We start from the raw sequence: 72089 nt of genomic DNA, 5'->3' as shown, positions 1-72089 counted from the left end.
TGGCCCAGGACAAGAACCATTCCTGAAGACAACTCATCAGACATGGAAGGGACTGGACAATGGGTTGGAGAGAGATGCTGATGAAGAGCAAGCTACTTGTATCGGGTGGACACTTGAGACTGTGTTGGTGTCTTCTGTCTGGAGGGGAGATGGGAGGGTAGAGAGGGTTAGAAACTGGCAAAAAGGTCACAAAAGGAGAGACTGGAAGGAGGGAGCGGGCTGACTCATTCGGGGAGAGTAAATGGGAGTATGTAGTAAGGTGTATAAAGGCTTATGTGTGACAGACTGACTTGATTTGTAAACTTTCACTTAAAGCACAGTAAAAATTATTTTAAAAAATATTCCAACTACTGAGAAAGAAGGGCTTCCAGCTGAGCAAAGCCTGAAAATGATCTAATTTACACATAGAGAAAAAGAATCTGTCAGGCAGTAGGGATTCTTCAGCCATTGAAGCACAGCAAAAGGAGAGGCACAGAGGCAAATATTGACACTGTCTATGGAAGAGGAAGTCATATATGATGGACTTCAAATATTTCTGTTCCCATTTGAAAGATTATTCCTGTAGTTAGAAAGGTTATGTTGAAGTTAACTTAGTTAAGAAACAACTAACTTCCCCAGTTCTGATTCCCTACTTGCCAGTCTTCTGATTATGACTTGCCTTCCTATGTTAGAACCTATTGTATAGCAAGGGTTCTTAACCTGGGGTACATGGAATGCCAGTTAAGTAGGAATGGGGAAAAGGGGACCACGGATAGGCTTAAAGGAGTTGATGAGTTACCTGAAAATGTATGTTAAATATTAAGTGTATGTGCATAGGCATATATTTCTGGAGAAAGTACATATTCTCAAATAGCTCTGTTTTTCCTAATTTACTTAAAATATAGTTTCAGCTGCATGTGACAGAGACCCAAAATTTACAGTGCTTAAACAAGGGTGTTTATTTATCCTCCCATTTAAAAATTCAAGGTACTATGGTGGCTCTACTCCACAAACCCTCAATAACACATGCTCTTTCTACCTTTTTGTTCAGTCAGCTGTAGGGTATTTATTCTTCTGCAGAGTCCAAGATGGCTCTCCACCATGTCCAATTTCTAGTCAGCAGGAAGGTAAAAGGGAGAAGGGGATGACTTTCATCTTCTCTTTTAGGCAACACAAAGCTGCATATATCACTTCCACTTATTTAATGACTACACAGAATTTTAGTCTTTATCCTAGGAAGCAATATGATGACCTAATTACTAAAAATTAAGAGAAAGAGCGAACAGAAAATGGGGAGCAAATAATCTCTGCCTTGACCCCCATGCAGTGTCACAATATTAGTTTTCTGGTACTCTTGGTAGTTATATTTCTTGTAGTAAATCAATACACCTACTCCTCATTTATCAACTATCTTGTTATCTGACATTTTCATTTATAACAATAGTAAAAAATCTAGGCATAGGCATAAGGGGTCCACAGACTTTGAATGCCTTTCACCCCTGCATAGATGAGTGGGCCCATTTCAACAGCATAGGCCATCATTAGCACAGTAACCCATAAAAACCCATTGCCGCTGAGCTGATTCCAACACATAGTGACCCTATAGGACAGAGTAGAACTGCCCTATACAGTTTCCAAGGAGCACCTGGTGAATTTGAACTGCTGACCTTTTGGTTAGCAACTGTAGCACTTAACCACTACACCACCAGGGTTTTCCATTAGCACAGTACAACAGGGTATATAGCTGAAGCCTATTTTCAACTGCATCAGCTATAAGGGGGAGTGGCATTTCATGATATTTGACCTTGCCCTGCCCATTAAGCACAGTCCTTACCTACTGTCATCAGGGGTCTGACTGGTGTCTCCACCCACTCCATTGAGCCACCCACGACAGGGATTCAAGAATAAGTGGTGCCTCCCAGTCCTTACAGCCAACAGCATTGGGTGCCCATAGTCCAGCTGCAAAACCCACTCACCTATGCACCCTTGGGAACAGAGACACTCCTTCCACCCAGAAACTCAGGGGCAGACAGCAGCCCCCAGACTTGCTCAGCACATGACCCTCTAATACAGCCAGATAAATGTGCCTACTTCAATCACTCCTGCCCATCTAGGACTGTAGGTGAGAGCCTGCATCACAGACTCAGTGACCTACAACCTGGACACCTGAGCTGAATCAACAAAAGAAAAGAAAATGGACTCCTGGGCTCACATACCTACTAACAGCTTTAATGGCCTGATGGCAGGATGTGAGAGCTTCAAAGATGCCAATAACCGAGCTAGCTCACACAACCAGTCTATTTGGACATATCAAAACAAGAAGCTAAGACACAGCAAGCAAACATAAAATAAATTGATATAAAAACTTACTGATGGCTCAGAGACAACAGCCAATATCAAATCACATAAAGAGGCAGACCATGATGGCTTCAGCAAGACACCAAAACAAAGAACCAAGAAACTTTCCAGAAGAAGGTAACTTCTTGGAAGTACCGGGGGTGGGGGGGGGGTTGAATTCAAAAGATTAATATGTGGAACTCTTTTTTTTTTTTTTTAAGATATCAGGAAGGAGATCAGGCAAATTGCAGACCAAGCCAGGGAACAGACAGACAAAGCAACAGAGGAAATTAAGAAAGTTATACAAGAACATAATGACAAATTTAACAGGCTGCAAGAATCCATAGAGAGACAACAAACAAAAACCCAAAAGATTAACAACAAAATTTAAGAATTAGACAACTCAATAGAAAAGCATAGGAGCAGAATTGAGGCAATGGAAATCAGAGTTAGTGACATTGAAGATTAAGCACTTGACACCAACTTATTTGAGGAAAAATCAGATAAAATATTTTTTTTAAATGAAGAAACCCTAAGAATTATGTGGGACTCTATCAAGAGGAATAGCCTACAAGAGACTGGAGTACAGGACAGGGGAAGATAACAGAAAATACAGAGAGAATTGTTGAAGACTTGTTGGCAGACAATTTCCTTGATATCACAAAAGATGAGAAGATATCTATCCAAGAAGCTCATAGAACCCCACACAGAGTAGATCCCAAAAGAAAATCACCAAGACATACTATAATCAAACTTGCCAAAAACTAAGAGAGAATTTTAAGAGCAGCTAGGGATAAACAAAAAGTCATCTACAAAGGAAAGTCAGTAAGGCTAAGATCTGACTACTCATCAGAAACCATGCACGCAAGAAGGCAATGGGATAACATACATAAAGTCTTGAAGGAAAAAAATTGTCAGCTAAGAATTATATATCCAGCAAAACTGTCTCTCAAATATGAAGGTGAAATTAGGACATTATAAGATAAACAGAAATTTAGGGAATTTGCAAAAACCAAACCAAATTTCCAAGAAATACGAAAGGGAGTCCTCTGGTTAGAAAATCAATAACATCAAATAACAACCCAAAACTAGAACGCAGGACAGAACAACCAGATATCAATCCAGATTGGAAGTCACAAAACTAAAACACTGAAAATAGGGAAACAGAGACCACAATATATAAAAAATGACAACATTAAAACAAAAAAGAGGGACTAAATAATGTAGTCATAGAACTTTCATAAGGAAAGGAAGTCAAGGTGATATAAAGAAATAAAAGATTAATTTAAACTTAGAAAAACAGAGGTACATAGTAAGGTAAGCACAAAGGAAACTAACAATCCTACACATCAAAATAAGAAACAAGAAAAACATACAGACTCAGCAAATAAAAAATCAACAACAAAGAAAAAGATAAAAAGAAAATATGTGAAGAGAAATGGCTCAGCATAGAAAATTAAGTGTAACAAAGAAACTGTCAATAACACACACACACAAATACATCAAAATAACAGAACTAAACTCATAAAAGAAAAAAAAGATTTTTTTTAAAATAATTATGCTGAATGTAAAAGGACTAAGTGCACCAATAAAGAGACAGAGAGTAGCAGAATGGATAAAAAAACATGATCTGTCTATATACTGCCTACAAGAGACACACCTTACACTTAAAGAAGCAAACAAACTAAAACTCAAAGGATGGAAAAAAAATATATCAAGCAAACATCAAGAAAAGAGCAGGAGTGGCAATAGTAATGTCTGACAAAATAGACTTTAAAGCAAAATCTACCACAAAGGATGAAGGACACTATATAAGGATTAAAGGGTCAATACACCAGGAGGACATAATTATAATGAATATTTACATACCCAATTACAGGGCTCCAAAATACATAAAACAAACTCTAACACCATTGAAAAGAGAAATAGACAGCTCAACAATAATAGTAGGAAATTTCAACACACCACTTTCGGTGAAGGACAGAACATCCAGAAAGAAGCTCAAGCAAAGGAGAATGAAGAATACCAAAGACACAAGATAAATATGAGCCCAAGAGACAGAAAGGGTCACATAAACCAGAGATTCCATCAGCCTGAGACCAGAAGAACAAGATGGTGCCTGGCTACCACTGATCAGTGCCCTGACAGGGAACACAATGGAGAACTCCAGATGGAGCAGGAGACCAGTGGGATGCAGATCTTAAATTCTCATAAAAAGACCAGGCTTAAAGGTCTGACTGAGACCAGAGGGACCCTGACGGTCAATGTCCCTGGACACTTTGATAGCCCAAGATTGGAACCATTCCTGAAACCAACTCTACAGACAAGGATTGGCCTGGACTATATGATAGACAATGATGCTGATAAGGAGTGAACTTCGGGGCTCAAGTAGACACATGAGACTATGTGGGCAACTCCTCTCTGGTGGCAAGATGAGAAGGAAGAGGGGGACAGGAGATGGTAGAATGGACACGAGGAATACAGGGTGGAGAGGAACTATGTGCTGTCTCATTAAGGGGAGAGCAGGTGGGAGTGCACGGTGGGGTCTGTACAGCTTTTTGTATGAGAGACTGACTTGTTTTGTAAACTTTGACCTAACCCACAATAAATAAATTAATTAAAAAAAAGAAGCTCAATAACGACATGCAAGATCTAAATGCCACAATCAATAACTTGACCCCATAGGCTCATACAGAACACTCTACCAAACAGCAGCCAAGTATACTTTCTTTTCCAACTTACATGGAACTTTGTCCAGAATAGGTCACATATTAGGTCATAAAGCAAGCCTCAACAGAATCCAAAACATCCAAATATTACAAAGCATCTTCTCTGACCATAAGGTCATAAAAGTAGAAATCAATAACAGAAAAACTAGGGAAAAGAAATCCAATACTTGGAAACTGAACAATACCCTGCTCAAAAAAGCCTAGATTATAGAAGACATTAAGGATGGAATAAAGAAATTCATAGAATCCAATGAGAATGAAAACACTTCCTATCAGAACCTTTGAGACACAGTGAAAACAGTGTTCAGAGGTCATTTTATAATCAATAAATGCACACATCCAAAAAGAAGAAAGGGCCAAGATCAAAGAATTAACCCTACAACTCAAACAAATAGAAAAAGAACAGCAAAAGAAACCCTCAGGCACCAGAAGAAAGCAAATAATAAAAAATTAGAGCAGAATTAAATGAAATAGAGAATAGAAAAACAAATGAAAGAGTTAACAAGATCAAAAGGTGGTTCTTTGAAAAGATCAACAAAATCAACAAACCAGTGGCTAGACTGACAAACAAAAAACAGGAGAGGAAGCAAATAACCCGAATAATGAGATGGATGGTATAACAACAGCCCCAACTGAAATTAAAAGAAACGTCACAGAATACTATGAAAAATTGTACTCCTACAAATTTGAAAACCTAGAGGAAATAAAGTTCTAGAAACACACTACCTACCTAAACTAACACAAACAGAGGTAGAACAACTAAATAAACCTACAAAAAAAGATGGAAGAGGTAGTTTAAAAAAAAAAAACCCTGATCCTGACGGCTTCACTGGACAATTCTACCAAACTTTCAGAGAACAGTTAAAACCACTACTACTAACGGTATTTCAGAGCATAAAAAAGGAAGTAATACTTCCAAACTCATTCTATGAAGCCAGGATAACCCTGATAAAAAAAAAAAAAAAAAGGAAATTTACAGAGAAATATCCTTCATGAACACAGACACAAAAATCCTCAACAAAATTCTAGCCCATGGAATTCAACAACGTATCAAAAATATAATTCACGAAGGAGGGGGAGCCAAGATGCCTGACTAGGTAGACGCTACCTCGGATCCCTCTTGCAACAAAGACTCAGAAAAACAAGTGAATCGATCACATACATGACAATCTACGAACCCTGAACAACAAACACAGATTTAAAGAGTTGACCGGAATGACAGAGACAGAGAACGAACAATTACGGGGAAGCAGCGACCGTTTTTGAAGCCTGGAGCCAGCGTCCCAGTCAGGTAACCTTGGCGCCGGGCTTAGGACTGGGCGCAGGGGAGCTGAACACGACATCTGTGATGGTGCAAACACGGGGCGCAACCCTACCCCCCTGAACTGACCCCGGGAGGGGGCGCAGGCGGTCCGAGCAGGCGGCGTGGTGATGCGGCTGGTGGGAGGAGAAGTTCCCGGGAGGCAGTGACTGGTTTTGGAGCCAGGAGTGCAGTGTCCCAGCCAGGGAACCTTGGTGCCGGGCTTTGGACTGGGCACAGGGGAGCTCAACAGGGCATCCGGTCACGGCACAAACACAGGGCGCAGCCCTACTCCCCTGAACTAACCCCGGGAGGGGGCCCAGCTGGTCCGGAGGGGCGGGGCGGTGACGCGGCTGGCGGGAAGAGAAGTCCCCGGGAGGCAGCTACTGATTTTGGAGCTCGAAGTGCAGCGTCCCAGCAGGGGAACCTTGACGCTCGGCTTTGGACTAGCAGCAGAGGATCTGACCGCGACTTCAGTTGGCCAGACCCTCGGGGAAAATCTCCACACAGCCAGCACACATAGGCGACACGCCCCTCGGGAATCTCAGATAAAATAGTCATCCCAAGCAAGATAAGCAACTTTAGCTATATTCCGGGGTGCGACTCTCCTGTTTTTCTGAACCCCCCCTTCCCAGGCGGCTTCATTAACATTGGAATTTCCTGAGCCACAGGGAGAACGACTCTAGATCCGCGCCGGCTTTGCTTTCCCCCCCTTTTTTTTTTTTTTTTTGGTCTTTTCCTAACCCATTCTTCCGGCCTGAGAGAAGCAAACGCAAAAAAACCAGGGACCAAAAATCCTTCCCTAATTGGACTAAAAACACAGAACCAGCTCCAGCCAAGCATATATGATCCAAATCTCAGACTTTCATCCTTACAGGGAACAAGGTGGCTATTATAATGCAAAGGCAGTTCTGACAGGGATCTGACTGCATTTTTTTTAGCGGATTTACTGGAAAAACAAGTTTCCCAGGTCTGAAATCCCTGCTTATTCAACAGAGCCCTAACTGACCCACAACAGGGAACTGAGGGCTGAAGCTCCCCCCAGACCACCTAGCCTCTTGCCTTAGGGGTCGAAGGAGGGTGACACCTACCAATCAGTAGAGGTACTTGCATTGGGGGCCTAAGGTACAGCTGCAGAGCCCTCCCACCAAGGTGCTCTGGGAATACAGACACACCTACCTCACTGACACTTGGGGGAAGCCTGTCAGCATCCTGCTCCCCCTGGAGTGTGAACCCCAGCTGCTAATAGAATCTGGTGCACACAACTATCACCACTACTTCTCGAGGTGGATAGGTGTTAGGGTGCAGCACACACTTGATGACCCAAAATCAGATTCTACTCAAGAATAGTGAATAGACTCAGGCATATATATCTGGCAACAGCCCAAACCAGCTGGTAATAGGTCATAAGTAAGTCAAGGGCTACAACAAACAAGACAGCACAATCTAGTAGCCCATCCACGTAATTGAAAGAAAACAAAACAAGATAAGACTCAGTGAGCAATTATAGAATAAACCACTACTATATCTTAGTGATGGCTCGGAGACAGCAGTCGAAATCAAACCACATAAAGAAGCAGACCATGACAGCTTCTACAACCCCCCAAACAAAAGAATCAAAATCTTTCCCAAATGAAGATACAATCCTGGAATTATCAGATGCAGAATATAAAAAACTAATTTACAGAATGCTTCCAGACATCAGGGATGACCTCAGAAATAAAATAAGGCAAACTGCAGAAAAAGCCAAGGAACACACTGATAAAACAGTTGAAGAACTCAAAAAGATTATTCAAGAACATAGTGGAAAAATTAATAAGTTAAAGAATCCATAGAGAGACAGCATGCAGAAATCCAAAAGATTAACAATAAAATTACAGAATTAGACAACGCAATAGGAAGTCAGAGGAGCAGACTCGAGCAATTAGAATGCAGACTGGGACATCTGGAGGACCAGGGAATCAACACCAACATAGCTGAAAAAAAATCAGATAAAAGAATTAAAAAAAATGAAGAAACCCTAAGAATCATGTGGGACTCTATCAAGAAGGATAACTTGTGAGTGATTGGAGTCCCAGAACAGGCAGGGAGGACAGAAACACAGAGAAAATAGTTGAAGATCTCCTGACAGAAAACTTCCCTGACATCACGAAAGACGAAAGGATATTGATCCAAGATGCTCATCGAACCCCATTTAAGATTGATCCAAAAAGAAAAACACCAAGACATATTATCATCAAACTCACCAAAACCAAAGATAAAGAGAAAATTTTAAAAGGAGCCAGGGAGAAAAGAAAGGTCTCCTTCAAGGGAGAATCAGTAAGAATAAATTCAGACTACTCAGCAGAAACCATGCAGGCAAGAAGGCAATGGGATGACATATACAGAGCACTGAAGGAGAAAAACTGCCAGCCAAGGATCATATATCCAGCAAAACTCTCTCTGAAATATGAAGGCGAAATTAAAATATTTATGGATAAACACAAGTTTAGAGAATTTGCAAAAACCAAACCAAAGCTGCAAGAAATACTAAAGGAAATTGTTTGGTCAGAAAACCAATAATATCAGATACCAGCACAACACAAGGTCACAAAACAGAACATCCTGATATCAACTCAAATAGGGAAATCACAAAAACAAATTAAGATTAATTAAAAAAAGAAAATGCTCAAAACAGGGAATCATTGAAGTCAATATGTAAAATTTCACAATAATCAAAAAGAGGGACTAAATACAGGGGGCATAGAACTGCCATATGGAGAGGGATACAAGGCGATATAGGACAATACAAGTTAGGTTTTTACTTAGAAAAATAGGGGTAAATATTAAGGTCACAACAAAGAGGTATAACAACTCCATAACTCAAGATAAAAGCCAGGAAAAACGTAATGACTCAACAAACATAAAGTCAAACACTATGAAAATGAGGATCTCACAATTTACTAAGAAAAACGTCTCAGCACAAAACAGTAAGTGGAAAAATGAACTTGTCAACAACACACATAAAAAGGCATCAAAATGAGAGGCGGAGCCCAGATGGCGGACTAGGCAGACGCTACCTCGGATCCCTCTTACAACAAAGACACGGAAAAACAAGTGAATCAATCACATACATAACAATCTACGAACCTTGAACAACAAACACAGATTTAGAGACGGAGAACGAACTAATACGGGGAAGCAGCGATTGTTTTCAGAGCCTGGAGCCAGCGTACCAGTCAGGTACGGCACAAGCAGAGAGAGCTGCTCCACCCCCCTGAACTAACCCCGGGAGGGGGACCAGCCGGTTCCGCGGGCGGTGTGGGACACAGCCGGTAGGAGAAGTCCCCGGGAGGCAGTGACTGGTCTTGGAACGGGGAGAGCAGCGTCCCAGCCGGGGAACCGTCCCGCCGGGATTTGGACTGGACGCAGGTACAGCATAAACACGGAGAGCTGCTCCACCCCTCTGAACTAACCCCGGGAGGGGGCCCAACTGGTTCTCGGGGCGGCACGGCAACGCGGCTGGAGGGACGAGAAGTCCCCGGGAGGCAGCGACTGATTTTGGAGTCAAGACTGCACCGTCCCACCAGGGGAGCCTTGACGCTGGGCGTGGGGCTGGAAGTGGAGGATCTGACCATGACTCCAGCGGGGCAGACCCCCCGGGGGCAATTTCCACACAGCCAGCACACATAGGCGACGTGCCCCCTCGGCAATCTCAGATATAATAGTCATTGCAAGCAAGACAAGCACCTCTGGCTATATTCTGAGGTGCTACTCTCCTATCTCTCTATTCCCTCCCCTACCCTCCCCAGGCGGCTTCATTAACATCCGAATAGCCTGAGCCAGAGGGAGAAATCTAATAGGGATCTGACTGCATTTTTTTTAGCGGATTTTCTGGAAAAACAAGTTTCCCAGTGATGGCTCGGAGACAACAATCCATATCAAACCACTTAAAGAAGCAGACCATGACAGCTTCTCCAACCCCCCAAACAAAAGAATCAAAATCTTTCCCAAATGAAAATACAATCCTGGAATTATCAGATACAGAATATAAAAAACTAATTTACAGAATGCTTCAAGACATCACAAACGAAATAAGGCAAACTGCAGAAAAAGCCAAGGAACACACTGATAAAACTGTTGAAGAACTCAAAAAGATTATTCAAGAACATAATGGAAAAATTAAGAAGTTGCAAGAATCCATAGAGAGACAGCATGTAGAAATCCAAAAGATTAACAATAAAATTACAGAATTAGACAATGCAATAGGAAGTCAGAGGAGCAGACTCGAGCAATTAGAATGCAGACTGGGACATCTGGAGGACCAGAGAATCAACACCAACATAGCTGAAAAAAAATCAGATAAAAGAATTTAAAAAAATGAAGAAACCCTAAGAATCATGGGGGACTCTATCAAGAAGGATAACCTGCGGGTGATTGGAGTCCCAGAACAGGGAGAGGGGACACAAAACACAGAGAAAATAGTTGAAGAACTCCTGACAGAAAACTTCCCTGACATCATGAAAGACGAAAGGATATGAACCCAAGATGCTCACCGAACCCCACTTAAGATTGATCCAAAAAGAAAAACACCAAGACATATTATCATCAAACTCGCCAAAACCAAAGATAAAGAGAAAATTTTAAAAGCAGCCAGGGAGAAAAGAAAGGTTTCCTTCAAGGGAGAATCAATAAGAATAAGTTCAGACTACTCAGCAGAAACCATGCAGGCAAGAAGGGAATGGGACGACATATACAGAGCACTGAAGGAGAAAAACTGCCAGCCAAGGATCATATATCCAGCAAAACTCTCTCTGAAATATGAAGGCGAAATTAAGATATTTACAGATAAACACAAGTTTAGAGAATTTGCAAAAACCAAACCAAAGCAACAAGAAATACTAAAGGATATTGTTTGGTCAGAGAACCAATAATATCAGATATCAGCACAACACGAGGTCACAAAACAGAACGTCCTGATATCAACTCAAATAGGGAAATCAAAAAAACAAACAAATTAAGACTAATTAAAAAAAAATACACATAACAGGGAATCATGGAAGTCAACAGGTAAAAGATCACAATAATCAAAAAGAGGGACTAAATACAGGAGGCATTGAACTGCCATATGGAGAGGGATACAAGGCGATATAGAACAATACAAGTTAGGTTTTTACTTACAAAAATAGGGGTAAATAATAAGGTAACCACAAAAAGGTATAACAACTCTATAACTCAAAATAAAAGCCAAGAAAAACGTAACAACTCAACTAACATAAAGTCAAACACTATGAAAATGAGGATCTCACAATTTACTAAGAAAAACGCCTCAGCACAAAAAAGTATGTGGAAAAATGAAATTGTCAACAACACACATAAAAAGGCATCAAAATGACAGCACTAAAAACTTACTTATCTATAATTACACTAAATGTAAATGGACTAAATGCACCAATAAAGAGACACAGAGTCACAGACTGGAAAAAGAAACACGATCCATCTATATGCTGCCTACAAGAGACACACCTTAGACTTAGAGACACAAACAAACTAAAACTCAAAGGATGGAAAAAAATATATCAAGCAAACAATCAGCAAAAAAGAAGAGGAGTAGCAATATTAATTTCTGACAAAGTAGACTTTAGACTTAAATCCACCACAAAGGATAAAGAAGGACACTATAGAATGATAAAAGGGACAATTGATCAGGAAGACATAATCATATTAAATATTTATGCACACAATGACAGGGCTGCAAGATACATAAATCAAATTTTAACAGAACCGAAAAGTGAGATAGACACCTCCACAATTATAGTAGGAGACTTCAACACACCACTTTCGGAGAAGGACAGGACATCCAGTAAGAAGCTCAATAGACACACAGAAGATCTAATTACAACAATCAACCAACTTGACCTCATTGACTTATACAGAACTCTCCACCCAACTGCTGCAAAGTATAGTTTTTTTTCTAGCGCACATGGAACATTCTCTAGAATAGACCACATATTAGGTCATAAAACAAACCTTTGCAGAGTCCAAAACATCGAAATATTACAAAGCATCTTCTCAGACCACAAGGCAATAAAACTAGAAATCAATAACAGAAAAACTAGGGAAAAGAAATCAAATACTTGGAAAATGAACAATACCCTCCTGAAAAAAGACTGGGTTATAGAAGATATCAAGGAGGGAATAAGGAAATTCATAGAATGCAACGAGAATGAAAATACTTCCTATCAAAACCTCTGGGACACAGCAAAAGCAGTGCTCAGAGGCCAATTTATATCGATAAATGCACACATACAAAAAGAAGAAAGAGCCAAAATCAGAGAACTGTCCCTACAACTTGAACAAATAGAAAGTGAGCAACAAAAGAATCCATCAGGCACCAGAAGAAAACAAATAATAAAAATTAGAGCTGAACTAAATGAATTAGAGAACAGAAAAACATTTGAAAGAATTAACAAAGCCAAAAGCTGGCTTTTTGAAAAAATTAACAAAATTGATAAACCATTGGCTAGACTGACTAAAGAAATATAGGAAAGGAAACAAATAACCCAAATAAGAAATGAGAAGGGACACATCACAACAGACCCAACAGAAATTAAAAGAATCATATGAGACCATTACGAAAAATTGTACTCTAACAAATTTGCAAACCTAGAAGAAATGGATGAATTCCTGGAAAAACACTACCTACCTAAACTAACACATTCAGAAGTAGAACAACTAAATAGACCCATAACAAAAAAAGAGATTGAAACAGTAATCAAAAAACTCCCAACAAAAAAAAAGCCCTGGCCCGGACGGCTTCACTGCAGACTTCTACCAAACTTTCAGAGAAGAGTTAACACCACTACTACTAAAGGTACTTCAAAGCATAGAAAATGACCTAATACTACCCAACTCATTCTATGAAGCCACCATCTCCCTGGTACCAAAACCAGGAAAAGACATCGCAAAAAAGAAAATTACAGACCTATATCCCTCATGAACATAGATGCAAAAATCCTCAACAAAATTATAGCCAATAGAATTCAACAACATATCAAAAAAATAATTCACCACGATCAACTGAGATTTATACCAGGTATGCAAGACGGGTTTAATATCAGAAAAACCATTAATGTAATCCACCACATAAATAAAACAAAAGACAAAAACCACATGATCTTATCAATTGTTGCAGAAAAGGCATTTGACAAAGTCCAACACCCATTTATGATAAAAACTCTCAGCAAAATAGGAATTGAAGGAAAATTCCTCAACATAATAAAGGGCATCTATGCAAAGGCAACAGCCAATATCACTCTAAATGGAGAGAACCTGAAAGCATTTCCCTTGAGAACAGGAACCAGACAAGGATGCCCTTTATCACCGCTCTTATTCAACATCGTGCTAGAAGTCCTACCCAGGGCAATTAGGCTAGACAAAGAAATAAAGGGCATCCGGATAGGCAAGGAGGAAGTAAAATTATCTCTATTTGCAGATGACATGATCTTATACACAGAAAACCCTAAGGAATCCTCCAGAAAACTACTGAAACTAACAGAAGAGTTTGGCAGAGTTTCAGGTTATAAGGTAAACATACAAAAATAATTTGGATTCCTCTACATCAACAAAAAGAACACCGAAGAGGAAATAACCAAATCAATACCATTCACAGTAGCCCCCAAGAAGATAAAACACTTCGGAATAAATCTTACCAAGGATGTAAAAGACCTATACAAAGAAAACTACAAAGTACTAGTGCAAGACACTAAAAGGGGCCTACTTAAGTGGAAAAACATACCTTGCTCATGGATAGGAAGACTTAACATAGTAAAAATGTCTATTCTACCAAAAGCCATCTATACATACAATGCACTTCCGATCCAAATTCCAATGTCATTTTTTAAGGTGATAGAGAAACAAGTCACCAACTTCATATGGAAGGGAAAGAAGCTTCAGATAAGCAAAGCATTACTGAAAAAGAAGAAGAAAGTGGGAGGCCTCACTCTACCTGATTTCAGAACCTATTATACAGCCACAGTAGTCAAAACAGCCTGGTACTGGTACAACAACAGGCACATAGACCAGTGGAACAGAATTGAGAACCCAGATATAAATCCATCCACATATGAGCAGCTGATATTTGACAAAGGCCCAGTGTCAGTTAATTGGGGAAAAGATAGTCTTTTTAACAAATGGTGCTGGCATAATTGGATATCCATTTGCAAAAAAATGAAACAGGACCCATACCTCACACCAAGCACAAAAACTAACTCCAAGTGGATCAAAGACCTAAACATAAAGACTAAAACGATAAAGATCATGGAAGAAAAAATAGGGACAACCCTAGGAGCCCTAATACAAGGCATAAACAGAATACAAAACATTACCAAAAATGACGAAGAGAAACCAGATAACTGGGAGCTCCTAAAAATCAAACATCTATGCTCATCTAAAGACTTCACCCAAAGAGTAAAAAGACCACCTACAGACTGGGAAAGAATTTTCAGCTATGACATCTCCGACCAGCGCCTGATCTCTAAAATCTACATGATTCTGTCAAAACTCAACCACAAAAAGACAAACAACCCAATCAAGAAGTGGGCAAAGGATATGAACACACACTTCACTAAAGAAGATATTCAGGCAGCTAACAGATACATGAGAAAATGCTCTCGATCATTAGCCATTAGAGAAATGCAGATTAAAACTATGATGAGATTCCATCTCACTCCAACAAGGCTGGCATTAATCCAAACAACACAAAAGAATAAATGTTGGAGTGGCTGCGGAGAGATTGGAACTCTTATACACTGCTGGTGGGAATGTAAAATGGTACAACCACTTTGGAAATCTATCTGGCGATATCTTAAACAGTTAGAAATAGAACTACCATACAACCCAGAAATCCCACTCCTCGGAATATACCCTAGAGAAACAAGAGTCTTCACACAAACAGATATATGCACTCCCATGTTTATTGCAGTTCTATTTACAATAGCAAAAAGCTGGAAGCAACCAAGGTGTCCATCAACGGATGAATGGTTAAATAAATTGTGGTATATTCACACAATGGAATACTACGCATCGATAAAGAACAGTGACGAATCTCTGAAACATTTCATAACATGGAGGAACCTGGAAGGCATTATGCTGAGCGAAATCAGTCAGAGGCAAAAGGACAAATATTGTATAAGACCACCTTTATAAGATCTTGAGAAATAGTATAAACTGAGAAGAACACATACTTTTGTGGTTAGGAGGCGGGGAGGGAGGGAGGGAGGGAGAGGGCTTTTTACTGATTAATTAGTAGATAAGAACTGCTTTAGGTGAAGGGAAAGACAACACTCAATACATGGAAGGTCAGCTCAATTGGACTGGACCAAAAGCAAAGAAGTTTCCGGGATAAAATGAATGCTTCAAAGGTCAGCGGAGCAAGGGCGGGGGTCTGGGAACCATGGTTTGCGGGGACTTCTAAGTCAATTGGCAAAATAATTCTATTATGAAAACATTCTGCATCCCACTTTGAAATGTGGCATCTGGGGTCTTAAATGCTAAGAAGCGGCCATCTAAGATGCATCAATTGGTCTCAACCCACCTGGAGCAAAGGAGAATGAAGAACACCAAGGTCACACGACAACTAAGAGTCCAAGAGACAGAAAGGGCCACATGAACCAGAGACCTACATCATCCTGAGACCAGAAGAACTAGTTGGTGCCCGGCCACAATCGATGACTGCCCTGACAGGGAGCACAGCAGAGGACACCTGAGGGAGCAGGAGATCAGTGGGATGCAGACCCCAAATTCTCATAAAAAGACCAGACTTAATGGTCTGACTGAGACTAGAGGAATCCCGGCGGTCATGGTCCCCAAACCTTCTGTTGGCACAGGACAGGAACCATCCCCGAAGACAACTCATCAGACATGAAAGGGACTGGACAGTGGGTAGGAGATGCTGATGAAGAGTGAGCTAATTATATCAGGTGGACACTTGAGACTGTGTTGGCATCTCCTGTCTGGAGGGGGGATGGGAGGATAGAGAGAGTTGGAAGCTCGCAAAATTGTCACGAAAGGAGAGACTGGAAGGGCTGACTCATTAGGGGGAGAGCAAGTGGGAGTAAGGAGTAAGGTGTATATAAACTTATATGTGACAGACTGACTTGATTTGTAAACGTTCACTTGAAGCTCAATAAAATTAAAAAAAAAAAAACAGAAGTAATGTTCAAAATGTTACAATGGTACAGCCTGAACACTGACTTATCAGAACTGATGCCAGCTGTCAGAAATGACTACATAATCAGCAGGGCCCAGTAATCTTCAAAAATTATTAAGAATTTCAAAATTGCAGCAGCAGAGCATAGAACTATGCTTGGAACCCTCCTAAGTGTGGGCCTATGAAACTATCCCTGCTACCTGGAGGACTACTGCTGTGCCAGGAGTCATTCCTTTAGTTGCTGGATCATGGGAGGTCTCGGAGGAGGGTTTCAAAGTGAGGGCTTGGAGCAGCCCCAGGTGGCAGAAGACAGATGGACAGGGCATGAGAAGATTAAGTCAGGGCACTGTTTGTATGCCAAGTATTTGGAAAATTTTCAATACTTTAAAACTCTATCATAAAGCAAAAAAAAAAAGTTCAAAAAATTCAATTGCATAAAATTTGGTGTCACATTATTGTAAGATTAACAGACTTACACATCTAGCGGATAGGAGCTCTGGGGGTCCTTTGGCAAGTTCCAACTCTGTCCAGATTTGGTGCCACTTGGTTGTCGAATCTACTTTGATGGAGTGATTATGGCTGGGACGTCTAGGTTTATGGCAGCTGTTCCAGAATCATTTGATTTGTAAGGCTTGTTATGCATGTTTGGAACAGGGAAATTGAAATACTAGGTCTTCAAGGCCCATCTCAGCCTCCCAGGACAGAATTGACTGCCATTTCCCTCCCCAGCCTTGACCACTCCCCTCCATATTCCTTCTTCCTTTCCAAACCCCCTACCCCACACACACTAAGAACTTTAGCAAGGCTAGTTTGGAGAGCAATCTCCAATCGTATTATATCTTAATTTGTATTATCACAAGGGGTTTGATGTTTAACAAGGACAGTTCTACTTAGAGAATAGTGGTGCACCCAATCACTGATTCCAAGTGACAGTAAAGGATGGTGTTCTGGTTTGCAGCTCAGTTTTAGCTTTTCTTCCCTTTTTTAGAGACGATCTTGCCAGTAAGAGCCATAGCTGTAGTTACCTTGCTCCTAAGTTTGCCTCTCCAGTGTGTTATTATATCCTTTTTATTCTAAAACACTGCTCTAAATCAACACTTTTCAAACTGAATGCACAGATGAATCACCTAGGGGTGTTGTTAAAACGCAGGTTGTTAATTGAGTAGGGTCTGAACGGGGGCCTGAGATAGTGCATTTCTAACAATAATACCCACACACTCACACACACACACACACACACACTATTGGTCTGTGGAGCAAATAGTAGAGATGCTCTGAATAATATTAAGAGTTGGTCCAAACTAAGAGTTAGCTTTTGATTGCAATCTGTAGTCCATTATTTCCTAAATTTTAAAGCAACCGTCTATACCTACATGGCTACATTACATCTCAGAAGTCAACTGTCAATTAGCCTGAAGGTTGAATGTGCTTTTAAAAGGCTTACTAATTTAAGAAACTTGTTCTTTTTGTTTCCAAGCCACAGAACTCACACCATCAGAAAGCAGGAAATGTTGCCTGCCAACTAGTGGGGGGAAATCCCAAGCTTTTACAGTAGAGTTTGTGACTTCTGATTTTCAAATATGATCTCTAGTCAGTTCATTATTTTCAGCCTTTTAAACACTGCGTTCCTCCAACTTTTTTCTTTCATGAAATGTGAAAAACTCATTTAGGACTATGAATGTATTTAAAATTTCTTGCTTCCTTATCAATCCTCTCCATATAGGGTCACTAAGAGTCGGAATCGACTCAACGAAGTGGGTTTGGTTTTTGAATGGGTTACTTTTAATGCCAAGCAATCTTATTCCTGGTGAATGCACGCATCCTAAGTTCAATTTTAACAAACTAGAATCTCATCTTCCAACATTTGGCAATGTCTCTATGGCTTAGTACAAGTTACAAAATCACATTGTTTTATTAACACATCATTGAATCAATTCTGACCCATCCCTTGAATTTCCTACATGCAGCACTCTCACCAAGGATTTATGAGGGAAAAAAACCACTAACAGATTCTAGCAAATTTTCTACTAGCTGAGGGCTGAAGTGCTCTAAAACCTATTTAAATACAATGCCTTAAAACAAAATAAGACACATTTACCATTTTGAGGAAAATCAGTTTAATAAGTCTCATATTTGCCATTTGGCCATATGACTAGAAATTGGTGAATCAGCAGAGTGCTTCTTGCTGAGTAAAATCTTCTTTATTCGAATCAAAAACCTGAAATTAAGAAAGAGCTCCATTAATAACACATAGTCATTAACAACACAAACTATTTCACTGAGGATTAATAACTCAGATAAATAGGCAAAAAAGCATTCAACAGAGAAATAAAGTGAAACACTTCATATACCTTTACATTTCTATCTCTAATAAGATATTTTTCTCTTAGTCACAACTCCTTAAAGTCCACCAACCCATAGTAATCTCTCCATTCTCTGAAATTCTATAACAATCTGTATCACTCAAATAGCAATCATCTAAAACATTCTACAATGCAGGTTATATTTTTTGTATGTATCCTGTCTCCCCCAAGTAGAGAGTTAGTTCCTGGAAGACAGGACTACGTTGTGGAATTTTTTCTTTTATTGTGCTTTAAGTGAAAGTTTACAAATCAAGTCAGTCTCTCATACAAAAACTTAGATACACCTTGCTGTGTACTCCGAGTTGCTCTCCCCTTAATGAGATAGCACACTTCTTCTCTCTATCCTGTATCCCCCGTGTCCATTCAGCCAGCTCCTGTTCCCCTCTGCCTTCTCATCTCGTTTCCAACAGGAGCTGACCACATAGTCTCATGTGTCTACTTGAGCCAAGAAGTTCACTCCTCACTAGCATCATTTTCTGTCTTATAGTCCAGCCCAATTCCTGTCTGAAGCATTGGCTTTGGGAATGGTTCCAGTCTTGGGCTAACAGAAGGTCGAGGGACCATGATCTCCGGGGTCCTTCTAGTCTCAGTCAGACCATTAAGCCTGGTCTTTTTACAAGACTCCGGGGTCCTTCTAGTCTCAGTCAGACCATTAAGCCTGGTCTTTTTACAAGAATTTGAGGTCTGCATCCCACTGTTCTCCTGCTCCATCAGGGATTCTCTGTTGTGTTCCCTGTCAGGGCAGTCATGGGTGGTAGTGGGGCACCATCTAGTTCTTCTGGTCTCAGGCTGATGTAGTCTCTGCTTTATGTGGCCCTTTCTGTCTCTTGGGCTCATAATTACCTTGTATCTTTGCTGTTCTTCATTCTCCTTTGCTCCAGGTGGGTTGAGACCAATTGATGCATCTTAGATGGCTGCTTGCTAGCATTTAAGAAGACCCCAGACGCCACCCGCCAAAGTGGGATGCAGATCGTTTTCTTAATACATTTTGTTACGCCAATTGACGTAGATGTCCCCTGAAACCCTGGTCACCAGACCCCCGTTGTGGAATTTCTATGTGATCTTTTGCTTGTGGCATGCTAGTAATATGTTTCAGTCTACGTCCATTTTAAGTCACTCTTTGCTTTCTCCCAATCCTACTTTGCTCTCTCTTTCCTTATACTATACCCTAATATAGACGTAAATAGTACTTCAGGTTCAAAAGAATTATTCTTCTATTTAGACAAAAGTAAGACCACCCCAAAAGTAGCCTTTTAGGGTTAATTTTAAATAATGTATTTTTGACACTAGCATCATAATCCATACAACATCAATTGTACATTGTATAGTGTACAGGTAAAATTATAGAATGTAGGCCCATTTGTTCTAAATGCCAAGCATTTTTGGTTATCTAATCGGTTTCAGGCTACACATTATAATGTTACAGAACTTACCGTATTAAGTACAGCTCTTTGCTTAAACAAAATCAGTAAAGTTATTAACAAACCAAGTAATGAGACAAAACCAAATGGTACCATGAAATATATCAAAGTTTCCTTCCATATGTCACCTAGGATTAAAAGTCACAAAAAAGGGGGAAGGATTAGAGGTTTATAATTATTTTTGAAACTGAATTATTATATAAATAAACTCCTAGGAACTGGTGGCGAACTGAGTTATATTTGGTAACTTCTGCCATAGTTGCCAGTGCAAAGATATCACAGGTATCACTTTTGCACTTATTACATAAAGCAGCTATTTGACTGAACTGTGACATTTGTTCTTTTCACTTAGGAAAAAAAAATCCCCAAAGCACAATTCTTATTTTCTCACATGGCTTTGTTTAACGAGGACTTTGTGATTTTTTCATAACAAAATAATAAAATACTAACCAAAAGAACATGTCTTTTGTATCCCTTAACTATCCATAAGTCAAATTTTATATTATTTTAAATGCTGCTGTAGTGAGCAAGAGTTGGTCTTCAATAAAAGTTCCTGTCTGAGTGATAAGGCTAGTCTTAAAAGGCTACATTTTTAAAGCTGTCCCATATTGAGAGAGGATGAAGTTTTAATGGTTTTTCTGTATAGCAAGAAATGACCAATCACCAGACAAACTTAAAAGTAGCCAAAGCATGTGCGTCCAAAACCTGTATCTCCCACTAACTCTGGACTAATAACAAAAAAAAAGTTGCCTTCAAGTAGATTCTGATTCAGAGCATCCTAAATCCTATACCGAGACCCAATGCTCCAACCTTGCCCTCCCCCCTCCTTTCTTTGTCCTATTCCTTTAGGATGTTATAGTCTCCTAAAAAGTTACCAGATTCATATGCACAAATTGGTTAAGATTTGCAAGGATTTAATCCAAAGAGTGACTAACAATATAAATTTTCTGCCATCCTAGATAACGGTGGGAAGGCAGAAGGTTCCTTTCTTGAGGTTCTGCAAATCATATATAGGCAGCCATTTACCTAAAAGTCAATCCTGAAGAGGATATTTTTTATTTCTAAGAAAGTTATTGTCCTATTTTTCTGTAAATTAAATGATCCAACAAGAAATGTTCTACAAGAACTAAGATCACATGCAACTCATGAAATTCTTGTTCCTAATCTCAAAGTCCTTAAGATTCTACTAAGAGATATCTATCAGGGCAAAAGAAATCTCAATAATCAATATCATTGTTAAGATGGTATATAAAACATATACAAGGATGTATATCAGCATATCCACTTTAAACTATGAGTTGACTTACTACTAGATACAATTCAGGAAATTACTTGCTCAATGTCAGTTCCATAGAGTCTCCAGATTTTTTAGAGCAGTGACAAAAACAAAAAATGTAGAATCAGTAAGCATTTTTCTGATTCCATATATCTCTTGGCCAATTGAGTTCTCTGTCTAATTTTTCTCCATATTGCTTATATGATACCTGATATATTGGACTTCTTTGTTTATTATCTATCTCTACCCAACCCAGGAATAAAATACAAGTTCCACGAGGGCGGAGACTTCTTCACTGCGACACCCCCAGTGTCTGACAAGAGTCTGACATATAGTAGGTCCTTAATAAATATTTGATGAATGAAAAGGAACAATGGTACTACCACATTCACAATGAGACAATAGTGAAAAGGGAATTCCATTATACTGGAACTACCTGAAAGGAGATGCATGATTGATAGAGACACCAGTATCTGTGTGTATTGCATCTGTATATATATTTATACCTGTAATATATCTAAATACATGAAAAAGCAATGCAGAGTTTTTTACTACAACTTTGAATGAATACTAGTAATTTCCATTGTTAAAGCTAGTAGTACTGTGAAGGACAATCATATTTTCCTTCACTCTCTAGACATTTTAGCTTATATTTTTATTTATTATAATCACTTTAAATTAGTGTTGAAAGTGAGCGGAATATGCATTTTACATATCATGGCATCTTAGTTATAAAAATATTCCTTAGGCACAGTACTAGACACTCGAACACAAGTGTGTTGTTGCTCGGTGCCGTCGAGTCGGTTCCGACTCATAGCAATCCTATACACAACAGAATGAAACACTGCCCGGTCCTGAGCCATCCTTACAATCATTGTTATGTTTGAGCTCATGGTTGCAGCCACTGTGACAGTCCACCTCGTTGGGGGTCTTCCTCTCTTCCGCTGATACTGTACCCTGCCAAGCATGATGTCCTTCTCCAGGGACTGATCCCTCCTGACAACGTGTCCAAAGTATGTAAGACACAGTCTCGCCATCCTTGCTTCTAAGGAGCATTCTGGTTGTACTTCTTCCAAGACAGATTTGTTCATTCTTTTGGCAGTCCGTGGTATATTCAATATTCTTCGGCAACACCACAATGCAAAGGCTTCAATTCTTCTTCGGTCTTCCTTATTCATTGTCCAGCTTTCACATGCATATGATGTGATTGAAAATACCATGGCTTGGGTCAGGTGCATCTTAGTCTTCAGGGTGACAATCTTTACTCTTCGACACTTTAAAGAGGTCCTTTGCAGCAGATTTACCCAACCACATGTGTCTTTTGATTTCTTGACTGCTGCTTCCATGGCCGTTGATTGTGGATCCAAGTAAAACGAAATCCTTGACAACTTCAATCTTTTCTCTGTTTATCATGATGTTGCTCATTGGTCCAGTTGTGAGGATTTTTGTTTTCTTTGTGTTGAGGTGCAATCCATACTGAAGGCTGTGGTCTTTGATCTTCATTAGTAAGTGCTTCAAGTCCTCTTCACTTTCAGGAAGCAAGGTTGTGTCATCTACATAAGGCAGGATGTTAATAAGTCTTCCACCCATCCTGGTGCCCCGTTCTTCTTCATATGGTCCAGCTTCTCAGATTATTTGCTCAGCATACAGATTAAATAGGTATGGTGAAAGAATACAACCCTGACGCACACCTTTCCTGACTTTAAACCAATCAGTATCCCCTTGTTCTGTCCGAATAACTGCCTCTTGATCTATGTAAAGGTTCCTCATGAGCACAATTAAGTGTTCCAGAATTCCCATTCTTCGCAGTGTTATCCATAGTTTGATATGATCCACACAGTCGAATGCCTTTGCATAATCAATAAAACACAGGTAAACATCCTTCTGGTATTCTCTGCTTTCAGCCAGGATCCATCTGACATCAGCAATGATATCCCTGGTTCCACGTCCTCTTCTGAAACCAGCCTGAATTTCTGGCAGTTCCCTGTCGATATACTGCTGCAACCGTTTTTGAATGTTCTTCAGCAAAATTTTGCTTTGCTTGTGATATTAATGATATTGTTCTATAATTTCCACATTCAGTTGGATCACCTTTCTTGGGAATAGGCATAAATGTTGCTCTCTTCCAGTCAGTTGGCCAAGAATCTGTCTTCCATATATCTTGGCGTAGATGAGTGAGCACCTCCAGCACTGCATCTGTTTGTTGAAACATCTCAACTGGTATTCCATCAATTCCTGGAGCCTTGTTTTTCGCCAATGCCTTCAAAGCAGCTTGGAATTCTTCCTTCAGTACCATCAGTTCCTGATCATATGCCACCTCTTGAAATGGTTGAACATTGACTAATTCTTTTTGGTATAATGACTCTGTGTATTCCTTCCATCTTCTTTTGATGATTCCTGTGTCGTTTAATATTTTCCCCATAGAATCCTTCTCTACCGCAACTCGAGGCTTGAATTTTTTCTTCAGTTCTTTCAGCTTGAGAAACATCGAGCGTGTTCTTCCCTTTTGGTTTTCCATCTCCAGCTCTTTGCACATGTCAATATAATACTTTACTTTGTCTTCTCAAACCACCCTTTGGAATCTTCTGTTCAGCTCTTTTACGTCATCATTTCTTCCTTTCGTTTTAGCTACTCTACGTTCAAAAACAAGTTTCAGAATCTCTTCTGACATCCATTTTGGTCTTTTCTTTCTTTCCTACATTTTAATGACCTTTTGCTTTATTTATGTATGGTGTCCTCGTGGTCATTGCACAATTTGTCTGGTCTTTGGTCATTAGTGTTCAATGCATCAAATCTATTCTTGAGATGGTCTCTAAATTAAGGTGGGATATACTCAAGGTCGTACTTTGGCTCTCATGGACTTGTTCTAATTTTCTTCAACTACAACTTGAACTTGCATATGAGGAATTGATGGTCTGTTCCACAGTTGGCCCCTGCCCTTGCTCTAACTGATGATATTGGTAGCCAAAGAATGAGGTGCTGCTCTAACAAATACCTACAATTTGGAAGTGGTTTTGGAATTGGGTACCTGGAAGAGTTTTAAGGTCAGTAATAGTATGAGCTTAGATTGTGTTAAAGAGACCGTTGATAAAATTGTGGACCTCAAAGGAAATTCTGGTGAGGGAAAGGAAATTCAGAAAGAAGTGAGGAAAGCTATAAAGAAAGCTTCTCTTGTCTTAGAGAATACATATGGCACCAGTAACAAAATGTTGCTAAAAATGTGGACGTTAAATGTGCTTCTGGTGAGCCTTTGAAAGAAAGTAATGAACGTGTTTGAACGATGGAGAAAGGGCAATAGTTTTTATGCAGTGGCAAAGAACTTATCTGAATTATGTTCAAATGTTTGGTGGAAAGCAGAACTTTCAAGTGATGCATTTGAATATCTGGCTGAGAAGATTTCTAAGCAAGATCTTAAAGCAACCACGTGGTTTCTCCTTGCCGCTTATAATGAAAAGTGAGAGGAAAGAGACGGACTTAAAAATGAACTGCGCAAAAATGAAAACAGAACTTAAAGATTTGGAAAATTCTGTTCTACAACATAAGGACACGTGTCCTAGAGTGTTCAGGGACATGGCTACACACTCATTTGTTAAAGAGATTAAGCCTGTGACTGATGGATCTAACCAACTACCACAGCAGAAAACCCATCAGCTTAGACTGAAGCGGACAGAGAAAGAACAAAAGGAAAGAAAGCTACCTGCCTCTTGGAATTCTACAGGCAGACAGAGCTGCCTTGGTCTCGAAGAGTGGGACCATGGCCTCGGAGCCTCAAAGGGTAGTGCCACAGCCTCCTAGGTTTCAAAGAGTCAGAGCTTCACCAACTTGGTTACAGAGAGTGAGGCTGCCATTCAGTTTAGCCAAGAGGATGGGGCTGCTGAGGGGGCAGCGCTGGCATGCCAAAGGGGCTGACCGGGTGGAGTTTCCACTCAGATGGAGCAGGAGAATGGGGTCGCCCAAATGTGAGGGAACAGAGTTGCCATATCCGTGGGCCTTGAAGGTGGAGCTGAAGCTCAGTGCTGAGGGGCCTTAACCCAGAATCCAGAGAGCATGACCAACACCCAGAGTCTGAAGGGTGAGGCCATTGCCCAGATGATCTCAGAAAGCAGGGGATTGTTTTCAATCCTTGAGAGCTAATGTAATTTTTTTCTGCTGTGTTTTGGGCTTGCTTAGTGCTGGTTATTCTTTCTTTCCCTCTAATTTCTCCCATTTGTAATGGAAATGTCTACCATTGTACTTTGGACAACAGAACTTGTATTCCAGATTTCACAGGATCACAGATGAATAGGAATTTTGCTCCAGGATGGAATCCACCTAAAGTTTCACCCATGTTTGATTTAGATGATTCAGAAGATAAGATTATTGGACTTGGAGTTGATTTAAGACTTTTGCGATGATGTAACGGAGTGAATGTCTTTTTGCATATGGCAAAGGACATGAATTTTGGGGGGCCAAAGGGTAGAACATTATGAATTGAATTGTGACCCTGCAAAATAAGTATTTTAAATCCTAACCTCTGTGTTAATGAGACAGGATTAGTGAAGGGTGTGTCTTGAGACAATCTCTTTTGAGATACAGAAGAGATTAAACAAGCAAATGGAAAAGCTGAGATGGTGGAAGATTGATGCCAAGCCACGTGGAAATCTCCAAGGAACCAGGAAACAAGCCTAGGAGACAGGACCTGCTCCCAGAGCCAAGAGAGAGAAATCCTTCCCCTAGAGTCAGCGTCCTGAATTCGGAATTCTAGCCTCCTGATCTGTGAGAAAATAAATTTCTGTTTGTTAAAGCCACTCACTTGTGATATTTCTGTTATAGCAGCACTAGATAACTAAGACAGTCTTTGAGCTTCTCCATCATCTCTTTCTTTTGCAGAAAGTATGAATCTAGGAAAACTGGAAGTTGCCAGAAATGAAATGCATAAAAATCGATATTCTAGGCATCAGTGAGCTGAAATGGACTGGTATTGGCCATTCCAAATCAGATGATCATATGGGCTACTATGCCAAGAATGACAAATTGATGAGGAATGGCGTTGCAAATTCATCGTCAAAAATAACATTTCAAGATCTATCCTGAAGTACAACACTGTCAGTGATAGGATAATATCCATATACCTAAAAGGAAAACCAGTTAATACGACTATTTTTCAAATTTACACACCAACCACTAATGCCAAAGCTGGAGAAATTGAAGATTTTTACCAACTTCTGTAGTCTGAAATTGATCAAACATGCAATCAAGATGCATTGACGATCTACTGGTGATTGGAATTGCAAAAGTTGGAAACAAAGAATTGTTAGTAGGAAAATATGGCCTTGGTGATAGAAACGACTCAGGAGATAGCATGATACAATTTTGCAAGACCAACGTCTCTTTCATGGCAGATACCTTTTTCAACAACATAAACAGTGACTATACCTGTGGACCTCACCAGATGGAATACACAGGAATCAAATCAATTACATCTGTGGAAATAGACAATGGAGAAGCTGATACCAAATAACTCCAGTTAGATTACTATTCTTTTATCTCATACCTCTCCAGCATTGTTCTTCACTCCATTCACTCCAAATTCCAGTTTCTGAACAATAAATATTCACTTTGCTCTTTACTAAAAAGCACACTTGGTTGCTTTTATTTGATTTTCTTGTGATGCACATTTCATTTTCAATGGTGGTAGACTGAAAACCAAGGGAAAATAAGCTACCATCATTTGGTCTAACTGGAACTAGACAGATAACATTTGATTTGTCACTTTCAAAGTGGGTTTTGCTACATAAAAAATACATGCATCAAAAAGACTAGAAGGATGTATACCAAAATCCTAACAGTGATTATCTCTCTGGATGGTTGATTATTTTTTTCATTTTTTATTCTCTTCCTTACCTATATTTTCAAATTTGTCTGTAATGCTAATGGATTACTTGTAGTAAAGGGTAAAATTCCTAGGTGGCCATGGTGTTTATGAAGCCCCAGTATTTGGATGAGTGTCAAATTTTCCAGATTCCATAAACGGGAGATGCTACATACACTGAGTTAGCAGAAGATGGAGCAATCATGTGAATGTTCTATCTATGGAAGTTATAGAGCCCATACACAACAAAGTTTTGTTTGTTTGTTTTTCCTTATTGTTATTTTGGTTGACTGCCATCAGATCTGTAACAGTGCTCAGAGCTTGGCATGAAATTATACTTTCAGATATAAAAATGTGACAAGACCGGGTAGTCTCAAAGTAAAAAAAAAAAATCACTGAAGCAATTACTTCTATTTTGCATTTCAAAAAGCTGAAGAGTGTTTCTCATCCAAAATAATGGCTTTTCTTTTGTTGTAACTTACCTTGGGAACCAGCATAATATAGTGAAAACTTAAATGGACTGGGAATCCAATCTGGATTCTAGTACTAGCTGTGTAATTTGATTATAAATCAGTTCGCCTCCTTGGGACTCGGTTTTCTCATCTCAATATGAAATAAATCAATTTGAACCAGTGGCTCACCTACTTGTCTCTGTTGTTATTGTGTGCCTTACAGTCAATTACACTCATAGTGACCCCATATAACAGAGTAGAACTGTCCCATAGGGTTTTTCTAGGCTGTAATCTTTATGCAAGCAGATCGGCAGGTCTTTTCTCCCTTGGAAACACTCCATGGATTTAACCACCAACCTTTTGGTCAGCAGCCAAGCCTTAACCATTAGGCAACCAGGGCTCCTTGTCTCTGTTGTTGTGTGCTGTCTAGTCGATTCCAACTCATAGCGACCCTATGACAGAGTAGAACTACTCCACAGAGTCTCTTAGGCTGTAATCTTTATGGGGGCAGACTACCAGGTCTTTAACCTGCAGAGCCACTGGTGGGTTCAAACCACCAACCTTTTGGTTAGCAGCTGAGTGCTTAACCATTGTGCAACCAGGCCTCCTTTAACTTCTCTCTACCACTCTCTAAATTAGAAACCAATAAATAAAATTAACATATAACAATGTAGGGTCAAGGGCATCACCAATTGTTGGTGCTGGAGGAGAATTCATCTTGCAATCATTACCTACTTCCCCTGTCAGCCCCTCTTCCCCTGGCACAAGAAGTTCTCTTGTAGCCTTGTCAAACTCTGCCCTCGTTTTGACCTGAAAAGTGTTCCTCAAGAAGTGGTTTTGGTGTTTGATGTTTCTTTTTACCCGAAGCCTTTGCACAATCCATTTTAGGCCCTTGGCAACTTTAATTTTGTGACATATAATTGGAAATGAGGGACTAGATTGTCTCTAAGGTCCTACCAAACTCATTGCTGTCCAGTTGATTTCTACTCATAGTGACAGTATGGGACAGAGTAGAGCTGCCCCTCATGGATTTTCAAGACTGCAATCTTTACGGAAGCAGCCTGCCACATTTTTCTCCTCCAGAGCAGCTGGTGGGTTTGAACCACTGTCTAAGGTCCTATTAGCTTTAAAATTGAAAACCAATGAATAAAATTAACATAAAACAATGTAGGGCCAAAGGCATCTTTCTTTTACTCACTAGATTATTTGACTTTTCGGGGAATTTAACCAAGATACATTCCTCGTGTGGATAGCAACTGATTTGGGTTCTCATGTTTGCTATTTTATTTAAAAGGCTAAGTCTATGATTTTCCCAAATAAACAATGTTCTTACCACCCTGGTTGTATCATCTTCTGTTACTAAAACTTCATAAATGAAACATGCCGCTGGAATGGGACCTGCGGGCACGCTCCATTTCAGGATAACTTCATTTGAATCCTTCAGAGTAAGACTAACGTAGTCTGGTGGCAAAGGTTTAACTGAAAAGCAAAAGGAAACAAATTCAACATAGAGATTGTTGATTGTTGAAGCTTAGTAGTAGCCCTTATCAAAAGCTAGGGATGCCTAGTAACAGAAGTCTCTGGGGATAAACTAGGTGGCTCAAGACGATTCCCTATGGTGTGAGTTGAAATAAAATTTGCTTGTCAACAGATAAGTTTAATGAGAAACTTGGTTATCTTGGAGGTATTAGTACGTCACATACTGACAAATATTAAAGTAAGAAGATAGAATTTAGAAGACTTGAAATCATTGCAATCCTTTTTCCATTTTGTTGCATGAAGAACAACCACAGCCAGAACTACGAATACTTCTATTAATGTTGTTGTTGTTAGCTTCCATCAACTCAGTTTCAACTCATGGCAACCCCATGTGTGCAAAGAACTGCTCCATAGGGTTTTCAAGGTGGTGACCTTTTGGAAGCAGATCACCAGGCCTGTCTTCTGAGGCAACTCTGGGTAGGTTCAAATCACCAACATTTTGGCTAGTAGTTGAGCACTTAACCATTTGCACCGCCCAGGGATTTCATAGCTGACTCTTATTTAGTGTTTACAATGTGTCAAGCACTGTACCAAGGATGTTACATCATAATTGCATGCATGTCTCACAACAGACCTATGAGGTGGCCCTGTATTATCCTCATTTTACTGGTAAAGATATTGAACAGAGATGTTAAGTAACTTGCCCGAAGTCACAAAGTTTGAAAGTGGTAGATCCAAGATTCAGAGTTCTGACTGACTCTCGAACCTATTGCTCTTGCAACTGTTAGAACTGAGAGCATAGACTAAAAAAATATTCAATCATCTGCCTTTTTGAAGCCTGGGAATATGTAATTCCACCATTACTCCATCACTAACACTAAATCAAAGTGCTGTGTAGTAGGCCAATTTTTTGAAGCTGGGAAATTGTGAGTGTTAAATAAAAATGGCATTCTAGCCTTCATTTGGTTCCTTGCTTCCATACTTTTATATTTAATAAGAGCTTCCCGGAACACTCTGTTGGCCCTAATTTTTCTGGCTTTACATTTCCGTAAGGCTCTCTCACTTTCTCTCTCTTTCTGTCTCTCTGTCTCCCCTGTCATGTGGGTGTAAGTGGCCTAAACTAGAAACAATGTGTTAGAAATTGTTTGCTTATTATATCACCTATATTTTGAAGCTGAAAAATGAAGTAGCTGGGTCTGATAGCCGTGGATCGTGATGATCCATTAACACAGATATAGAAATCTTTATAGTCTGGTGACTTCAAGGAGGGAAAACTGCATCCAGTATTTTGTCCATTAATCGTCATATAGTCATCACACTGCATTGGGTGGTCCAAGCCATCATACCTGTAAAAAGAAGTATTATGAGAATTTTATTTAAGAGTATCTTACTAGTATCAGAGTACTCAATTTTCAAGTATATTAACATGTCAAATTAATTTAAAAAAATCATTTAATAACATGCAATATTTATTGAGCACCTGTGATGTGCCAGACCCTGTGCTAAGTGACAGGGATACAAAAGAACAACAGACATCGACCATGACTTCATGGAGCTTACATTCTGTGGAGTCCTCACAGAACCTCAAAGACATGTACTTAGGTTCTGCTGACTCACAAACAGGGTTTGTGAATCAAAGAATAAGATGCCTATTAAGAACACCCGATTTTATAGAAACAATTTTAGATAGTATCACGTTTTATATTGTTTGCGGAAACTATTTTAGAAAATAAAAGCAGATTAAAAAATAAACTTACAAAATATTGTTATGTTTAATAAAAGGAAAATGCTCTGAGGATACAACAGACATCAAGTGATAAACCTCAGAAAGGCCAACAGGAAGGCAAAAAGAGATAGAAAAGAAGCAATTGTTTGGCAAGTAATTGTCTAATTTCCTATTCTCTCAGGGCGGATAGCTTACCTTGCAAAATGTAACATTATCTGTAAATGTAGCCAGAATTCCCTTTCAAATATGTTCAGTATAGCAGCTAATAAGGTTCTGATACAAATATTTAGACTCTATTAAATTCACTTTATGCAAAGTATTTAGGCAGAGTTTCCAAAATTGTAATCTCTTGGTTAATACACTTGATTAGAGTTTGGGAGACTTGAGGTCTAGCTTTGATTTTACACAAATTTTTTGTGTGACAGTGGGAAGCCTTATGATACCATTATTTTCAAATTTCTAAAATGTGAATATCCCTCACTACATCACTAATATGACACTAAAATTATGTTATGTTAAACATGAACTAGAAGGTACAAGAGGGCAGGGACTTAGTCTTTTTCACACTTGTATTTTTTTTTTAATCTAGAACCGTGCCTGGCATTTAGCAGATGCTTAAATTTGTTGGATTAATGAATACGTTAATTAGATGCAAATGACCTTAGGAATTTCCCCATCCAATTCCAGATAAGAAAACTGAGACGCCAAGAGGAAAAATTATTTGTCCAAGGTTATCAGTTAATGATGCCAGAGAAGAGACTAGAACCCAGTTCTCAGGGTCTCATTTATTGCTTATTCATTATGATTTTCTAAAGCAAGATGTCATCATAATTTGGGTCAAAAACTCACAAATAGTAACAATTCATTCTCTTTTTCTGTTATTTAATAAATACATGCTACTATTCTACCATTTTACCAATGCTTTCATCATTTTTTGCATTCATTAAATGAATATTTAATTACAGCCTATTTGTTTTTTTTTATGAGTATGAGTCGGAATCAACTTGAGAGCAAAGGGTTTGGGTTTTTTTTGGTTTCTGAGCATAGCACTGTGAAGGTAAACCCAAACCAAACTAAACGCATTGCCATTGAGTCAATTCTGACTCATAGCAACCCTATAGGACAGAGCAGAACTGCCCAATACGTTTTCCAAGGAGTGCCTGGTGGATTTGAACTGCCGATCTTTTGGTTAGTAGCCGTAGCTCTTAACCACTATGCCACCAGGGTTTCTGCTGTGAAGGTAGTCAAGAGAAATACATGAAACAGTTCGTGCCCACCCAGGCCTTAGAATTTTAAGAGAAGAAACTAAGTATACATATATGAGAAAAATTTAAATACCATCTGGACAATAAATAATTAGTTATAATAAAATTCAGAGAAAAACTGAACACAGGTTGACATGACCAGTAAAGGATTAAGGAAATATGATAGCAGATGGGCCTTAAAGGATGCATAAGAGTTGGTGAAAGAGAGAGGGAATCAGAGGGCATTCCAAATGGCAATGCACACAAAGGCATAAAAAGCTGTGACATGTATGAGAATAAAAATTTAGAGAAGGATCTAAATGGACTGGAATATTCCCCTTGGTGATAGTAGAAGGTAATGTTGAGAAGGGAGGCAGAGACTTGACTGCCAGCCTGGATTTTATCCTGGAGGCAAAAGAGTGTCAGAATTTGTTGATCCATGTTACCGTGAAGCAATTAAAGAATGAAGGAGAGGGAAGAGTCAAGATGGCTCCAAGTTTAAAAGTCTTGGTAACAACAAAGTTAAGACAGTCAGAAACAGGATACAGTTTGATAGAGTCCGGCTTCCTTCAAAGGCAAGAATATAAAACATGTCAAAACTTTTAGTTTAGAACTCCATCTATCTAAAAGATTTTCCAGTTGCTGTTGAGTCAATTCCGACTCATGGAGACCCCATGTGTGTCAGAGTAAAACTGTACTCCACAGGGCTTTCAGTGGCTGATTTTTGGAAGTAAATCTCCAGACCTTTCTTTCAAGGTGCCTCTGGGTAGACTTGAACCTCCGACCTTTCAGTTCGCGGCTGAGCGCATTAATCATTGGCACCACCCAGGGACTCCATCTAAAGGGTACAAAATTTAATCCTGTACAGGTCCAGTACAGGAAAACATCTTCCAGTAGCTATAGCCTGAACCCCCTTACTCCCATTGAAAACCTCCAATATTTGTAAACAACCATCATCATAAATACAACACTAAATTATAAATTTGATTTAGTGAAAATGCAGTTATTATACTGTGGATTAATTTTGATAGATTCTTACTTAATATGGAATTCAAATTATAAGAATACTTACCAGTAAAACAAATTGTAATTGGTATCAAGAGGGACATCCATGCCAGGTTTCCAAGAACAGAATAAATATAGCCAGTTGTAATATACACAATCCATATCCTGAATTTTAGTTTCCACATTTCCTAAGAAATGAAAGAGCTGTAAATGTTTGAAATGTCTGGTGATGAATAATTTGGGAAACCACTAAGCAATTTTATTTCATTTCCTTTGGCCTCTCCGTTTCATTTTGCAATCAACATAATCAGGAATATTTCTAAAAGAGGATGCAGGAAATCACTTCACTCTAAGTGGAGCATGTAATATGAAAAACTTTTGAGGGCTCATTTACTGATATTAGTGTAAACATATTCAAAAGTATGAGTTAGTAATTATGGAATGCTCTGAGCAGGTGAGCAAACGCTGACATATATTTTTACTAATATGACTAAACAACTGGGAACTATATCAACCTAATAGCATGTATTTTTTGAAGAACATATTTGCTGATTTAAAGAATTAAAAAAGGCCAATCACTCGCTCCTAAGAAGGATTCCATTTCGTGCCACATTGTCACAGTATCTATTATAGGTCCAGTCTGGTGCATAAGAGTTAAGGGACTAACTTATTCCCCATATGAATTACTTTAATGATATTAATTAGGAAAAGAGAACTTTTTTTAACCTTGTGGTGGTGTCCAATAAGTAGCCTCTGACCACAAACTCCGAACTGTTGATTCATTTGTGCACTGCTGTGGCAGAAGTGTGTGGATCTTTGCTTCAACGCCCTTGTTAAGATCAAACCCATCTTTGTAATATAGATTCGTAGTAATAATGGTCTGTTTGATTAAAAAAAACGAGACAAAGTCAAGCTTAGAAACAGCCATGATTAAACCCATTGCTGTCAAGTTGATTCTGACTCATTGTCAGACCCTATAGGACAGAGTAGAACTGCCCCATAGGGTTCCAAGGAGCGGCTGATGGATTTGAACTGTTGACCTTTTGGTTGGCAGCCAAGTTCTTAACCACTGTGCCACCAGAGCTCCAATAAAGCTAAGAAGTCATTAATAACCTGGAGAGTACCTAATATCTAAGACACTCTTGATTATCTGATACAATGCCCCAGATATATTTCTGGCAGAGTTTACCTCCATGTATCATATAATTGCTTGAAGTCATTTGAATCTTAACCTCTCATTAAAATGGAGAAAAAAAAATTCTGCAAGGGAAAAAGGAAAGCTCCATGGACAGGAACTTGAGCTATAACCCACTGGAAATCAAATAGATGATTTTCACATACTTTCTCCATATTATTTGGCAAATGATTTATGACCTTCCAAAGACAATATGAAGCTTCCAGGAATCACATAAAGTAAAAAAAAAAAAAAAAAAAAAACTAGAGGCAAATGGAGTTACTTGATACCAGAGAAAGCCAGGCAAATTTTGAGCTCCTGGTAGATTAAAATCATGTATTTTTTATCCTGTATTCCAAATGCCTAGCAGAGTGCCTGGCACAAAAATTGCTCAATAAATGTTTTATTTGAATTGCTTCTTGAAACTGAACAGCATTAGAGGGTAAGAGAATAGTTTGCATAACAGAAATCTTTGAATTAACATGCTTGTTGAATATGTACATAGTTAATAATTCAATAAGCTTTCATTGAACACTTAATATAATACATGCAAAGCATCATGCTGTGTTCAGTAAGGAGGGTACAAAGATAAATAAGGTTTGACTTCTATACAGAAAAAGCGTACAGTCCAGTAGCATATATAAGACCCATACATAAATACACAAATAACTGTAAAATGTGGCAAAATGTGTAAGCACTCTTCAAGTCCATATTCCATGGGACCAAGTTTTTTTTTTTTTTTCCCTGTCCTTCCAAAGATAGTCTTAACAGGGGTGGAGTGATAATGTTTGTGGCAGGATGCTCAGGAGATAGCAGCAGTCCTGGCAGCTTGTTATATCCTAATTATAGTTATTCAAATATGGGAATTAGAGTTGACACTGAAGTCAGGAAACACTAGAAATCTCCTAATAATCACTCTGATATTGCAAGTGCAAGCATTACTTACCTTCCAGATTTTGCTACCAAAGTTTCGGTATTTTAATTCATATTCTACTGTGCATTCCTTAAAATTATCCAGAAACAGCGGAGGTTTCCATTGCAAACAAAGATAGCCTAAATAGCCAGGATCTACTATTTCAAAATCCTGAGGAGGATTAACTGAAATAAAATAAAATAAAATATTTCTTTTTGTCTTGTATTTTATGACAAAGTGTTAAATCTAGATTACTTCCATTTGTCCAACCGATAAATGGATAAACAAAATATCCATGTCTTGGAATATTATTTGGTCATAAAAACAAGTGAAGTACTGATACATACTACAACATGGATGAACCTTGCAAACATTAAGATAAGTGAAACAAGCCACACACAAAAGATCACATATTGTATTATTCCATTTACATGAAAAGTCCACAATAGGCAAATCCACAGAGACAAAAAGCAGATTAGTGGTTGTTAGAAACTGAAGGGAGTGTGGGAAATGACTACTAATATGTAAACAGGGTTGTATTTGGAAGTGAAGAAAATGTTCGGGAGCTAGATAGGGGTGATCACTGCACAACTTTGTGAATATACTAAGGACCACTGAATAGTGCACTTTAAATGGGTGTATTTTATGGCATGTGAATTATATCTCAATAAAGCTGTTCAAAATCTAGGTTACTGCTGTGCATTGGCCCCCTCTTTAAAAAATCAAATATGCAAAATATTTTGTTACATTAGGAACAAAGCTTTCATTTTACAAAAGGGAACTTCATAATGACAAATACAAAGTCACATAGAAACAAAAAATTCAACATGGAGTTAGCTCTGTGGTCATGTAGACCAGAATATAGTCTAGGATGGGAAAACTATTACATACACCTCTCTAATAGTAAAAACCAATCAGTAATCACTCAGAGTTTACTATATGCATATAACATTGTGGCAGATCCGAAAAGGGGATTATAAGCCTAAAATAGGACCACTGTAGCTTAACCTTTAACTCACTTTAGAATTTGGGGAACAGGCAGATTTTGTTGGTCCACTCTGGTTAATTGAATCCTCTAGTTAACTAAAAGTCAGAGCTATTCCTAGAGTACAGCAAACCAAGGCCACTCTTTGGAGGGCCTCCCAAAAAAATGACAGGCAGCTGAGTAGAATGACATCAGGGAAACAGCCAGTTTTGTCTTGTTTTGTTTTGTTTGGGAGGGGGGCTGGAGGAGCAGTGGGAGGCAATGACTCTAACATCTGATGATTTAAAAAGCAACAAAATGCACACCCACATATATATGTATGCATATATACATATTCATAATACGTTCAATAATTCTATAAACTTTCCTACTAGCAAATCTAAAAGTATTGCCCTCATATTGCCTTTTTGCTAATAATTTTCCTCTCATTGCTGCCCTGTAGTTCATTTTAGTACTTACTTCACTTCGTAATACTTATTGAGGTGAGGGAGAGACTCCACAGAAAGAAATTGTGGAACAAATTATGATTTGACCAGGGACCTCCATATACCTATAAAGAGGATCCCTATTGAGGATGAAATAACAATCCTAGTTTTTCAACCTTGTGGTTAGAAATCTTGGTCAAATGCATTCCTCTAACTACCTCTGCAAAAAGAAAAGCACATTAGACATGATTTAATAATTCTATAGTTATTTTTCAACTTTACTCTCAATCTCTGCAGAATTTTTTTCTTATATGTCTGATTATCATAAAAGTCAAGGGTAAAACGTCCAGACTTTCTGAACCAGTTGAGACTAGAGAGCTCCCAGAGACCATCACCCTGAGATACTCTTTAAACCTTAATCCAAAATCATCCCTTGAGGTCCCCTTTTAACTAAAAAATAGATTGGCTCATAAAATAAAGAATATCACCCATGAGTAATGTGCTCCTTTAAAAAATCATCCACATGAGGCCAAATATTCAAAAAGAGTACAACCAAAATGAAATGAAGGAGAATGATGATACGTTATGAAAAATGTAACCAATGTCACTGAGTAATTTGTATAGAAATTCTTAAATGGGAACATAATTTGCTGTGCAAACTTTCACCTTAAACAAAAATAAATATAAATAAAAAAAGCCATTAATCCACCTATGGACAGCTGATCTTCAAAAAGGGCCAAAGTCTTAGGAGCCCTAATACATGGCATAAACTGTATACAAAACATTATAAAGAATGTAGAAGAAAAACTAGATAACTGGAAGCTCCTAAAAATCAAGCACCTATTTTTATGCTCATCCAAAGACTTCACCAAAAGAGTAAAAAGACTACCTGCAGACTGGGAAAATGTTTTTAGCTATGACATTTCTGATCAGCACCTGATCTCTAAAATCTACATGATACTGCAAAAACTCAACTGCAAAAAGACAAATAACTCAATTAAAAAATGGGCAAAAGATATGAATAGACACTTCAGTAAAGAAGACATTCAGGTAGCTAACACATATATGAGAAAATGTTCACAATCATTTGCCAGTAGAGAAACGCAGATAAAAACTACAATGAGATTTCACCTCACGCCAACAAGGCTGGCATTAATCCAAAAAACACAAAATAATAAATGTTGGAGAGGCTGTGGAGAGATTGGAACACTTCTACACTGCTGGTGGGAAGATCAAATGGTATAACCACTTTGGAAATCGATTTGGCGCTTCCTTAAAAAGCTAGAAATAGAACTACCATATGATCCAGCAATCCCACTCCTTGGAATATATCCTAGAGAAATAAGACCCTTTACACGAACAGATACATGCACACCCATGTTTATTGCAGCACTGTTTACAATGGCAAAAAGACGGAAGCAACCAAGGTGCCCGTCAATGGATGAATGGATAAATAAATTATGGTATCTTCACACAATGGAATACTACACATCGATAAAGAACAGTGAGGAATCTGTGAAACATTTCATAACATGAACCTGGAAGGCATTATGCTGAGGGAAATTAGTCAGAGGCAAAAGCACAAATATTGTGTAAGACCACTATTATAAGAACTTGAGAAACAGTTTAAACTGAGAAGAAAACATTCTCTTGTGGTTACAAGAGGGGGGAGGGAGGGAGGGTGGGAAAGGGGCATTCACTAATTAGATAGTAGATAGGAACTACTTTAGGTGAAGGGAAAGACAGCACACAATACAGGGGAGGTCAGCACAATTGGACTAAACCAAAAGCAAAGAAGTTTCCTTAATAAACCGAATGCTTCGAAGGCCAGCGTAGTATGGGCAGGGGTCTGGGGACCATGGTTTCAGGGGACATCTAAGTCAATTGGCATAATAAAATCTATTAAGAAAACATTCTGCATCCCACTTTGAAGAGTGGCACCTGGGGTCTTAAACGCTAGCAAGCAGCCACCTAAGATGCATCAATTGGTCTCAACCCACCTGGATCAAAGGAGAATGAGGAATACCAAGGACACAAGGCGATGACGAGGCCAAGAGACAGAAAGGGCCACATGAACCAGAGACTCCATCATCCTGAGACCAGAAGAACTAGATGGCGCCTGGCTACAACCGATGACTGCCCTGACAGGGAACACAACAGAGAACCCCTGAGGGAGCAGCAGAGCAGTGGGATGCAAACCCCAAATTCTCATCAGACCAGATTTATTGATCTGACTGAGACCAGAGGGACCCTGGTGGTCATGGCCCCCAGACCTTCTGTTGGTCCAGGACAGGAACCATTCCCGAAGCCAACTCTTCAGACATAGATTGGACTGGACAATGGGTTGGAGAGGGGTGCTGGTGAGGAGTGAGCTTCTTGGATCAGGTGGACACTTGAGACTATGTTGGCATCTCCTGCCTGGAGGAGAGATGAGAGGGTGGAGAGGGTTAGAAGCTGGCAAAATGAACACAAAAAGAGAGAGTAGAGGGAGAGCGCAGGCTGTCTCATTAGGGGGAGAGTAACTGGGAGTTTGTAGCAAGGTGTATATGGGTTTTTGCGTGAGAGACTGACTTGATTTGTAAACTTTCACTTAAAGCACAAGAAAGAAGGAGAGAAAGAAAGGGTCAAAGTCCATTAAGTGGGGAAGAGACAGTCTCTTTGACAAATGGTGCTGGCAAAAGCAGATATCCATCTGTAGAAAAATGAAACAGGATCCACACCTTACACCATACACAAAAACTAACTCAAAAATGGTCCGAAGACCTAAATATAAAACCTGAAACTATAAAGATCATGGAAGAAAAAATAGGGACAACTCTAGGGGCCCTAAAACATGGTATACCAACTGTCTTAGTCATCTAGTGCTGTTATAACAGAAATATCACAAGAAGATGGCTTTAACAAAGAGAAATTTATTTTCTTACAGTCTAGTAGGCTAGAAGTCCAAATTCAGGGTGTTAGCTCCAGGGGAAGGCTTTTTTTTCTCTGTTGACCTTCTCATCAATCTTCCCCCGGACTAGGAGCTTCTCCGAGCAGGGACCCCGGGTCCAAAGGACATGCTCTGCTCCTGGCACTTCTTTCTTGGTGGTATCAGGTCCCATGTCTTTCTGCTCACTTCTCTCTTTTATATCTCAAAATAGATTGGATTAAGACGCTATCTAATCTTGTAGATCTCATCAATATAAATGCTGCTAATCCATCTCATTACATCATAGTGACAGGATTTACATCACATAGGGAAATCACATCAGATGATAAAATGGTAGACATTCATACAATACTGGGAATCATGACCTAGCCAAGTTGACAAATATTTTGGTGAGACAAAATTCTATCCATGATATCAACCATAACTAAAAATAGCAGAAGATAAATTAGATGAATGGGACCTCCTAAAAATTAAACACTTATACTCATCAAAAGACTTTTCCAAAAGAGTAAAAAGAGAACCTACAGACTGGGAAATAATTTTCAGCTACAACATATCTGACAAGGGATTAATCTCTAAAATGTATAGAAAAACTTCAATACCTCAACAGCAAAAGACAAACAATTCAACTGAAAAATGGGCAAAGGACATGAGCAGACACTTCTCCAAAGAAGACATTCAGGTGGCTAACAAACACACGAAGAAATGCTCAAGATCATAAGCCTTTAACCGGAACCACACTCATTGCCATCGAGTCAATTCTGACTCATAGCAACCCAATAGGACAGAGTAGAACTGCCCCATAGGGTTTCCAAGGACTGGCTGGTGGATTCAAACTGCTGACCTTTCAGTTAGCAGTCAAGCTCTTAATCACTGGACCACCATTAGCCATTCCCTAAACCCAGTGCATCCCTAACCGTTAGCCATTAGAGAGATGCAAATTAAAACTACAATGAGATGCCATCTCACCCTGATATCAATGGCACTAATCAAAAAAATAGAAAACAAGAAATGCTCGAGAGGTTGTGGGGAGACTAGAACTCTTACACACTGCTGGTGGGAATGTAAAATGGTACAGCCACTATGGAAAATGATACGACATTTCCTTACAAAGCTAGAAATAGAAATACCATATGATCCAGCAATCTCACTCCTTGGCACATACCATAAGAGCCATCACATGAATAGACGTATGTACATACGTGTTCATTGCAGCAGTATTCGCAATAACAGAAAGATGGAAACAGCCTAAGCGCCCATCAACTGATGAATGGATAAACAAACTGTGGTACATACACACAATGACATACTATGCAGTGATAAGGATTAATGGTGAATCCGTGAACATCTCACAACATGGATGAATTTGGAGGAAATTATGCAGAGTGAAATAAGCCAGTCGCAAAAGGACAAATATTGTATGAGACCACTATTATAAAAAAGCAAGAAAAGGTTTACACACAGGAAAAAAACATTTTTTGATGATTACCAGGGAAGGAAGGGTAAATTACTAAATAAATAGAAGACTTGTGGTAATACTGGTGAAGTCAAATGCAATAAAGGCAAACGAAGACCCTGAATGGAAAGCAAGAACAAAGGGCAGCTACGGCAATTACTATAACATAGGTAATCCTGCTACGATAGTATTAACAAACAATAATTTACCAGGGGATACATAGGTAGATAGGTTTGGTAAAGAGGCGTGGGAGGGTGCATAGGTTAAGCAAAAAAAAAAAAAAACAAGCCTGTTACCATCAAGTTGATTCCGACTCATAGCGACCCTATAGGACAGAGTAGAACTGCCCCATAGAGCTTCCAAGGAGCGCCTGGTGGATTCAAACTGCCTACCTTTTGGTTAGCAGCCGTAGCAGTTAACCACTACGCCGTCATGGTTTCCAGATATAGGTTAGGTTGTGGCTATCTCTACATACATATTTGTAGATGTTGCATGTATACCAATATAGACAATAGAACACACAAGGGGTACAATCATGGAAACTTCTTATGCACAACCAAACACCTTCCTGGACAAAGATACTAGTCTTGAAGGCTATGGATCATAGACCCAGGGGTACATCTACATCAATTGGCATAACAGTGCATAAAAACAATGTTCTATATCTTTGCTGAGTAGCATCTGGGGTCTTAAAAACTTGCAAGTGGCCATCTAAGATACAATTAGTGGTCTCTTTTTTTTTTCCCATCCGGATCAAAGAAGAATGACGAAAACCAAAGACTCAAGGGAGTGATTAGTCCAGCGGACTTATGGACCATGTGCACCACAGCCTACAAGAGCCCAAGCCCAAAGAACTAGATGGTGCCACTACCAACCACTGTGACCGGAATCACAAGAGAAGGTCCCAGACAGAGCAGGAGAAAAATGTAGAACAAAAAATCAAATTCATAAAAAAGACCTGATTTACTTGCCTGATAGATACTGGAGGAACCCCCCCAGACTACGACCTTAAGAAACAGCTCTAAATTGGAACTGCAGCCATTCCCAGAAACCACCTTTGAGCCAAGTAATAGGTAGATCTATAAAATAAACAACACCCGAAAAGATCATGTTCCATAGAAGAATCATAAGAGACCAAAAGGGCAACATTTGCCCAGAAGTAAAGATGAGAAGGCAGGAAGTGGTAGGAAAACCAGAGGAAAGGAAATGGGGAACCCAGGGCGGAAATGGGGGTAGTGTTGACACTACAAGGATTGTAACCAACGTCATGGAACATTTTGTGTACAAGTTTTTAATGGGAAACTAATTTGCTCTGTAAACAAAATAAAATGTTAAAAAAAAAAAGTCAAGTGTAGTCATTAAGGTAAGATTCTAGTCAGCTGGGTACCAGGCAATGAGGTTCAGATATTTGACCTATTTGTTAGAAAGGACTATACAAAAGTGTATGAAAAATGTCTGGCTAGAAAGAGCAAATCTTTTGCACATGGACTTCCCGACACAATGCCAATAACAACCCATCTACCTGTCGTGCACTTCCATAAGGTAGATTAAAAAGACAGAAAATATACTAATTTTAAAACTACCTCATTAAAATCTATTCAGTGTGTTGGTTTACCTTTTATCTCAGGGTTTGAAGACAAAACGTAGCAGAATGATGTGCAAATAAGAACGGTAAAGAGGCATCTGCTATCCAGATGGATGAAAGTCATTTCTCCGCCTTCTAATACTTGGAAATTGCCACCCTAAAAGGGAAAAATATAACATTTAACATTATCTTACTCCAAATAATCAAATGACTAAATGTCATTTAAAATACTTTGGGGAGCCCTCTGTGTGTTTTCTACCAAGAATTGGGACAACTGTGCTCCCTTGGACTATGGAAACAGACATAATCAATACTGGACTTAATATAATTGGAAAGGGAGAATTCTAGACTCATCCTTCTTAGAAGAGTAAAAACAAGGCAGAACAAAAAGCACTACAACAGCTCATCCCCACACACACTTTCTACACATCACATGCCATTACCAGGATCAGGTGGTTTTAAGTGGCCTTCAGAGTGAAGACTGAGCCAGACCCACTAGAATGTTCGAATTAGTTTACAAGGGAAATTATGGCATCATTAGTCTCCGCAGCAATCCTCTCCCCTAGCAACAGAAAACAAACTGACACATACATATACCCTTTTCTGAGAAAAAAGAATTGGAAAGTTATCTTACTACTGAGAAAGCTCAGAACCTACACCAAAGCCTCAGGTAATTCAGAACGTTGCTCCATTTCTTCACAAATATTAAATCATCATCTTTTACTCTCATACCTGTTCCACTTTAACCTGTGTTTTCTGTGTCAGTAAATGGCCTCACCATCCTCCCAGTTGCTCAGATAACAAACCGAGGAATCTTCTTCAATTCCTCCCTCTCTCATCCAATCTCTCCGTTATCCCTTTGTTGTCAGTTGCCATGGAGTTGGCTCGGACTTATGGCGGTGACCTTATGTATAACAGAACAAAATGTTGTTCTGTTCTGTGCCATTAACAGTACTATTTCCTAAACTGAGAGATTTTCTTGCCCAGTCTAATCCACTCTCCACACCACATATACCAAGAACGGTCTTTCTAAAGGACAAATCTGAACTTAAGCCCCTTTTCTTAAAACAACAACAGCGCTTCACTGCCACAGAATATAATTTAATCATGTTTTTATTCTTGAAGAATATTTGTTCTATGATCAAATTTGAAAGGATTCATGCCTTCACATTTCCACCCGACCCCAAAATACTCTCCTTTCAAAGAAAAATCACTACTCCTAGTTTGACATTTTTGAGTCTATATTCCTGGAACTAACAATTTCACAGGAAGTTAAAGATTAAAGGTTGCTTATCCCAACATTCAGGGACTACCTTTCTTTTCTCCTGCTAGATTAATTAAGTAGGACAGATCTTCTTTCACCACCCCAGCCTCTTCATCTTACCTGGTCCAGCCGTAACCCTTGAATACTGTTAAGCATCAGTTAATACATCATAGAATCTTGGGATAACTGTTAAAGGGCCAGCAGTTATACTGGATACAATGCTGGTCCAGTCCTTTATATATTGGGAAATGAAACTCACACTTGTCGTAGATTACACAGAAAGTTAGTAACAGAGCAGGAAGTAGGACAGAGATGACATGATTCCCAGTCTAGTGCACTACCACCTCACTATGCTGGGTCTCAAATGCTTGACTCAGGATTATGAAAGCTTTTCCTCTGGGACTCCATTCTTTTTGTAATTAGCTAGCCATGCTGAATCAACACACTCTATTTTTATTCATTCTATGCCTCATAGGCTCATAAGAGGATACTAATTCGCTTACTGAGATCCAAATCTCTCTCATTTCCTCCTTTCCCACTGGTCAGCTCACTAAAGCATCTGTAAGTACTAGGTATGTTTGGTCACCAAAAGGCTACAGACCTTCCACAGAACTGCTCTCATAGATTGAAATGAACATGCTGGTTAGTTTTGGGTTCAAGGCAATAACACTGACAAAGAGAAATCCTTCCATATTACCCGTAAGGTCTAAGACAATCAGGCTTCCCTTAAAATGCTCTCAGAGAGAGACTAACATTTTCTCTCCCCTATCTGTTCTTCGCTATTTCATAGCATTGTCATGTGCAGTATAAACGCTAAATTGTTGCTTTTTTGTTAGGAGTTGCTGTCAAGTCAGCTCCAACTCATGGCAACTGTAATAAATGCCAAGTAAGGAGTTAAAATCATTTGCTTCTATTCCGTTTAGAGGCTACTGAAATCTGACTCAGGTGATCAAATGGCATTTCCTGGATCAGCCCAACATATTTAGACAAAAGTAGGAAATGAGATAGCTGGCTTCCTAAGTCACTTATCTATAAACCCTAACAGAAAAAAAAAAAACCAGAAGTTCCTGATTTATACTTAGGGTCCACCCTAGCCTTATGTTTTGTTTTTTTTTTTACTCAAATGAACATGAAGACAATCCTTTCCTCGGCTTCTGGATTAGAGAATTGTCACCAGTGTAAGGAGGGACTTTATACACTGTATAGTTACCAAGAAGACCTGAGTTTTTCACAGGGGGGTAGGGGACCTGAAGATATAGCAAAAAGAAGGTGAGAGAAGGAAATGCAGACACCTAAGGCTTGAAAAAGTTTCTGATACTCTCTCCACACCCAGTCAACAGTTAACAACCACTCATCTGGTTTTAACTCATTTTTTTTTTTAAATAAGGAAACAATACCCAGTGAGCTGTCCAAGGTCACACAGCTTATTGGTGGCAGAGCTTCAACCCCAAACCAGGTCTCTGGAACCCTTTCCTTTAACTAGCAAACCATTTTTTTCTTGTCGTAAAGAGTCTGTCCAGCATTTATCCTGCCAGAAATGCACCCCAACCTTCTTTAATCTACTGTTGCCACCCAAACCATCAACCCCACCACACAGTTTTTTCAAGATATTTTTGGCAGAGTAATAATCCAATGAACATTTATTGAGCACCCTTTTTTTTTCCAGATACTATGCCAGCTAAATTTCCTGTAAGATACTAAGATACAAAGTGCAAGCGACAACAGTCATAATGTCTATAGTACTAATACCTCCTATCATTTATTCAGTGGAGTCCTGGTGGAGCAACAGTTATGCACTGGGCTGCTAACTGAAAGGTCGGTAGTTTGAATCCATCCAGTGGATCCCCGGGAGACAAGAACTGGCAATCTGCTCCCGTAAGGATTACAGCCTAGGAATCCCTATGGGGCAGTTCTACTCTATCACATTGTGTCACTGTGAGTCGAAATCGTCTCAACGGCACCTAACAACACCATTTATTCAGCATTCACAGCACCCCAGGCACTGTCCTGTGCTAAGCACTTTACATGCATTATCTCATATAATTCTCAGAGTTAGCCTTGGATGTATGTACTATTTTTATTGTCATTTTAAAGAGCAGAAGCTGAGACACAGAGAAATTAAACAACTTCCCTCAAATCAAACAGGCTATAAATGGTGAAACTTGAATTTGAATTCAGACAATCTGGTACCAAAACACTTGATGAAAACCATGTCTACGATCAATCTGCAGGGCAACTTCCTGTTTCTACCGACTCATTTTCACACAAAACTGTTGCTTAGTCCCAGTTTTCCACTGAGAATCTCCTTTGGAATGACAAACCTGAAACTATTTCCTCTTTTCAACCTCATTCCCCAGTTCCTCTAAGTCATGCTACATAATCCCCTCACTCTAAGAACTGACTGGGATAATCTTTGCATTTTTTGGAGAAAATCCAGATACTTACCAAAAATATGGTTTCTCAAGAAATGGGTCATCACAGGCAGTTATCGCAGGCCCTCTCTTTCCTGCCCACATTAGAGATATTAACTAAAACATCCTAAATTTCTTCCCTGTGTGACACTCAAACATACTGAAAAATTATATAGGCATTTCTGACAGCCAGGACACATGCTGGACACAGATGCTGCAAGTCACAAATAGGGGAGATGAGTGGAACTAAAAGACATCCAAAGCAAATTTAGAATCACAGCAAGGTGTTGTAAAAGCTGACAGGACTAATCAATCTCTGGAAAAACTAACTGATGTACAGCTGAAGTTTTCTTCATAATAAAAGGTGCAGTGATATCAGTAGCAACCTGAGTTTCTGTCCTGGCAGTACCACTAATTTGCTTAGGGGGCAATTAGATCTCAATTTCTATCTATAAAATGGAGGTAATAATAGCAACCTGGAAGAGTTGTCTTAAAGGTTAAATGAGATAATGTATGTGAAAGCGCTATGACAATACTAAATTACTCTATGTACTTAATGTGAGTTCGCTTCTAAGGGCTTTGCCACTAAGAAAACAATTAAAAATAACTTGCATCAGCCTACACATTTGCCCCTACTCAATCAGCAAAATAAACTTGTCCATAGTTGATGACAACTGTTGCTAGTTGCCCATCACCTCCAACTTCCACTACCCTTGTTGGTCCACTGTACTGCCTTTACAGATGGTTGTCTTAATAACAATAATTTCTTGTGTTTGTTTAGCTTTTAATAGTTTACAAAGTACTTATCTCATTGGATTCTCATGACAAATCAGTAGGTGTTTTTAAGGCTGGTATGGAAGCCGCCTTAGAGGCTTCCCCCGCTCTGCCGAAGTTCCTCCCCCACTTCGCAACCCGCCAAGCCACGGTTTCTAACTATGGCTTGGCCTGACAGCGCCTTGCCGACCCTAATTGCAGTTTAAATTTGGCATGGGCAAACTAAGATCTTGGTGTATACGCAGGACCTGAAGAGCCATGGCCCTGAACTTAATCCCCTACCTGAACTTTGCCAGAGAGGAAGATGCCCTCCTGCACACAGCTGCTTCCGAGCCTGTTTGTAAAGTGAAAGTTTCCTTCCTTTACAAATGACTCAGCACCTGGATCTCCAAATGTGGACAAGGGAGGGATCAAGGTGTCTGATTTTGGGTGCCAATCCTGCCCCCTGGGGACTGGAAGGCATGAAAGCTCCAAGCTCCCCTGGGGCTGGGAGCGAGTGGTCTTTGGGCTGGCTGCTAGGCCCCACGTTGCTCCTTGCTTGCGCAAACAATAAATTTCCACTTTCTGTTTCCCTTGCAGCTGGTGGTGGGGCGTCTGTCTTATCTCGATCAGCTAATAAGACAAGAACCCATGTTTGGTTGCAGATTTTAGTGACTCCACTGGGACCCGTGGACTCTGAAACCTGGGCAGTGAGTATCTGGATTCCTGCAGCCCCTTAAGTAATGCCCTGACCTCATTTGGTTGGTAAAGATTTTTGGGTGGCCACTGTGATCCCCACCCCAGGACAAAGTCTACTGGGTTCCCACCTCAGCCAGGAACAGAAACTGGGTGGGGGATGGGTGTTATGAGTCCCTCCCCTAAATTAAGGTAAGGGAAGTACGTGGGACCAGGTTGTTCCATTGGTACTGGAGGGGGAGGTAATGCAGTCCTCCCAGGAGCTAGGCAACAAAGAGGGTAGCAACAGCACAGTCCTAAGACCAGACCCTAAGGGTAAGAGTTCCATTACAAAAGGAGAGAAGTGGGTCGTGGCCCCTGGACTCCATCCTCAGCCTAGTTCAGAGTCCCTCACCCCATTGGTGACTACTGTGTCCATCTGTATGGGGGTAAGAGTCCCTGGTTGGTGTCCATCTGTGGTCTTTGTCCAACTGTGTGAGGGTAAGAGTCCCTGGTAGGTGTCCATTTGTGGTCTGTGTCCATCTGTGTGAGGGTAAGAATCCCTGGTCGGTGTCCATCTGTGCTCTGTGTGTGTCTTTCTGTGGTCACCCATTGGTAAATTTAGAAAGGGTATTTAAGTCCATCCAGAGTCACCCAGCATTGGCGATGATCTTCCTTTTGGAACACTCTTCTCTCTCTTTCTCTCTATCCCTGCTCTCTGACAGCAGGGAATGGGTAACTCAGTTTATGGTCATTGATTTTGGTTTTGTTTAAGGTTTTGGTTTTGATTTTGTTCGGGGTCCTGGTTTTGGTTTAAGGGACATCCTTTTTGCATTGGTATTCTTTGTCTGTCTGTCTGGTGGGTGCTTCTCTAGGTTGGGGGTGGGGTGTCCTTCTGTCTGAATGCGTTTGGAACCGGTGTTCTTTGCCTGTCCGTGTGTCTTCGAGTGAGTGTGTAGGTGTAAGAACATGGGTAATACAAAAAGCATTCCGAAGTCTTCACAATTGGAATTTATTTTAAAGAACTGGAATTTTTTTTTAAATCTAAGAGAATAAAAAAGAAAAAGCTAATTTTCCTTTGCAATGTGGCCTGGTCCCATTACCAACTAGACAATCAAGAGGTTTGGCCCAGCTTCAGGTATGTAGCTTACAATACTATTTTACAGCTGGACCTATTTTGCAAAAGGAAAGAAAAGTGAGAGGAGACGCCCTATGTCCAGGCCTGCCTAGCAATCTATAACAACAAGGGTCTACAAGAGCAGTGTAAGATTATGGTCCAGCAGGAAGGAAAGCAAAAATGTGAAGAAAGGAAGTCTTACCACTGCCAGGAGAGGATCCCATTCTTGGATCCTCAGCTCCTCCTGCATATCTACCATTATACCTGTGGGTTCCCCAGACAGTCCCCACTGATTCAGGATCAGTAACTGGGGAGTCAGAGGGTAGAGCTCAAGCCAAGGGAACGGTCTCCCCTTCCCGCACTAGGAGTGGGATATCTTTCTGTCAGGAGCCACCTGTATCCTCAACCAGTGGAGGCCAATTCCCACTGAGACAGGTGCCAGTTGGGAGCATGCAGGAGGGGCAGCGACAAGGGTACACTCTTATTCACATCCCCTTCACTACTTTGGACCTGTTTAATTGGAAAAACAATTTGCCTACCTATAGAGATGACCCTCAAAAGATGCATGATATGTTCTCCTCTATTTTTAATACTCATCAGCCCACCTGGGCAGACTGTCAGGCCCTAATGGAGGTTCTTCTCACTGCCATGAAGAGGAAGATAGTACTAGAGAAAGCTAGACAGCAGGCAGAACAGGAACACATTGAAAATCTGCAGGACTCTGTTAAACAAGAGACCTTTTCAGCTGTACCAAGGCAGGACCCCAGCTGGGATCCCAACCCAGAATTAGGATAGAACAGGCTGAGAAACTATCAACACTGTCTGCTAACAGGTTTAAGAGGGGGCTCCGAAACAGAAAAATCTCTCTAAGATATATGAAGTGGTATAAAAACCTAAGGAAAATCCTTCTGAGTTTCTTGAAAGAATTTTTCAGGCTTTCCAGCAGTACACGGAGATGAACCCAAAAGAGCAAGAGAATGAGCAAAAGATTAATGTGATTTTCATTGGTCAGAGTGCTCCAGACATCAGTAAGAAGCTCCAAAAGGTAGAAGGGGGACAAGGCATGCCAGTTTCCCCAGCTGGTAAAAATTGCATTTTGGGTTTTTAACAACAGAGATCAGGACCAAGAGCAGAAAAAAGACCAGAAAATGAGATGGCAGGCTACACTCCTGGCTGCATCTCTCACCTAATCTGCGCCTGCAGGCCAGACCCAACCCTCCTGATGCTGGGGAAGAGAACTGAGAACCCAGACAAGGAGGCCCAAGGGGCAAAAAGACCATCTTTCTTTAGGCCCAAACCAGTGTGCATGTTGTAAGCAAGAGGGCCACTGGCAACTCGAATGCCCCCAATGAAAAAGGTATGAGGGGAACAGAAATGGGGAGTGTCACATGGTGAGCCGAGACCCAAGCCAGCAGTGATGGGGCTGGGGGAGTCCATAAAAATCTCCCCCGAAGAACCCCAGGTAATCCTACAAGTGGGGGGAGGAAAAGTTGAATTCTTACTGTACACTGGTGCCACCCACTTGGTCCTGAACTAAGCCCCTGCTCCTTTAGTTAAAAAAAAAAAAAACTCAGCTTGTAGGGGTCACAGGGTGACTAGAAAAAAGGGATTTTCTGAAACCCCTCACCTGCAAAGCAGGGGCTCACCATCTAGGGCACATCTTCCTATATGTCCCCGAATGCCCTGGCCCCTTGCTCAGGCAAGATATCCTAACTAAGTTACTAGCCCAGGTGAGGTTTGCCTCCCCACCAGTAGAGGTAAGCATATACCAGGAACAAGCGTGGGCCTTACAGGCACTTCTTGCTACTGCCCAAGAGTCCCAAGATGGGAAACTCCCTTCCAGAGGGGACTGGGAAAAGAATTGCCCTTAGAAGTAGGCTTAAATCAAGCACTTTTGAAATGTTATATGGGAGACCCTTCCTTAGGCGTGCAGGTTGGGACCCCCATTTAGAACAGTCTCAATTCGTGGGTATCTACAGGCTCTGCAGGCAGCCCAGTCACCGATAGCCCAATATGCTGAGGAAGCTCTGTCCTTCCCTTCTGACACTGCCCTCCATTCTTTCCAGCCAGGTGATCAAGTCCTCCTAAAACACTGGGAGGCTAACTGCGCCCTGCAAGAGACCTGGGTTGGCTGTTATGAAATTCTTCTAATGACTCCTTTGTTAAACTAGCAGGTGTTAGACCTTGGATCCATTACTCCAGGATTAAAGCACCCCACCTCCAGAATCTGAAGAAAAAGAACCTCACACGCCAGAGACTGATCAGGAGGAATGCACTCCAGTGGACGGCTTGTGGTACCTGTTAAGAAAATCTTGCCGCGCACTGATCAGGATGACCAAAAGCTAAATGAAAGCAACAATGATACTTGTTTCCCACCTTTCTGTAACCTCTGTCTTTCTCTCCCCAAATTTTCCCTCCACCAGTGACTATGGAGAAACTTGAGAGGAAAAGCTCCTTCTGCCTTCCTATGCATCCTTTTGAGAGAAGGGGAAGGGCAGGGCAAGCTGTCAAAAGTAATAGTCTCTGAGTTAATAACGTAGCCCCTCGTGGCGGTTCTCTCCGGCTCTTGGTTGGCCCTTGTTTGTTCAACCTTTTAGTAAAGTTTGTGTCTTCCAGACTTCAGAAGTTCCACCTAAAGATGATGCTGTGACAGGGATACGACCCCATCTCCCCCAAGCAGGTTCCAACTAGAGGCCAGCGCCCCTAACCAGCAGGAAGATGTCACAGAAGATGAGATCTTTGGCCCTAAAACCCTTTTCAGATTAAAAGGAACCTGTTAGGCGGGGGATTGAAGCCACTGTTGAGGCTTCCCTTGCCCCACCGAAGCTCCCCAACTTAGCAACCCTCCAAGCCATGGTTTCTAACTGCGGCTTGGCCTGATCGCGTCGCAGGCCCTAACCACAGTTTGAATTTGGTGCAGAAGTCCCACGTATGCACAAACCAAGATCTCAGCACATGCACAGGACCTGAAGAGCCGAGGTCCCAAACTTGACCCCAGACCTGAACTTCACCAGAGAGGAAGATGTTCTCTGGCACACGGCTGCATCCGAGTCAGTTTGCAAAGTGAAAGTTCCTTTCCTTTACAAATGACTCAGCACCTGGATCCCCAAATATGAACGGGGAGGGATCAGAGCATCCAATTTTGGGCACCAATCCCACCCCCTGGGGACTGGAGGGCATAAAAGCTCCAAGCTCCCCTGGGGCTGGGAGCGAGTGGTCTTTGGCCTGCTAGGCCCCATGTTGCTCCTTTTTTGTGCAAACAATAAATTTCCACTTTCTGTTTCCCTTGCAACTGGTGGTGTGGCATCCATCTTGTTTCGATTGGCTAATAAGACAGGACAAGAACCCATGTTCGGTTACAGAATTATCAACTTACAAACAGTAAAACTAGTGCTTAGAGAAATGATGTGACTTGCACAAGGTCCCATAGCTAGAACAATCCATACTAAAGGGAAAGCAAAAAGAAGGGACAGAAGAAAGGTGCAATTCTAATATGCAGTCACCTTCTCTACCTCAACAAAGATAAAAAAGAGAATCTTCCAAAGTGTCTCAAATGACCTTGGTTTTTGTTTTATTGCTTTTTTAAAGTGGTGACCAAGTTGCAGAGCCAAATCATTATTAGTCAGGAAAGGATGCAGTTTTGCAATGTCACCAAAGTGGTATTAAGAAATATGGACCTGTTACTTCTGTTGCCTCTGAGTAAAAAAAAAAAAAAAAAGTAAGTGCTATAAAACATAATACTTTCCGACATTATTTAAGGCACCTCAAAATATCAGCCAAAGCAATTAGAATAGGACTTGGAGAAAAAGGAAATGGAAAAATGGAGAAGAAAGTAGAGGTTGAAGTGAGAAAAATTTTAAATTAGTGTGATTGCAAAAGCTTAACTGTGGCCTGAAGGTGAAATGATAAATGGATATGGTCTTCCATGAGAAGGCATGGACTAGAAGACTTGACTCCAGCCCCAGTCCTACCAGGTGACCTTGGAAAATAATAATAACAGGGACTATGGCTTATTAAACCTTTACTTGTGTCAAGCTCAGTGCCAGATGCATGATATGGATTTGCCTGTTTAAGTCTCACAAACCTTGAAAGATAATTACTATTATAATTATTCAAATATTACAGATGAGGCATTTGAGGCTCAAAGTGTTAAGTAAATTACTCAAGGTCATACAACTTAAGCAAGGGAAGATATGTATATTTGATTCTAAAGGCCATACTCTTTTCACCATCTAATACTGCCTTTCAACTAATCTCACTTCAGTGAAGCTCAATTTCCCCTCATTCAAGATATTACTAGGACATCAGTCCCAGTTTCATTGGTTAATCTGTCATGTCTCCCCGCTTGGTTTCAGGATGTGACTCAAAAGCACTGGCCTCCAGAATAACTAATACTGTTATAAGACCATCCAATGTGTTCCTATTCATAGCTTCTGGAGGATGACAGTGACTCAGCATCACAATCAGTACCTCTGGAACATGTCAAATCCTGAGACCTGACAACATGCTGAGATCAGTGCATGGCTCAATAATAGTACACTCAGCCTATGAACTGGTAGTGAGTGGAATCTAATTTGGATAAAAACTAGTAAAAAATTTCTCTTTTAGCGGTGTAGCCTAGAAAGAATGTTGAAGATGACTTTATGTACTGTCAGACACAGAAGAGCTTTGAATCAGAGAGAATCCTCATGCTTGCCACTGGTCAAGTGGTGTTGGTCATTTCTCACAAAAATAAGGAATTTAGGCACATGCTGAATGATAAAAATCACTGTATACAAATGAAACACAGATAAGATCTATTTTTAACAAATATCACTTTAACATCCAGTTACATATAACATTATATTTGTGTCCCTGGCAAAATTGCACACTAACATTGTTTATTGATATTTGTGAAATATCCTTAATAAATCTTGTACAACGTAGGCATCCTATTTCACAATTCTTTTGTAGATGATTTCCTGTATGACATCCTGAGTTCTCCCGGCTAACAAGTTTTCTGAAGCACTGTCAAAGCTAGAGAATTCGGTTTTGAATTACTATAACAACAGCCAGATTTAGAGTTAATTCATGAAGCGGTTTACACATTTCAGAATTTGTTCCTAATCTGTGCAGATCGGAGTTTTATTAGTTTATAATTCTATCCAACATACCACCGACAGGCCTTTACAACCCTTTTAAGAACTCTCCAAGGTCATCAATTAGAAAATGCTTCTTAAAACCAGGTCAAATTATTATTAAACATACCTTATTTTTTATATTCTATTCATGTGAAGTCCCAGCTGAAAAACAATGCACTATCTGTCTTGAAGGCTCCACTTCTCTGGAAGTAGCAAAACAATCCCTTTTGTTCAACACCCTTTTTTCCACTCCCAGATGCTCCCAAGTACTCTTTTGCAACCACTCTGTACCCAAAACATTCACCTAATGCAACCACTTCAAAAGTGAGTAATAGAGTTTACCCCACCCCCTCAATACTCAGCAAAAATAAAACACAAAATGAAATGAACAATAGCAACTTTTAAATTCCTTCAGGGTTATTCTCCCGGTATGTTCTTTCCTGTCCATAAGGCACAGACTGTAAATACATGGAAATATGGTCTAGTATACGGAACACTGGTGGCACAGTGCTTAAGACTGGCAGCTGCAGTTCATATCCACCAGGCAGTTCTACTCTGTCCTATAGGGTCGCTACGAGTCGGAATCGAACCAACGGCAACGGGATTGATATGTATATATATGTACCCGTTGCTGTCGAGTTGATTCCGACTCGAAGTGACCCTATAGGACAAGAGTAGAACTGCCCCACAGAGTTTCCAAAGAGCGTCTGGCAGATTTGAACTGCCGACCTTTAGGTGAGCATTCACAGCACTTAACCACTAGGCCACCAGGTTTACCATATATATATATATATATATATATATATATATATATATATAATAGGAGCCCTGGTGGTGCAGTGGCTAAGCACTTGGCTGTTAATCGAAAAGTAGGCGGTTCGAACACACCAGCCACTCCACGGGAGAAAGATGTGGCAGGCAGTTCACTTCCGTAAAGATTATAGCCTTGGAAACCCTAGCAGGCAGTTCAACTCTGTCCTATAGGGTCTTTATGACCCAGATTTGGGGTTTTTTTGTTTGTTTTAATATATATATAGTACCATCAGTTATAGAAGAGAATTTTAACAAAAACATATAATATTTCTGTCATGTATTCTTGGAGCCCTGGCAGCACTGTAGTTAAGAGCTTGGCTGCTAACCAAAAGGGTCAGTAGTTTGAATTCACCAGCCACTCCATGGGAAACCCTATGGGGCAGTTCTATCCTGTCCTATAAGGGTAGCTATGAGTTGAAATTGACTCCACAGCAACGAGTTTGTTTTTTTCTTTTTTTGGTTATCATGTATTCATTAATTCACTCAAAAACTATTTTTGTAAGCCTACTGCACGCCAGGCACTGTTATATGTACCGCAGATTCAACAGTGAAAAAGACAAAGTACCTGCCCTCATACTGACATTCTGGTGTGGGAGAGAGACACCAAATATATCAGATAATTATAAGTTCTATAAAGAAAAAATAAAGAAGGATAACATGAGCGTTAAGGGTGTCCATTTTAGGTAGGGTGATCAGGGAATGCCTCTCTGAAAAAGGGACACTTAGGATCTCAATGAAGTGAGGGAATGAGCCAGGTAAACATATAGGGGATGAATCTTCCAGGAAGAAGAAATACCAAAAAAAAAAAAAAAAACTCATTGCTGCCAAGTCAATTCCAACTCATAGCGGCCCTACAGGACAGAGTAGAACTGCCTCCTAGGGTTTCCTAGGCTGTAATCTTTACTGAAGCTGACTGCTATGTCTTTTTTCCAAAGGAGCAGCTCGCGGGTTCAAACCACTGACCTTTTGGTTAGCAGCCAAGCACTTAACCACTGTGCCACCAGGGCTCAGTGGTTTTGAAGAATAATAATAATAATAATTGCCATAGAGTCAATTCCTACTCACAGCAACCCCACAGGACAGAGAAGAACTGCCCCATAGGGTATACAAGGAGCAGCTGGTGAATTCGAACTGTCAACTTTTTAGTTAGCAGCCAAATGCTTAACCAGAATAGCACATGCAAAATCCCTGAGATGGGAATAAGTTTAGTAGTTCTAGGAACAGCAATAACAGTAGGATAGGAAACAGAAAAGGTTAGGAGTTGACTTCATAAAGATAGGCAAAAGATTGTGTTGTTGTTAGCTGCCAGAGAGTCGCCCGTGACTCATGGCAACCCCATGCACAATGGATCAAAATGCTGCCCAGTCATGCACCATACCCATAATTGGCTGTGGGCTGTTGTCATCCATAGGGCTTCCACTGGCTGATTTCCAGAAGTAGATCACCAGGTCTTTCTTCCTAGTCCATCTTAGTGTGGAAGTGCCAGTGAAAACCTGTTCAACATCACAGCAACATGCCAGCCTCCACTGACAGATGGATGGTGGCTGTGCATGTGGTGTAGTGGCCAGGAATCAAACCCAGGTCTCGCACATGGAAGGTGAGAATTTTACAACTGAGCCAACATTGCCCCCAGGCAAAGAGTAGGCCATGATAATGAATTTATTATTTATTTCTAGTGAAAGAAGAAGCCACTGGAGAGTTGTGAGCAGATAACATGGTGTAACTTACATTTTAAAATGAGTTGATGGTAACTTCAACCAGGTAGATATGCTGTGAATGTTTACCGATAGATTGAACGCAGGGTACCAGAGGATGATGCCTCAACTTCTGGCACGGGCAAGTAGATAATTGCTTGTGGGGCCTGGGGAGAATGGTCAAAAGTTCAGTTTTGTATATTAAGTTTGAGCTACCTACTAAATATCCAAGTGGAGACGATGAGCAGGCAACTGGATGCTTGACTCTGGAGATCAGGGGAAAGACCAGAGCTACGGATATAAATTTGGGAGTCATCAGCATATAGATAGTATTCAAAGCCATGGGATCAGCTGAGGTCACCTAAGGTATAGTGTAGCTAAGATAAAGAGAAAAGGGTTGAGGCCTGAGATCTAGGACCCTTCAATACACAAAGGTCAAGGAGATTAACGAGAGGCCAGGAAAGTAAGAGGAAAACTCAGTGTGTAGTGTCCCAGAAGCCAAGTAGAAAACATGTTTCAAGGATAGAGTGATAGACAATGTCAAACGCTGCTGAAAGGTCAAGTAATACGAGGTTTGAGATTGGTCCAATGGATTTAGCAAAGTGGAGATAATTGATGACATTAGTAAGAGCAGTTTCATTGAAGTATAGGAGACAAAAAAAAAGATTAAAGTGGGTTCAAGAGAGAATGGAAGGGTAAACAATGAAGACAATGAGTAGAGCTAACTCTTTTGTGAAGTTTACTAGGAAAGGACATAAGACAATACTAAAAAAAAAAAAAGTTGCCATAGAGTCCATTCTGACTCATAGCGACCCCACAGGACCAAGTAAATCTGTCCCATAGTGTTTCCAAGGAGCTCCTGGTGGATTTGAACTGCCGACCTGTTGGTTAGCAGCCATAGCTCTTAACCACTGTGCCACCAGGGCCCCATAAGGCACTACGGCTAGGAGGAAATCTCTCGTTTTTTTCCTCTTTAAAACGTGAATGGAAATTATCTCACATAAAGGGTTGATCCTGCTCTTCCTTATATTTTTGCTTGACCTGTTTAGTAATGGTATTCTTCCTGGAAGGATACAGGTCAAAGTACTTTAGGATTATACTTATCAAAGAGAACCACACCAAAAAAAAAAAAAAAAAATACCAAGGCAGAGCATTTTTCTGAGGCAATTAGAAGCTATCAAAATTCAGCTTCACCAGTAATTAACGAATACATTATATCTGCTCCAATTGCTTTGCCAAGCTATCTCCAACTTCTTACATTTCTAGTAAAATGTTATTTTTAAAAACCTGTCATTTTCCCAGACTATGGAACATCTCTACTTGCTATGTACAACCCGAGGTTTCAATTTGCTTCTACATTTATTTCCCACAACAAAAGCCATCAAGCGTTTTTGTTTTGTTTTGTTTTGTTTTAACTGTACTTTCATAAGGCAATTTTAAAAATGTGGTAGTTATCTGGAAACATTATTGAAGCTCTGAATCAAGCAATATCAGAAATTCTAGTCCTGTTTTCAAAGTGCAGACTAGGGATATACAGTCTTTATCGTATTTAGAAAACTTTGAAAGTGAGAGATCAAACAATACGATTGTACATAAAAAAAAATTTTTTTTTTCTTTTGGATTGTACATATTCCAGTATAATTCTAGGAAATGCATATCTCCAGGCCAGATTGTTTTCATTCTGGTTTAGGCAGGCAGCCTATTTGGGACTCAGATGCTGGAGGGTAGACAGTTCATTATTTCAGGCTCTTGCTGTCTGCTTCTTCTCCCTCATCTTCTCCCTCCCTCTCCTCTCTCTCCTGGCCCACTCCTCTTCTTTTCTTCTTTGTCCTTTTCTTTTTTCTCTTTCTGACTGAAGTTCCCCTTTTCGATAAAGTGGAAATTAATATATGTTTGTATCATTGGCTGTGCTTATTGTTAAAATACTGGGACATTCTCTCTTCTCAATGCATTTTTCATTGGTTCTTTAGCTTCAAAATAATTTTGCACGTATCACTTGAGGATTAAGCCAGTCTTTCAACCTTGTAAGCTTACGTTTTTAAAGCACTTGTTACAAAAAAAGGGGGGGGGGTGTATTTTTTACTTGTACTTGGGCAGAGTTTTATTGTTTTTCTGTGAATTGATTGCCCTTAACAGAAATTAATTTCCTGCTTTAAGAGGACCAGTTCCTTATCATCAGTTACCTATAATCTTCTAACGGCTGTACAACCACTTCTTAACCCTCAGTGGTAGGGCTATTTACCTCACCCACTTTCTTTCTGGTTTTTTTAAAATAATATTTTATTGTGTTTTTGGTAAAAGTTCACACAGCAAATTAGGTTCCCATTTATCAATTTCTACACATATTGTTCAGTGACATTGGTTACATTTTTCACAATGCGTCAACGCTCTCTCTAATTGCATTCTGGTTGTTTCATTTCCAGTACTGTAGTTTCTCTGCCCCCTTCTCTTATTTATCTAGTGTTGCTATCACAGAAATACCACAAGTGGATGGCTTTAACAATCAGAAATTTATTTCCTCACTGTTTAGGAAGCTAGAAGTCTGAATTCAGGGCACCAGCTCCAGGGGAAGGCTTTCTCTCTCTGTTGGCTCTGGGGAAAGGTTTTTGTCATCCATCTTCCCCTGGGTCTAGGAGGTTCTCAACACAGGGACCCCAGGTCCAAAGGATGCACTCCACTCCTGGCTCTTCTTTCTTGGTGGTAGGAGGTCCCTCTCTCTCTGCTGGCTTTTCTCTCCTTTCTATCTCTTGTAAAATAAAAGGTGTGACTCAAGCAAGGGGTGGTGCATCCCATCCTAATCATGACTCATTAATTATAATGGACAACTTACTCCCAAATGTGATCATAACCACAGGCATAGTGGCTAGGATTTAAAAACATAATTACATCGGATCACAAAATGGAGGACAACCACACAATACTGAGAAACATGGCCTAGCAAGTTGACACAAATTTTGGGGAGTCACAAATCAATTCATGATACCTGTTATTTCTCATCTTTGTGTTAGGGTGATTGTTGACCATTTGATCTCATATAGTTGCTTTTTTAAAAAAGTGTAGTACTCACGAGTGATGTTCTTTATGAGCCAATCTGTTATTTAGCTAAAAGGTGACCTCAGGGGATAGTTTTGGTTCAAGGTTTAAAGAATATCTCAGGGCAATAGTCTCAGGGAGTCCTCTAGTCTCAACCGGTCCAGTAAATCTGGGCTTTTTAAGAATTTGAGTTATGTTCCACATTTCTCCCATCTATTGTGTCCCTGATCAGAATGTTCACTAGTGGTACCTGGGAACCATCTAGTTCTTCTGGTCTCAGGGTAGATGAGGCCATGGTTCGTGTAAGACTATTAGTCTTGAGGACAGCTTTCTTCTCTGAGTCTTTGGTTTCCTTCTTTCTCTTTTGCTCTGGATAAGTAGGGACCAATAACTCTATCTTAGATTTCTCTGTTTTTTGACAGCTGCTTTTCAGCCTGGGTTAGGCAATGTTTCCTAAGTGACTTTAGAGTCTTCTCATCAAAAGAAAACCTCAGAGTCTCTATTTTTACAATCGAAAGCTAGCCTATGCCTTTGATTGCAGCATTGGTGTTGACATGGTGATAGGCATCCATACAGATCTTCATTCCACAGGCATTTCTGGAGCATCCATTTTGCACTCAATGCTGAGGACATGAAAACAAGCAAGACACAGAGTTCCTTGCCTTTAAGCTGCTCTGTCTGTTGATGAAGCAGAAGAAAAATAGCTACCATAAAATGCAGGCCTTCTCCTAGGCTACTGGTGGGAAAATGTACTTGGTACAATCATTTCTTTGGAGGTGGTGTGGCTGAAATTGCTAGCTATCCCCTAATATTCATTCTCCCCTCTTTCAGTAGTAATGGAACCCTCAATTTTAGCTGGGTACCTGGCCACGCAAATGAAGATTACAATTCTGAGTTTCCTTTCAACTGTATATGGCATGCAATTAAATTCTGACCTAAGAGCTATAAGTGGAAGTGTTATTTGAAATTTCTGAGTCATGCCTTTAAAGAGAATGGACCTGTTCTCTCCTACCCAGTTTCCCCTTTTCTCCATCCTGCTGCTTAAAATGTGGTCTCGGTACTGAGCCATCTTTGATCAGGCAGAATAAGGGAAACACCCTAGACATGGCAGAACAAGTTCGGAGTAGCCCAGGGCCCTTGTTGACCTCATGCACAAAGCTGTGTGCTCTTCCTGCAGTCCTGGACTAGCTACCTCCAGACTGCTATATGAGAGTAAAATAAATGGCTTATTAAAAACTTATTAACTAAGCATTGATAGTAGACAAATAATTATTTTAGGTGAAAAGAAGGACACCACACAATACGGGGGAAGTCAGTACAACTGGACTAAACCAAAAGCAAAGAAGTTTCCTGAATACAACCAAACACTTCAAGGAACAGAGTAGTAGGGGCAAGGGTCTGGGGACCATGGTTTCAGGGGACATCTAGGTCAACTGGCATAACAGTGTATTAAGAAAACGTTCTGCATCCCACTTTGGGAAGTGGTGTCTGAGGTCTTGAAAGCTAGCAAGCAGCCATCTAAGATGCATCAATTGGTCTCAACCCACCTGGAGCAAAGGAGAATGAAGAACACCAAAGACACAAGGAAAATATGAGCCCAAGAGAAAGAAAGGGCCACATAAAGCAGAGACTCCATCAGCCTGAGATCAGAAGAACTAGACAGTGCCCATCTTCCACCAAGGACTGCCCTGATAGGGAACACAACAGAAAATTCCCAATGGAGCAGGAGAAAAGTGGGACACAGACCTGAAATTTCTAGTAAAAAGACCAGATTTAATGGTCCTACTGAGACTGGAGGAACCCCAGAAGACATGACCCCCAGACCCTCTGTCAGCCCAAGACTGGAACCATTCCCAAAGCCAACTCTTCAGACAGGGATTGGACTGGACTATAAGATAGAAAACGATACTGGTGAGGAGTGAGGTTCTTGGCTCAAGTAGACACATGAGACTGTGTGGGCAGCTCCTGCCTGGAGGTGAGATGAGAAGGCAGAGGGGTACAGGAGCTGGTTGAATGGACACGGGAAATACAGGGTGGAGAGGAGGAGTGTGCTGTCATATTGTAGGGAGAGCAACTAGGGTCACATAACAATGTGTGTATAAGTTTTTGTATGAGAATCTGACTGGAATTGCAAACTTTCACTTAAAGCACAATAAAAAAAAAAATTAAGCAGACCCAGTAACCTAACTAATCCAGTAAAAAAAAAAAAAAACGGTTGCTGTTGAATTGATTCTGACTCACAGTGACGCCATGTGTTTCACAGTAGAACTGTTCTCCATAAGGTTTTCAATGGCTGAATTTTTGGAAGTAGATCACCAGGCCTTTCTTTTGAAGTATCTCCAAACTGCCAACCCTTCAGTTAGCAACCAAGCGCTTAACCGTTTTCACCACCCAGGGATTTCAACCTAACTAAACAAACAAAAAAAAAACAATGTGTGTCAAAATCCTTTGAAAGTTCATTCCCTTTTACTTCCAAATTTCGAAGTAATCAAAGGAATATGCATTTATATAGTCGAACCCCTCATTTTCAATATAATCTGTGGGTCAGAAGCTCCTGCAGCATTCCTGTGAAGGACACATTTAGGCTATATAGTACTTCACTTGGCTAAAGTCTCCACCCATATACCTGGGAAATAAACCATACTGAATACTGAACCACCCACTTGCAAATACGACCACGAAATGCTGAAGGAGAAACTTTTCACAGTGAGCAAATACAATGTGACAATTCAGTGCTCCCTTTTTGAGGCCTTCCAAGTATTTGCCATTGTACACAAGAGGATATAAGTGCTGGAGGACTCTCTCTGGTCCTCTGGTGGTTCTGCTAATATGATCTACTTGCAAGGTAACACAACTTCACCAGTTGCTACCAGTTTTCTGAATGATGTTCTGATGGTGCAGTCACACAGCTTTTATCCAATGCTGCCTCCACATTTTCCAGAGGTTGGCAGCTCACATGCTTTGGTTATTATCAGAATGCCCTGGAGTTCAAGTTCCCTCTCAATGTGTCATCATTAATTCTATCAACAGAGTCCACTGTTCTTCCCGCTAGGTAAAGGAGATAACTGTTTTCATAATTAGAAATTAATCACTGCTGGGTAAGGAAAATTAAACATGCCTGGGGGAAAGAGAATTACTTGTAGCAGAAACACACCTATAAGAGCATGACTTTGTCTTCATTTAACTGAACAAACATGGTATGCTTAGAATGACTAGTATCTCCTACCCTCCAGCCCTGCTTCATCACTTCTTTTTTTTTAATTGTTGTAAAAATATATATAACACATTTTCCAATTCGACGTTTCTCAGGTGTATAATTTAGTGATATCAATTACATTAATCCTATTGTGCATCCATCATCCATAATCGATGCCAAATTTCCCATCGCCATAAACAGAAGCCTACTGCTTCCTAAGCAATGACTCCCCCATTGCCCATCCCTCTCACGCCTGGTAACCACTAATAAACTTCAGTCTCCATACATTTGCCTAGTCTTGTCATTTCATGTAAAGCGAGGTCATACAATATTTGTCCTTTTGTGGTTGACTGATTTCACTCAGCATAATGTTTTCAAGGTACGTCATTGCTGTGGCACGTATCAGGATTTCATTTCCCTTTATGGCTGAGTAACATTTCATTGTATGTATATACCACATTTGTTTATCCATGCATCCCTTGGTGGACGTTTGGGTTGCTTCCACCTTTTGGCTATTGTGAATAGTGCTGCAATGAGCATTGGTTCACGTGCATCTGTTTTCATCACTGCTTTCCTGTCTCTTGGGTATCGACCTAGGAGTGCTTCATCACTTCTTCGGAGAGTGTGAGATGCTCTTTGGGATCTTCTAGGCCCTCCTGATTTTTTTTTGATACTACCAAAGGACAATTTTACCAAAGGACAATTATGTATATGAACAAATTTATAAACACAAATACATAACTGTAATATACGCTACACATGCAGCTTCCACCATCTACCACCACGACTTATGTACAAATGAGAAAAGAGGCCAGAGAAGTTAGAAGATTTTCCCACAATCTTTTTTCTCTTCAGCTTGTGTTTTTAAGTATTGCCACTGTGTTTTTCAATCCTGTCAAGGCTTTAAGTTCATGGTCTGATACCTCTAAATTCATCAGCCAGACTTGCCTTCTTCATATTTTTATTCAATCTAGATTAGCTTCCATACCCGAAATTAAACTTGCTCATCTGCCTTTTCATTATAACTTTCTAGCAAAATCCCAACTGTGAATGAATCCAACTTTCAGCTTTTCTCTGTGCCTGTACCTGAGCAGATAAGTGCTGATAAAGAAGACCCACAATAGATTAGTTTCATGATAAATTCATTAAATTTCATTTTAAATAAGCTCACAATACCACTCAGAAACCCTATTACATGTCTCTGTTCAACTTTATTCCATTCCTCACAAAAATTTCTAACCTTCCCCATTCTTTAATCCTATAGTCCCCTCTTTCCCCATCTTAGCACATGACCTTGTCTCTTACTTTAAAAACAAAATTGAAGTTATCAGATAGAAATTCCCTCATCTTCTTGTTTCAAAACAGGAACTTCCTCACACCCTCTTCTCCTTCCCTCCTGCTGCAAAAAGGAGGTAGATTTCCTACTATCTAAGGTAAAACTCCCTATCTGTGTTTGAATTCCCACCCTGTTCCAATTGTGGGGAATCTTACACTTTAATTTTTTTCTTCTCTCTTATGTATTTCTACATCTGCCTTTTAGGTAGATATATCCCATTAGTATTTGAATGTGTTAATTTCTCCTCTACTTAAAAATAAACAATTAAAAAAACTACTTTGTAAACATACTTGCCTCCTGCTACTACCCAATACTTTCATTTTCTACACGGCCAAACTTCTAGAAAGATTGTCTACACTTGATATTTCATCACACCTCCCTCTCAATCTTCATCACTCCATTACTTTCTGGCTTCTTCCTTCACCCTAACACCAATCCATCACTCCCCCCAAAGTAGCTCTCATTAGAATCACCAATGACCTCCATGCTGCTGAATCCAATCGCTATTTATTATTCCCAGTCTTGTTTATCTCACAGCAGCATTCACCTGTTTATTGCCACCTTTCTTAAAACACTCTTCCCTTGGTTCCTCTAACATTAGTCCCCCAGTTTTCCTTCTACCTTTCTGGCCACTCTCTCTGTTTCATTTTCAGGCTCATTCATTACTTTTTCTAATATTAAATATTGGAGTTATTCGAGGTTTGGTGCAAGGTCCTCACCTCTTCTATTTTCTCCCTTGGTAATTTTATGCACATCCTAGCTTCTATTACGATCTATATATCAACGACTTTCAAACGTGTGTCTCCCACCCTAACTAATATTCTGAACTCCAGACCTGAGCTTCTCGATTGTAATAGTTGCAGTAAGTTCCAAGAGACTGGTAAACACTTAGAAGCATGTGAACAGGCACCTAACCAGGTCTTGGCAGTGGTGGTGGCCAGTAAGAATGTTTAAAGGAGGAGGTACCTACGCTACCTCATAGGTAAGGAGTATGTGTTTGCCAAGGGGAAGGAAGGGGGATTTGGGGTTTTTTCTCAATGGGAATTGATTAAGCAAATGCAGGGAGGTGAGAAAGCTTAATGAATTCAGGCATCTACTAGTGGTTTGTTTTGGCTGCAGTGTAAGATGTAGGTAGGTATGCCTTCTGAGTCATGTTAAAAAAACTTTGGACTTAATCCTGAGGGTAATAATGCTGAAGAATTTTTAAACCTGAGGCTTATGTCTAATAAAAATAGACAGCTTAAAATTAACACATACACACATGAGGAAGATGACTTTTGCCATCTTTAGAAGGACACAACTCAGGAGAGCAAGTAGGGAAACATAACAAGAAGTTAGGAGTTTTTTGCAATAGTCTGGGATAGGGATGATGAACGCCCATACTGTGATAAATGTAACAAATATTAGTAATATGATAAAATACACGGGTCTTAGTGACCAGCTGAATATCAGAGAAGAAACCTGGAGAGATTATAGAGATATTTAGGCAGTTGGATTGGCAGATAGAGTTGGGAGATTGAGTAGCTCACAAATGTGACTGAAGAGCAACTAAAGGATAGGAGGAAGGACAGAAGAAAATGATACAATGGAAACTAACAAAACAGATTTCAACTTAAGAGTATTCAAAAACCACATGCCTCATATGCCAAAAAAAAGTGTGGGGGAGGTAAGGGTGAGGGTAAATAAGATAAGGACTGAAATGTGTATGTTGCCTTTGGAAATAAAAAGTAATTGGTAGGACCGGAGGACAGTTATATGGTAGACAACTTTTTATGGACGACTGATTGTATAAGTTTTACAGGCCTTGTTTGTACAGTCAAGGATTAAGAAAAGGTGTCTTTGTGTTTTAAGTTGCAGAGAGAAAAGAACCTGTAGAGAAGGAGAGGTTGAAGATACAAAAGAAAAAGCACTGACTTTGAAAAGGTATCCCTGAGAAAGCAAGAGGATGGCATGGGATTGAACTTGTCTTGATAGAGGTTAGTTTTTTCTCTGGGATAAAGCAAAAGAATGGGATAAGATGAAAATTCATATGCATTAAGGATTTGGGGAGGTAGATGGGTAGATAAGAGGTTCAGGCACACTTGAAGACTTTTATTTTCTATGTGAGATAGGAGGCAAACCCACCTCCTGAGAATAAAAGTGTAGAAGCTGAGAAAGAGGTGTAAAGAAAGGGGAGAAAGTTTGCAAATAATCACCAAAAAGGATGTAAAAGAGCTGAGAGAAATCCAAAAGGATCTGAGTAAGGACATGGACAAGCATGACCTGGTTAACACCTATTCATTTTCATATCTCAACTCAGGTGTTACTTGCTCAGAGAAGCTGAAATAAGGTCACCATTACACGCTTTCAGAACATTGAGTGTCTTTCCTTTAGAGCACTTATCATGGTTTTAAATTTATATTACTTTGTGGGATTATCTGACTGATTTCTTCTCCATTGGACTATAAATTCAATGAGATCAGGGGCCATATTTATTTTGCTCACTATTGTATCTTTTAAGCCTTAGATTTCCATGCCAAAAATGTGAACAAGAATATTAACCTTTCTCTACATAAACAGGATAAGGATATAGTTAGACTATTACCAAACTAGAATTTAAGCTGTAAGAAAGCAGGGACCTCAATTGTTCATTGCCTAGCACAGTGCCTGACACATAGTAAATGCTCAATAAATATCGACCTGAATGAATGAAACAGATATGGTAGGACGCCAAGTCTCCTGACTTCCACTCCACTGATCTTCCCACTGTACCACAGCTACTCATAGCAGATATTCAATATGTTATGATTGTTTTACTAAGGACCTGTGTGTATGCTTTATTATCTGTTTTACTCAAGAGGAAAGTGAAGCTCTGAGGGATTAAGAATCATGTGCAAGATAAATAGCTACTATGTGGTAAAATCAGATTCAATTCCAAGTCTGCCTGGCTCCAAAGTCTCAACTCTTTCTCCTATTCCATACCACCTGATAAGGTATGAGGTGATAAAAGATTTCATATATGAACTTTTCTAGGGGTCTGCGCATTGGAAATATCCCCTGTTCTCCCTCCTCAGTAAACAAAAACCAACCAACAAAAACCTTCTAGAACCAAAGTAATGACTTTAGTGGTAAAATTTTGGACAAATGACCGTGGCAAGCCATGAAAACATATTAGTGGGCAAGGACTCGCTGACTGCTTCCCAAATCATACCATCTGGGCACCTGCCTACCTATTCTATGTGGCCCTGTACATTATCAATCCCCCCAGCATACGTCCTGATTCCACAGACAGAATGGAAGATATAATTCTAAAGAACTTCTCAGCATTGGTTCAGAGTGGCCATAGAAACAGCATGGAATAATGGAAAGAGTGCAGACTTTGTAGCCAGACAAACCTGAGAAAGACACTTCGGCCCCCTGTACCTCAGTTGCCTTATCTATCAAATGAAGGAAATAATACTTTCCACCATAGGGTTTAGGGAATGATTAAATAGGACAATGCATGTAAAATGTCTGAAGCACAGTAGGCATAATATACCTCGATCGTTATTAGTTGCCTTCCACTTCTCCTATATCCAGGAGCCGCTTCCTATCAATTCCTAGGAGACACTCTGAAAATTACATCAAAAGGAACAAGCAATACACCCCACCTCTCATCCCTCCAAACTGTAGCAAAATATAGATGATATATTTCTGTGATTTTCAAAAATACTCTGAAAGCAGTTTTTCATTTACAAGTAAGCGCTTAGCATTAAAAAGTAAAATAAAAACAATGGGTACTCTACCTCTGGTTTGCTTTCTCCCACTGTTTCAACTATCACTTCTGACATTTCTATTGCCTTTCACAACATTAGGCAGAGTGGCAGGGCATCTGGCTCATTTTACAGAAGAAGTAACTAAGATACGGAGGGGTGGGATGCCCATCCCCAAATCACACAGGTATTATTAAGAGATCTAAAACTGAAAATCAGATCTCTTAGTCCTTAGTTCAGTACTGTCCCCAAGTAAAATAATAATAATAATAATAACACATATGTAATTTACTTGCGCCTTAAACTCTCTAGAACATTCTTCAGCTTAATAAAATTTAAATCAAAAGCAGCTGGTAAATCTCCTGTGGCATGTCCTGGTTTTATATATCCTGTTACATATTAAAAGAAGGAAACTAATCTGGAATCATCCAAAGTGCATTGTTGAAAAGTGATGATCAGATTTAAGCAGGGCTTCGAACCGGTTCTGCCCAGTTCAGTCATTGCCGATGAAGAAAACCCAAACAGACCCAAATTTTTAAAATGTGGATGAAGTTGAACATTAAGTGGAATGGAAAAAATTGCAGGTCGAAGCCCTGCTAGAAGCTTAATCTTCCTCTTAGAAAAGAAAGGCAGCATGTGTGTTGCATAGCAAACAAATCTCTTGACCAGCAGAGTTGGAAACAACAGTACTCCACTCAAAGATGGCGGCAAATCACACTGCTTTGAATGTGTGTCGTTCACCACAGGCCTGCCAATAATCCAGTCTCCCACATTAGGCTCCCGAAAGGGCTCACTATGCCTCTTTTCAGTCTCCCATTCCAGAGCTTCAACTCATAGTTTTTCCTGTTCTGCTTCACTCAAATTTGAAAAATTCGCATCTGTTCCAATTTTGCTTTGTTGGCCATGAATGAACCGGTTCAAACTGGTTGGAAGCCCTGGATATAAGTGTTAACTATGTTAGTTTGGGGAAAACAAGCATCATATGTATAACATACTAGTTCATTTCAGAGCAAAAAGCAGTGAAAATTAGAATTTTTATTTTAACTCTACTATATATGTAAAAAAAATTTTTTTTTATATATGTAAAGCACCCTAGTGGTGCAGTGGTTAAGCACTCGGCTGCCAACAAAAAGGTAGGCAGTTCAAACCTACCATCTGGTCTGCGGGAGAAAGATGTAGCAGTCTGCTTCCGTAAAGATTTATAGCCTTGGAAACCCTATGGGGCAGTCCTACTCTGTCCTGTAGGGTCACTATGAGTCAGAATTGACTTGACGGCAACAGGTTTGGTTTGTCTTTTTTAGTATATATGTAACAATGTATGAGCAAATAAAATCACCACGTATAGTGAATTTGCATGTCCCACAAATTAAATCAAAACATGCAAAAATAAATGAAATAGTTCATTTAAGAGAAGATCTATGGTTATTTCTGAGCTTAAGACTGAAAAATTACTGCAAACTGGAGTATTCTCAGTTATGGGAAAAAAAAAACACAGAGAATAATCTCAGAGAACCTCTTAACTCTAAAACACAATGATCCTCACTATTTCCAAGGGATCAGGTTTGCTTAGAAGCAGTATGATTTTATAGGAAATAAAGGCTAATAAGAAAACAACAAGAAGACTTAAAAGCAAGAGCATATTATCTGTACTGGTTATCCAGCAACTATTAATCAGTTTCATGCAAAAAGTCCTAACTTCTCCAAATGAATTTTATATCAAATTTAAAAAGCTATTTTTTGCCACAAATAAGATTCCCGAGCCATTAAGAAAAGATGAAGAAATTAAGACAAAAACTATTCAAAACAAGTTACTCTTAACTCCCCTCTCCTCCAACATTAAAGCTTCAAACTTACTAGGAGTAACTAATGTGTCCAGTTGCAATCAAATTCTTCTGCAACACCACTGAAATCTGCCTCAGTGAAGAGCTTCTTAGCTTAATGGATTTTTAAATGACCTTAGTGAAACTGAAGCCTTAATTTTATGTAGGAGGAGCCTGCTTTCGTTACAACATGTACCGTCATGAGAAAATGTGCATTCAAAGCAGTCACCATGTAAGGCCGTATCTGTCAAAGATTCAGAGGAAATCGCGAAGTTCATCTGAGTGATTTTTCTTTCCCTTTTAATTAGTTCCTGAAATGGCATTTTGATATGCCAATATTATTTTACTATGTGACTTACCACATTGGGAATTAAAAAATGATCTGTTGGTAAGTGTGTGATTGCCAGGTCTACGTTTGTTTCCTCAGAATGTACTGCATAGTCAAAATATCATTGTTTCAAGTCTCAAATACCTTTAAGAATGAAAAGAGTCATAAATGGACTAGGAATCCAGAAACCTGGATTCCACTCTAAGCTCTCCCTCTCACAATCAGCAATTTCCTTAACCTCGTTGGGCCTGAGTTTCAAAGTACTCACTAAACGAATGGGAACTCAGAAATCATCTAGTCTAACCTTCCACCCCAAACAAAAATTGCCTCTGCAATTTCCCTAAGAAGTGATTAGTTTCTCCTATGTAAAATGAACAGCTAGAACTAGATGATGCCTAAGGTTCCTCTGATTTTTATAATCCTTGGTGTTGTAATTAATATTTTTTAAGTGTCATGTATATGCTTCTTTTCCCAATGAAAGTTTATCGAATCTTTTTTACATATTGCCTTAGTTACCTAGTGCTGCTATAATAGAAATATCACAAATGGGTGGCTTTAACAAACAGAAATTTATTTTCTCACAGTTTAGGAGGCTAGACATCCAAATTCAGGGCGCTGACTCTAGGGGAAGGCTTTCTTTCTCTGTCATCTCTGGATGAAGGTCCTTGTCTTTTCTAAGCTTCTGCTCCCGGGCAATCTTTATGTGCCTTGGCATCTCTCTTCCCCCATCCTAGCTTGCTTTTAATCTCTTTTTACAGCTCAAAAGAGATTGAGTCAAGGCATACCAAAACCAAAACCAAACCCAGTGCCGTCAAGTCGATTCCGACTCATAGCAACCCTATAGGACAGAGTAGAATTGCCCCATAGAGTTTCCAAGGAGCGCCTGGCGGATTTGAACTGCCAACCCTTTGGTTGGCAGCTGTAGCACTTAACCACTACACCACCAGGGTTTCGTAGTCAAAACATACCCTACACTAATCCTGCCTCATTAACATAACAAAAACAACACATTCCCAAATGAGATTGTAACTACAGGCATAGAGTTCAGGATTTACAACACATATTTTGGGGGGACACAATTCAATACATAATACATATTGACACAAGATGTTATTTCTGTTCAGATAAATTAAATAAAGAAATTCAGGCCACTACCAAAGTATCCCTCATCCTCAAGTCTCCACAGTCTTTATCTGCCACTGATTTATCTCTATATCCAGGAAGCATGCAAAGCCATAAGAAGCCAGAATACTTTGATGCCTTTCTAGAGTAGATGAGGTGGTATCAGTGATTTATTCCAAAACAGGAAATGAACTGAGGCTGGATCCAGTCTATTCACCATCTAATATTCCAATGGATAAAGATTATCTCCCTGGGTTTGGAGTCCAGGCTAAGACTTTGTAACTGCTCTCAGATTCCAAATATATATTTTATATGATATTATGTGAGTAAATGGAGCCCTGGTGGCACAGTGGTTACGCACTCGGCTGCTAACCAAAAAGTCAGTGGTTCAAACCCACCAGCCTCTCTACGGGAGAAAGATGTGGTAGTCTACTTCTGTAAAGATTTCAGACTTGGAAACCCTATGGGGCAGTTCTACTCTGTCCTATAGGGTTGCTATGAGTCAGAATTGACTTGAAGGCAACTGGTATGTAAGTAAACAAATGGCAAGGAGTCTAAATGAAGAGGGGGCCATGTACACGGTCTTCTCTCCATTACTAACTTTATGCCAGGGTGTTTCATTCCAACATATCTTTTCTATTTTACTTATTTGCATAGTTAATGCTCCTCCCTAAATTGAAGTTTGGGAGGTGGGAAGAAACAGAATTGTTTGAGGAATTTGGCATCTATTTTTCAGATGTCAGCTGGTTTGGCTTTCTCACAATCATTTTTCTCAAAACTTATTTATCAAGCCTATGTGAGAAATTTATAATCAGAACTTGCTGACATGATGATAAGAGAAAAGACTCAAAATCTTCT

The 72089-nt window shown here is 39.9% G+C and overlaps 1 protein-coding gene across 1 annotated transcript; it reads right to left on the bottom strand.

The window, feature by feature from the left end:
- Positions 1-18677: 18677 nt before the first annotated feature.
- On the bottom strand, positions 18678-42942 carry IL13RA2 (interleukin 13 receptor subunit alpha 2). The gene is made up of 9 exons (XM_049872375.1): positions 42849-42942; positions 35472-35623; positions 34078-34231; positions 33419-33539; positions 30538-30722; positions 29231-29376; positions 27128-27272; positions 20331-20446; positions 18678-18752 (listed from the first exon to the last, which is right to left on the bottom strand). Exons 1-9 carry the CDS (start codon positions 42940-42942, stop codon positions 18702-18704), a joined length of 1164 nt encoding a protein of 387 aa, XP_049728332.1. The 3' UTR covers positions 18678-18701.
- Between the last annotated feature and the right edge of the window lie 29147 nt (positions 42943-72089).

This window comes from Elephas maximus, chromosome X (genome assembly GCF_024166365.1).
Source record: "Elephas maximus indicus isolate mEleMax1 chromosome X, mEleMax1 primary haplotype, whole genome shotgun sequence".
Taxonomy (NCBI): Eukaryota; Metazoa; Chordata; class Mammalia; order Proboscidea; family Elephantidae; genus Elephas; species Elephas maximus.
The sequence above is the reverse complement of the archived record's forward strand: the minus strand, read 5'-3'. Positions and strand labels throughout refer to the sequence as shown.

What these genes read in the sequence shown, in the direction of transcription:
- IL13RA2 (XM_049872375.1), bottom strand. Translation starts at nt 42,942, where the DNA reads ATGACTTTCATCCATCTGGATAGCAGATGCCTCTTTACCGTTCTTATT. An exon ending in TTCAAACCCTGAGATAAAAG is followed by an intron (nt 35,624 to 42,848) that starts GTAAACCAACAC and finishes ATTTTATTTCAG; the next exon opens with TTAATCCTCCTCAGGATTTT. An exon ending in AAGATGATACAACCAGGGTG is followed by an intron (nt 27,273 to 29,230) that starts GTAAGAACATTG and finishes CTTGGTTTTCAG; the next exon opens with TCTACCACCATTGAAAATGA.